Below are 72,089 nucleotides of genomic sequence, written 5' to 3'. Positions count from 1 at the left end.
CAGGTCTTGTAGAAACAGTATCAAATGTATTTAAGCATAGCAACGTTTCGACTCACTCTGTGACAGTTCACAAGGCTCCAGAGTGAGCTGAAACATTGATATGTTTAAATACATTTGATATTTTACCTCCAAGACCCTTGTGCCCGCTTCCTATCACCCTCCTGAACTTACCGTTGCTGCAGTCTGCACCCAGGCAGTTAATTTAAATGTAGTGTATGTAGTGCCATTACGACCTGTTCTTGTGTATTACATATATATACATATATATATATATATGTATATATATATTATATATATATACACACACACACACACACACACACACACACACACACACACACACACACACACACACACACACACACACACACACACACACCAATTGTTAACCATGCTTGGTCCTGTTATTAGATGCCCCCTGCCTTTACTTAGCACCCCCCATGTGTTCCCCACATTCTGCATTTTCGCTTCATGCTGTTTAAATCGTTTCCTAAAATATTCCAAAAATGTATTTGTATTTTTTTTTTTTAGGCCATTTTGGGACATTTCACGTTAGAATTACACAGCGACCTCCCTCTGCTCTGCATTTCTAATTAAAAAAAAACAACAACGTGTTTTTGTCTTTATGCCGACTTTATTTAGGTAAAATAAAATAACATGGACCCAAGGTAATTAATCGGATTTTTCTGGAGAAATAACCACCTTTTGTCCTTGTTTCTTTGTCTTTTTTTCCCCTGCTGTGTTGAGTTATTAATAATGTTATCATCGTCCCGGATTGTGTACCCCTCTAACTCCCTAACTTTGCCTCCAACAGATCCAGTGATATTTGGGACACCCTTTTATTCTCCCACTTGTGTCTTTGCAATAATGCCTCCCCCCCCCCCCCCACCTCCTCCAACCTTAGGGAAGAGACCCTATCAATGTTGCCTCTGCTTTTTGTGATCAGAGTAGTAGTGCAATATTGCTTATAGGGTCTTTTCTTTAAGACACCACCCCTGATATGTCCCAAATATTTCCTAAGCCAAAGGCAACGTTATTGTCGAGTTTGCTGTCGGTTTGCTGCATCTCAGGAACACAATGTATCCACACTGTGGGGTCCTTGGTTATATGTTATCAGTAGGCCCCATTAGTAACCTGGGGTCTGTGGCAAAAGGTGACTTATTATTGATTTGCAGGAATGTTCTTTTTTTGTTTTTTTAAAGAATCCGGCTGATCAGATCTGTGTGTGAGAAAAAAAGCCCCCAAACCGTGCAAATAATACTACATGTTAATATGGGTGGCTGAAGTAACCCCAAATATTGATCCCCTTAACTGCTCCCTGCATCTCGGTCTACCTCCCGCTGCCCTTTACCAAAGCCCACTGTTGCTCCCCCAAATCCTCCTGCTAGATATAGAAGCTCCCCGTGTATCTCACTGGCCCAGGGAACCTAAAGGGTTACACGTCCTAACTCTCATTAGTGTATAAGCACACCCTATGCCCATAGGGAACACGCACATAGGGAGAGATGGGTTTAAATCCCCTCCACCCCCAAAAAAACAGCACCTAATTCACCCCCCCCCCCAAAAAAAAATCCCACTAAAAGCAGAGGCGTTTTAACATTGATATCTGGGTTCTAGCCCATAATCTTAATGTCTTGTTTTTGTTGTGATGTGTGTACACCACTGATTCTCCGCCAGTAGATTGTAAGATCTCTGGGGCAGGGATTTCCTTTCCTATTGTCTGACTCTATTGCATGTATTGAATTATAATTCCCTGTACCTTATGGTGTCTTTGTGGTGCGGTGCATAGAATGGGTGCCATATAAATAAAGATATACATACATATAACATACATAAATTAAGGCCAGTCTGGGAGCTTATTACATATGTTATGCTTGTTACATTATTTGTGGTTATATATAACGTGATACAATGTACTCCTGCTTGTGACAAATGTGTGTGTGTGTGTGTGTGTGTGTGTGTGTGTGTGTGTGTGTGTGTGTGTGTGTGTGTGTGTGTGTGTGTGTGTGTGTGTGTGTGTGTGTGTGTGTGTGTGTGTATCTCCAGTCCTGATACCGGGCCCCAGCACGTGCATTTGTGCAGCATCCAAATTCTACCAAACAATCCTTATGAATTGGACCCAACCGAGACCCCCTGCAGTCACCTCCTCTGCCCCCCTCCCACGAAAAGCAGCCCTGCTAGGGACCCTCAGTAATTGGGGGTTGGTTTGAGGTATGTGAGAATAGGAAGGGAGTGGGATTACAACGCGCTGCCCCTCTGTGTGAATTATGTGCTGTGGGGAGGGGGAGAGGAGGAGGAGGGGGGAGGGGGGAGGGGGTGGGAGAGTGTGGGTGGCCTTTACTGCTATTTTCAGGTGGTCTCTGAATCTCTTTTGGGACCGTTGAGGCCCAGGAAAAGGGCTCAGTGGGTGGGGAGTGGGACCAGACCTCATAATATCGAGTGAGAGGATTCTCCCGTAGGACACTCCAGATATCAGGGGAGGGGGTCACTGCTGTACCCCCCACCCAGGCTCCTCCCTTACTAAATGCTAGGCACACCTTTACATATCTGCTGGAATAGGAAGACTTGCGTTTATCTCGGCAGGTTTATATAGGGTCCCTCTCACAGAAGTATTATTTACTGCACCCTAATATAAATGCTCACCTATATATATATATGCATTTATATTAGGGTGCAGTAACTAATACTTATATGAGAGTATATTATATATATATATATATATATATATATATATATATATATATATATATATATACATACACACACACACACACACACACACACACACACACACACACACACACACACACACACACACACACACACACACACACACACATATACACATATACACACACACACACACACACACACACACACACACACACACACATATATATCCAGAAAACATGGGCCTATGCCATATTTACTTTCACCGTCCCTAATAATAATAGGATACTTTGTTGCAGTATGTATAAAAGGTTTTGTGTGGAATAAATGTAACCTGTGGTGTCCTCTCTGGCATTGAAAGGGTTAGCAGATACCCTATATCCCCCGCAGCAGGCACGGGGTGGGTGGTAAAGGTAGGGTCTGTGCCCCCAGGCTGCCTGACACTCTTTCCCTGTTGCACTACTGTGACACCCCAAATAAGCAGTGCAATGATGAAAGGGCATCAGTCTGACCCTGGCAAACTTCATCCCCTGGACCAGGAACCCCACAACCTGCATCAAGGGGTCAGTCACTTAAACAGTGACACGTGCTTTACAAATGGCCCTGCCTGGTGTATTAGATTGCAAGCCTTTCAGGGCAGGGGATTACAGACTCCTCCTATCTGTTATACACGTGTACAGTGCCGTGTTATTCATTGTATAATACTGTCAATTGCTGTGTACACTGTCCGATGTATTAAATAATAAACTCTGAATATTCATCCGGATGATGAGTGATTTCTTGTACTCCCCCCTCCACCCCCCCCCCCCCCCTCCATTAAGGTAACCCGAAATCCTACACAACCCTGACATGTATGGGAAAGGGTGATTATTAAAAAAAAGTGGCAACCAGCATATTGGGAATTATTACATGCACCGACATTTGAGTAATATACACCTAACCAATGGGGTGAAATATATATCTTTAGGATGAATATAAGAAGGTTTATAAAGGTGGTTGAAATATAATCTTCTTCATAATAAATAGGAGTGTGCAGCTTGTTCATAATATATGTATGTATTTTCATATATACACACACACACACACACACACACACACACACACACACACACACATATATATGTATATATATATACATACACACACACACACACACACACACACATATATACACACACACATATATACACACACATATATATATATATACACACACACACACACACACACACACACACACACACAAACACAGAGGCCAGCCTCAGATCAGTCCCCTGTCTGGGGAAGAGAAGCCATTTTAAAGAGACATTGCAGAAACTCCAATCAACTCATATGCGCCCCCCCTGCCCCGGACAGGGGGGGGGGGTGGGGGTGCAGGTGACACATGTCCAGCTCCCGAGTAGGAGACCCTCGGATATAAAGTTTGGGATTTCCCTTTCTTCCGCCAGCATTGCTGCACATACAGAAAATGGCTGCAACGCCAGCACGTGGGGGGAGGCAGTTCTCCCCTCCGCAGACTGGAGCTGTGCTCCCCCCCACATTGTGTTATTCCTATGCTCTGATACTTGCTATGCCAGGAATGACCTTTTTAGGGTGTGTGTGATGGGGGGGGGGAGGAACGAGCCCCCCCCACTGTTTATTCCCCCCCCCCCATTGACCTTGCAGGGCTGGGGAGGGGGATCTGGTCAGTGAGAGAAGCTGACAGCTGCTCCTTTGAAGATTGCAGAGGTTGTGACCCTCAGGCCCTCTGTCCCCAGAGCTGCTGAGTCACTAAGGTTGGAGGTGAGGGTGGCTGGGGGGAGGGGGGGAGGTGTGGGAGAGAGAGAGAGGGGGGGGGGGGGAGAAGGAGGAATTAATGACTCTTTGGTTCACATTTTGTGAATGAAACAGGAAAAGACACATGGAGATCCAAGAGGAACTAACACTTCCACTGGTCAGGATGGTGACAACTGCATGGTGTTGGGGGGGGGGGGGGGCACTGACTTGGCTACAATGTAACCAGCTTTATACCCTTGTCATTGCTGTCACAGATATTTATGGGATTTACACAGGGTCATTATGTGTACAGTACTGTATAAAACAGGACATGCCTCTGAATTCCATCTACTGCTGGTAAAAAAAAAACCACACACGTTTTTTAAATAAACATATTCAATTCCTTTGTGTTGTTTAGTTGGTGAGATGCTTGGGTAGGGGGGGGGCACAATGTGTAATTGCTGTGGGACACATTTAAAATGTCTGCCTCCAGTTTACACCACAAACCACAAACACCCCACCTTTTAACACCACTAAATGCTGCAAGTAGAAAGAGAAGCTACCAGCTAACAGCAAACCTTAATACATCTAAACATTATAGAGCCTTGGTATTTATGAGAACATATGTTGGGTTTATAAATGCACCTTCTGTACACATCACCAATATGATTATTACATGGTAACCCAACCCCTGTAATGCCCCCCCCCCCCACTATAGGAGACACGACGAGGGTTACAAAAGAAGACTGAATAATTATGTTTAAAAACGTTTCCAATCCCATTATTCCTAATGTTGATATCATATCCCAAACTCCAATTTCCCGCACCCCACTAAAATATCCCTAGCAGGCCATTCATTACAAAATAGTGACATGACGTCATTGTAATCTGTATATCAGGGAACTGAATTATTTCCAGCAGTTTTATATCTGTATAGGGTGTGAGATGGTAAGTGACAATATATAGGGGTGAAAATGTTCAATGTAAAATTGTATCAAATAGTAACATTATAGACACCTGTCCTTTGTGGGAGGTTATATATCCCCCACAAATACTAATGGTTAAATAATCTTTAAAAAAACAAACTGATGAGAAACTATACAAAATTATAAGGGGATTTTTTCATGGAGCAAACATATCCCCAAATTCTCAGATCTGGGGATAATTGGGGATGCAAAGGAAAGGGAGTAGATGGCATAACCCTATACAATCCCCAACACTGGGACAGAATAAAGATATAGCTGCTGTATGTGATCAGAGTTTTTAAGGACAATCATATCTTCATGGTCAGATACACTTTGGGAACAGGGAACTTTTTCTTTTCTTTAATTGCACAAAAATAAATGACATTAAAATCGTCCAGTCCCACACAGAATATACAGAAAGTTCCACATGTAACTGGGAGGAAATATATGTAAAATATCCGAAATCACTGGTAACCCCCCACATAACACACACAGGGACCTGCTGTTCACAAGACAAGTTGGATGAAGATCTCAGGAATGGGGTTGATCTCTAACGAGGCTGCAAGGAAACAGCACCAGATTCCGTTGAAGAAAAGCCTGGATAAGTCCTTTGATGGTTCTGCAATAAATGTGATTATTTGGGGTTCAGGGGAAACTGCCTCTTAACTGCCCACCCATTTCAATGTCTTGCTGCCATGGAGTTACACCTTTATTTGTCATTACTGGAACCTACATTTGGGATCAATGCATTATTATCTAACTCTGCTGTGTATAGTCAGAGCATCAGCAGGACATACTTAAAAACAGAGGTTATGTATTACCTCCTGGTAAAGCATGTTATAAATACATCTATACAGAGAGCTTACACAATGAGGGCACCTTATGGGTACAGGGTATGGGGGGTAGTAGTGGGTATGTGGGTACCAGAATTGATCTCGTGTACATGGGCATATTCTGTAGGGTCCTGCTCTTTCTGGATCCCAATAATCCATGTTAATCAGCAAGCTCTCCAGTTAGAAGCCCCTGATAGCCGGGAGCTGCAGAGAGATCACTAACAGAGGGGTCAATGAAAACCCCCAAAGACCTGCTCCTTAGGGAGGTATCTGTCCACTATGGGGGGGGGGGGGGGGTGGCTTGAGGACTGGAGATGAGCCCCCCCCCCCGAGTTAGAGATTTTTCTCCATGATGAAAATGAAAGAGGAGCAGGAGGAATCCAGCTCAGAGGAGGGGGAAGAAGAATTCAATTATAAGTTCTTATCTGGATTGCCTCAGTCTGATTATTATTCGGTAGCCACAATATGTACATATTAGACATAGTTAAAGACACACAGGCTGTTTGCAGAGAGATGTAAATAATATAAAGGGGATAATGTTGATGACATTTTGGGTTTTAGTCAATTTGGATGTGTGTTGAACTTGGGTTGTTATGTGTTTTGTTTTTAGCCTTTTAGACGCCCAAAAAAACTGCTAAAAAAATAATTGCAAGTACTGTGTTATACTGAGTGAGGTTACAGTACCAGAACTGTGGAATAAGAGCAGGGTGGGACAGTGGCAGGGTGGGACAGTGGCAGGATGGGACAGCGGCAGGATGGGACAGCGGCTGGATGGGACAGCGGCAGGATGGGACAGTGGCAGGATGGGGGAGAGCTTGTTTTGCTCTTGAGGTTTGTAAATAAAACATGGGGGTGTCTGTTGCATTTTTACCATAACCCCTGTTCATTTATGTAACTGTATTTGTAACCATGTATTATTTGTCTTAACTCTGTGCCCAGGACATACTTGAAAACGAGAGGTAACTCTCAATGTATTACTTCCTGGTAAAATATTTTATAACTAAATACATTTACAAGGCAGATAGTTAACCCCTTGGCATCCAGAGGGATCCACCCAACAGCCAAGAAGCAGGTATTACTGTTCCCTGTTATCACACAGATTGTGACAGCCCTTTATATTCCATGAAGGAATTCCATTTGCTGGTGAGAGGGAATATCCCAGGTCTGCGGAATGCCAGTCCCATATTTCATTAGGTACTTGAGACATGTCCTAATGATTAGAATCTACCCCCCCCCCTCCTTCCCCCCTCAACACACCTACCCCTGGAATGTGGAAGAGAACACGCTGCAGGTCCCCAGGGTGCAGAAATGTACAGACTGGAGAGGGAAACCCCAATATGTTGTGCACACACAAAAGGAGATTATTATCATTAAAGGGTCAGACTATCCTAGGAGGGAAGGGAGCTAAGGAGAGTGACATGTTTAATAGGGTAAATGCAGCGAATTGATACATCTTTCTAACATTGTATTGTATGTCTTTATTTATATAGCGCCATTAATGTACATAGCGCTTCACAGCAGTAATACACGTGTTAATCAAATAAATAACAAATTATATATATATAACAGGTCATGGGAATAAGTGCTTCAGACATAAAAGTAACATCAAGGAAGAGGAGTCCCTGCTCCGAGGAGCTTACAATCTAATTACACCAAGTATGGTTTTTCTCATACTATTTTTCATATACATATACCATTTCCCTATAAACAGATGCAACGTCAAGTGTGTGTGTGTGTGTGTGTGTGTATAATATATATATATATCTATTGAAACGCTGAGTCAATAAATTTCACTTTTTTGCATATAGGAGTGTCTGTCCCTTTTTCTGTATCTTTTTGGACAGTATGCACCCTCCCTTTACCTTAATTTTTATTTTGTTTTGTGTGTGCCCCTTTTCTGATTATATATATATATATATATATATGACGTGTGGTAACCAGGGGATCCTGATGACCAAAGAAGACAGCACACCACAAAGATGATATCAAAAAAGTGTATTATAATACACTTTTTTGATATCATCTTTGCGGTGTGCTGTCTTCTTTGGTCATCAGGATCCCCTGGTTACCACACATCTATATGTTGCATATGGGACAAGCATCTGCCTTCTAACCAAACCGTGAGTGCAAATCTCCATACCATGACTATATATATATATATATATATATATATATATATATATATATATATAATACAAAATTAAATCATACATATACAGCAACAGAGACAGAAAAAATAAATGTAACAGTACCCATTATATAACATTGCAAATAATGTTCCTATAAAATCCTGTTTTAACCCCTTCATGACTGGCTGAGCCCCCTTATTTATGTTGCTTGTACTGTATATACATCCCTTCTACTTTATTTATTTATTACATGTTTTACCAGGAAGTAATACATCTCCTTTACAAGTATGTCCTGGGGATAGAGTTATCATCATTAATAAAAAAAAACACCTTTATCCCGCAAACACCTTTATTAAACACCAAGTATGTATAAACGGGCAATCCATGCAACATCCTACATGTGTTGTATTAGATAATACTTCCTGCATTAAAAACAATACTATTCAACTCTTAATGCCATTGTTAATGAGATTTAATATACTGAGCATCCTTTGATTTCTATAGCAGGTTTTAGCCACCTCCTCAGCAGTGCAAAATCATGTTTGTGATAATTTGTTGCCAATATTCCCAGCAGTTTGAGCCAATAGATAATGTTACTTTAGTAATATAAGAATACATTGTAGCTGCTGAATTGCACTGACTGAAGAATTGATTGACACCGAAAGGCGGCCATTTAGTGATCCCTGGGAAGCAGGATCTTTGTTGATTGATCACTGGAGACTGAATCTAGCAGCAGCTTGGGTAATCCCTTTTCAATAAAGGTAATCAAAAGCTGCATATATTAAAACACGTTAAAAATATGAATTGCAGCTTAGACTGACTCTTTAAATCATTTTTATTTTTTACATTTTAACATCTACACAAAAAAACCCAGAAGCTTTGCAGGGATTTTACAACCATTTATTTTGTTGATAAAACTTGTCAGTTACTCAAACGTGGAGGCAAATTGTTCCTCTTTGCAAAGTAATTATGAATCCAACATTAGTAATCACAACAAAGGCCAGCACATTGAGACGACCAAAGATAAGGTCCTTATAAAGCAGGGGTGGCCAAATCCTGTCCTCAAGGGCCACCAACAGGTCAGGTTTTCAGGATATCCCTGCGTCAGCACAGGTGGCTCAATCAGATTGAGCCACCTGTGCTGAAGCAGGGACTGATTGAGCCACCTGTGCTGAAGCTGGGACTGGTTGAGCCACCTGCGCTGAAGCTGGGATATCCGGAAAACCTGACCTGTTCTTGGCTCTTGAGGACTGGAGCTGGCCACCCTTGATATAAAACAATGCAGAGGCGACAATAAGTGGGCTAAAGGTAGGACAATCAATATCATTTCTCAAGTCAAGCCCACCAAGAAATAAAGGAACTGTCGGGTAAGTCACAGCCAATGTAATTCCATTCAAAATAAACAAAACATCATCCAACGTTTCGGTGCACAGAAGCCCCTTCATCAGGGATGCCTAATAAATGAATATATACCAAAGTTATAGCAATAAAAACCCAATGTTAGTAAAACAGATAAACAGAATATTCAATACGGTTGAATCCAGACAGGACACAACGAATAAGTAACACTGTTACTTTAGGGTGAACGAAACTTTCTCAGGAAGCGATTACACTAACTTGTGTTATTTTTTTCATTCTTTTGACCCCCTCCCTAAGAAGATGTTCTATAGATCTGACAATTTTAACCTCGTCTGTAACTGTTACATAATCCTATATTATCGCTCGCGGTCCATGAAATGCCTGTAAATTGAATCAATAACCTCCGTTCATTTAATGCAAGCATGTATTGTTATCATAACTCTGTGCCCAGGACATACACGAAAACGAGGGGTAACTCTCACTGTATTACTTCCTGGTAACACATTTTTTATAAATAAATAAGATCCTAATGACAGAGGTTACGATATCATCTCAAGGCAGAGAAGAGATTGTATTTCTAGGTTTGAGGCTCTGATATGTATATGTATGTTTCATGCACGTATCCCTAGATCAGATTATAATTCTCTGCATGCTTGTCCTATACACTGCTACACGTGCTTGGCAATATATAAACACACATAATAATAATAATGTTTTTTTGGTGCTGCGGCACAGGGAGATACAGTGACATGCCCAAAGTCACAACAAGGAGCTTCTCTGATTCAAAATCTGTCATTATCAGAGGCAGTATCTTTACTCACTGAGGCGCTCCTTCTTATATGTACATTATCTGCATTATATTATCTCACATGTACATTATCTGCATTATATTATCTCACATGTACATTATTTGCATTATATTATCTCACATGTACATTATCTGCATTATATTATCTCACATGTACATTATCTGCATTATATTATCTCACATGTACATTATTTGCATTATATTATCTCACATGTACATTATCTGCATTATATTATCTCACATGTACATTATCTGCATTCTATTATCTCACATGTACATTATCTGCATTATATTATCTCACATGTATATTATCTGCATTATATTATCTCACATGTACATTATTTGCATTATATCATCTCACATGTACATTATCAGCATTATATTATCTCACATGTATATTATCTGCATTATATTATCTCACATGTACATTATCTGCATTATATTATCTCACATGTATATTATCTGCATTCTATTATCTCACATGTACATTATCTGCATTATATTATCTCACATGTATATTATCTGCATTATATTATCTCACATGTACATTATCTGCATTATATTATCTCACATGTATATTATCTGCATTCTATTATCTCACATGTACATTATCTGCATTCTATTATCTCACATGTACATTATCTACATTGTATTATCTCACATGTACATTATCTCAGCGGTGCGCAAACTGTGGGGCGTGACCCCCAGGGGGGGGCGCGAGACTGCCGACGGGGGGCGCGGGGTTTACAGAGGCCCCGCGCGCTTCCCGAAGGCACTTAAATTAAGTGCCGGGGGAGCTGCAGGGCCTCTGTAAACCTAACTTACCGTGGCTCCGGCGGCTTCCTCCCTGCGTCGCCATGGCAACGCGACGTCAAAATGACGCTGCGAGGTCATGTGACATCACGTTGCTATGGCAACGTGACGTCATTACGCCAGAGCGCGGGTAAGTTGGGGTTGGGAGGGGGGCGCGGGAGTCATGGGACAGCCGGCAGGGGGGCGCAGGGAAAAAAGTTTGCGCCCCCCTGCATTATCTGCATTATATTATCTCACATGTACATTATCTGCAATCTATTATCTCACATGAACATTATCTGGATTCTATTATCTCACATGTATATTATCTGCATTATATTATCTCACATGTACATTATCTCACATGTATATTATCTGCATTATATTATCTCACATGTACATTATCTGCATTCTATTATCTCACATGTACATTATCAGCATTATATTATCTCACATGTACATTATCTGCATTCTATTATCTCACATGTATATTATCTGCATTCTATTATCTCACATGTACATTATCTGCATTCTATTATCTCACATGTATATTATCTGCATTATATTATCTCACATGTATATTATCTGCATTATATTATCTCACATGTATATTATCTCACATGTACATTATCTCACATGTATATTATCTGCATTATATTATCTCACATGTACATTATCTGCAGTCCATTGTCTCACATGTACATTATCTGCATTCTATTATCTCACATGTACATTATCTGCATTCTATTATCTCACATGTACATTATCTGCATTGTATTATCTCACATGTACATTATCTGCATTATATTATCTCACATGTACATTATCTGCATTATATTATCTCACATGTACATTATCTGCATTATATTATCTCACATGTACATTATCTGCATTCTATTATCTCACATGTACATTATCTGCATTCTATTATCTCACATGTACATTATCTGCATTGTATTATCTCACATGTACATTATCTGCATTCTATTATCTCACATGTACATTATCTGCATTATATTATCTCACATGTACATTATCTGCATTCTATTATCTCACATGTACATTATCTGCATTATATTATCTCACATGTACATTATCTGCATTATATTATCTCACATGTACATTATCTGCATTATATTATCTCACATGTTTCCTAAACACTGCTAATAAATTAGAAACATTAGATCAGAAAATGTACATATTTATTATTGCGTGTACACAGGGTTAAAAAAAATGGGACCCCTTTTATGTTTCTCCATATCTTGCTGAAAAATGACACCCTTTACATGAAAGGTTGAGCAATGATGTTTATTTATTTTTATTTATAAAATGTGTTACCAGGAAATAATACATTGAGAGTTACCTCTCGTTTTCCAGTATGTCCTGGGCACAGAGTTATGATGTCAAATACATGGTTACAAATACATAGTTACATTAAGTGAGCAGGGTTATACATTATATATAAGACATTGCATGCACTGTAAGAGATAATATATATGTTATAGGTGTATGTAACAGTTACAGACCACTTATAGGTCTGTCATAGTAAATTATTACATCTATGAATTATTTGATAATCTAATAAATATTATTTGGAATTGGTGGCAACGTGATGATTTCATCAATAGCATAGTTACAAAATGTCTTTTAGCGCAGAAGATAAGTGCGTTATAAAATGCTTGAGACAGAGCAAGAATTATGGTCCAAAACGCCTCCATAAAAATCTTCTTGATAAAGGTGGCCGCTCGGAGGACTGAAAAAACAAATTCATAAAGCAACGTATCGCTCAGCAGTGGGAGCCACTGGATCAGCGCGGTATCAGTGATACAATCAGACAGCGCGTTCTCGTCTTCGGGCGCGCGTTTGAGCAACTGGAGGACAGTTTGAACACACACTTTGAACGCAAACTTTCTTGTAATCTTAGTGTTTCGGATTAGATCAAAACAGTTTAACACATTTACGAGCTACAAAGGAAAAAGTCCTATTTCTCATTTAATGAACACGTACCTCCTGCAGTGTATCTGGTACTTGTTGACATAATGACATCAATTTAGTTAACATCAGTTGATTGTCTACATTGTGCTCCTTGCATTGTGTTAATCTACATAAGACACCTACAATTGTGCACATTTTCATGGCGATTGAGCGGGAAATAAATAAGATATGATGAAAAATGAAAGGGGTCCCTTTTTATCCTGAACCCGGCATGTATACGTATGTGTATATTTTACTTTCTTTTGATACAGACAATAAATAGAAATATTCTTTATCTATTTATAAATATATTGGTGTATTTGTGGTACATCCTCCCTGGGGTCCTTCTGTTTTGCCCCCTCCCCAGGGTCTCTCTGTGAGTCCCAGTGTTACCCTGGGCGTGTGGCAAGTAAAGGGAGGGGGGTATCATAATGACAGAGCTTATTACTCCTTCTCCAAGCAGGTCCCCTTTCTTGTGCTGGAACAAAGATTGTGTGGGGCAGTAATGGGAGTGATATGCAGCGGCTGAGCATCCTCAGGGAGGAGAGAGGGGGAGGAGGAGGGGGGGGGGGCAGACTGGTCCTGCAGGAAGAATTCCTTTCCCAGGAGCCTTATGTGGGGGGAAGGGGTCCCAGAGCAGAGAATTCTGGGAAATCCCACTGTTAAGTCATATGATGTGTGATGGACTGTTTGCCCAGCCAATCAGAAGGTGTGTGTGTGTGTGTGTTAAATGTGTGTGACCTGCTGTATGATGCATTTGATTTAGGCATGCAGTCATCACAATATATACATGCAGTAAGCATGTAATCACAATGTTACATAGTTACATATACATTACATAGTTACATAGTTCCATCGTAGTTAAGGTTGAAAAAAGACACGTTCATCAAGTTCAACCTATGCTACATTTAGACGACAGATACTTTATCCTGTATCTATACTTGCTTATTGATCCAGAGGAAGGCAAACAGAAAACCCCAGTGTCATATCATCCAATGATATCTCATAAGGGGAAAATAAATTCCTTCCTAACTTCAAGAATTGGCAATCGGATTATTCCCTGGATCAACATCCTTCCCATGTTTACTTATTTGGTATATCCCTGTATACCTTTCCTTTCTAAAAAAAAGATGTTGAATCTTTTTTTGTTGTTGAAGATATCTATTGTATCTGCCATCACAGTCTCCATGGGTAATGAATCCCACATTGTAACTGCCCTTACTGTAAAGATCCCTTTCCTTTGTTGCTGGTGACATCTCCTTTCCTCCAACCTTAAGGGATGACTCTGTGTCCTTTGTACTGCCCTTGGGATGAATAGTTCATTTTAAAGCTCCCTGTACTGTCCCCAAATATATTTGTATATAATTATCATATCCCCTCTTAGACGCCTCTTTTCTAATGTAAATAAATATAACTTAGCTAGCCTCTCCTCATAAGTTAGACTGCCCATCCCCTTTATTCATTTGGTGGCTCTTCTCTGCGCTGTCTCTAGTTCCATAATGTCTTTTGTTATGGAGTGGTGTATTTTACTAATAGAAAAAAAGTTGACAAAAAGGAGCACTGCAATGAAGGAGAACTGGAGGCAAACGTAAGCAAAGTAACAAAAATGTATTATGCATGTAGCATAAAAGTTACAAATAGAAACCTCTAATGCGTTTCTCGCCAATGGCGCTTTATCAATGTCCAGTCCAGGGGTTGTAGCACCTACCATTGAGGTGTTTCCTCTCTTATGTTTACTTCCCTTCCATCCTTGCCCGTTTAATACAAGATAAGATTGTGTTTGCCTTTGCCACTACTGCATTACGTTGGGCACTATTGTTAAGCCTGCTGTCTACAAGCACTCCTAAATCCTTCTCCATCAAGGATTCCCCCAATTTATCCCAATTTAATTTGTAAGTCACCTGTTTATTCTTGCTTCCCAAATGCATAACCTTACATTTATCTGTATTAAACCTCATCTGCCATTTACCTGCCCAAGTTTCCAGTCTCTCCAAGTCCTTCTGAAGAGAAATTACACCCTGCTCTGATTCTATTACCTTACACAATTTAGTGTCATCAGCAGAGATGGAGACTTTGCTCTCGATGCCAACCTCGAGATTTTAAATAAAAAAGTTAAAAAGCAGGGGTCCCCGTACCGATCTCTGAGATAATCCACTCACAACTTTAGTCCAACCTGAAAATGTTCAATTTATGACAACCCTCTGTTGTCTGTCCTTCAACCAGTTTTCAATCCAGGTGCAAATATTTTTGCAGAGTCCAATTTGCTTAATTTTGTACACTAACCTCATGTGGCACTGTATCAAAGCCTTTGTAAAATCTAAGTAGACCACATCAACTGCATTACCCTGGTCTAAATTCCTACTTACCTCTTCAAAGAAACTAATAAGGTTAGTTTGGCATGATCATAAATCCATGCTGACTATTACTAATATTTTTTTATGTATTAGGTATTCCTGAATATTATCTTGTACTAAACCTTAAAGTAGTTTCCCCACTATTGAAGTCAGGCTTACAGGTCTGTAATTCCCTGGTTGTGATGTAGCTCCCTTTTTAAATATAGGCATCACACCTGCTTTACGCCAATCTTGTGGTACTGAGTCTGTGGAAATGGAGACCTTGAATATTAAATGTAATGGTTTGACTATTACTGAGCTTAACTCTTTAAGAACTCTTGGATGTATGTCTTCGGGGCCAGGTGCCTTATTTACTTTAATTTTATAAAGCCACTTATGAACTTCTTCCTCAGTTAAGAAATTGTTCGTTAATATAAAGGTTGTGGCTTCCGCTTGCTGCACTACTATTGCAATTGATTCTTTCCTGGTAAACACAGAAGCAAATAATTTGTTTAATACCTCTGCTTTTTCCTTAGGCAGAGGTATTAAACTTGTATTAATTTAATTTGTTTAATACCTCTGCCTATCCATTTCACACTGAAAGGGTCCTATATTTATTTTGTAATCTTTTTTGTTATTACGGTACTTATATAACTTTTTAGGGTTGATCTTACTTTCTATTGCAATCCTTTTTTAATTTTCAATTCTTGCTAATTTGATTGCCCTTCTGCAACTTTTGTTACATTCCTTATAATTCTGACTACCTAAACGCCTGCCTCTTCTTGTCCATTTCCTCCCCTACCTGTTTATTTAGCCACATTAGTTTAGACTTATTTCTTTTATATTTATTTTATTTATTTATAAAAATGTTTAACCAGGAAGTAATACATTGAGAGTTACCTCTCGTTTCCAAGTATGTCCTGGGCACAGAGTTATACAAAATACATGGTTACATATGTATTACCCAAAGGTATACACTGATAATTGTGTTTATCTAACAATGTTTTAAAGACTGCCCATTTATCTTCTACATTTTTCCTGCAAAAACATCTTCCCAGTGTATTACTTGGAGATTATTCCTCAACTCATTAAATTCTGCCATTTTTAAATTTAAAGTTTTTTTGAACCCATATAATATGTTTTTTGATAAATTATTTCAAATGTTATGACCACAAACCATGTTATGATCACTGTTTCCCAAATGCTCCCAGACTTCAAATATTTCTTATTACTTCTATATTGTTTGATATGACCAAATCCCGTATTGCCTCTCTCCTGGTTTGGTTTTTAATAGTTTGGGTCATGTAATTGTGTTTTAGCACCCCCAAAAATGTGTTTCTTTCAGTCGTAATGCTACTCTCATTGACCCAGTCTATGTCTGGATAAGTAAAATCACCCATTATGAAAACATAACCTACAGTTTTGCTCACTTCCCCATTTGCAAAAGTATTTTGGTTTCCTCTATCTCACAGATATTTGGTGGTGTCTAACATATCCCTACAAACATTTGCTTTGTACTTTTACCTCCACTGCTAATTTCTATCCACAAGGTCTCTACATTTCCATCATTCTCTTCATAAACATCTTCCCTTATAATAGGCTTTAGATCCAGTTTAACATATAAACATACTCCACCTCCCCTTCTATTTGCTCGATCCCTCCAGAAAAGGGAATAACCCCCTAAATTAACTGCCCTGAGTTTCATGCCATGTAGTAAACATGTAATCGCAATGTATACATGTCACATGTAGACGTAGTGAGCGTGTAATCATATGTATGTATACACACACACACATATATATATATATATATATATATATATTATTTATTTATGAAATATTTTACCAGGAAGTAATACATTGAGAGTTACCTCTCATTTTCAAGTATGTCCTGGGCACAGAGTAAAACAAATAATACATGGTTACAAGTACAGTTACATAAATGAACAAGGTATACATTATATACAAGACATTGTGTGCACAGTTAAAGAAATATGATTATGTATATAAGAATATATATATGTGTGTTAAGTTATGGTGGGTAAAAAAAAGTGACAAAAATCCTCCACAGCAAAGCATATAGCAAATGGAAATATTACTGTATGCTCATTTGCATGACTTAGACAGGTCTGCAACCCCGCCTTTCACCATTATCACCCAGCACACAGCACTTCCACTGCAGCAAGGGATTCTGGGAAATGACATGCAAATGAGCACACAGTGCCACCTTTTGCTTCAAAACCATTCAACATGGTTCCCCTATAGGCTCAAGCTTGCTGCAAGGACCCCAACACCTAGAACAACCAAACTTGGAAGGATTACTTTATGTATCAAAATAAGGGGAACTGTCAGGGTTTGGATCCTCTCCAACACCCCAAAGGGTGAAGGTGGTGCTGCTAGGGACGTTAGGTTCCACGTGGGGCCACTTCTACTATATAGTTTGGAAAGCTGCCTGTCTGTTCCCTAGGCATTGGGACACCTCTTAAGATATCGTAACCACATTTTGCACGATGGTTCCTGAGATCAAGGAGCAGGTTTTTGGCTATTTGGATACAATTGTACACATTCTATTTTGAATTCTATGAGTTATTACAATGTCTCTAAGCAAGTCAGCCACTGGGTGTTGCACCTGGTAGGCGATGCATCTGGCACGTGACATCATGCTGGTGACATCATAATGCACATAGCCTGGTGGCAAATAATGAGAGTCAGGTAGCTATAAAGTTTACTCAGAAAGCAGACGAAGAAAGAAAGTGCGGAAGTCAGTCGGCACGTGAGGAAAAAGTTAGAATGCTGGAGAAGGAGAGAGAGGCGGAGAGAATTGGGGACATCATAAAGTATTAAAGGAAAGGGATGGGGGAGAGAGATGAGGGGGGGAGGGAATGGGGGGAGAGGGGGGGGAGAGGAGGGGAGAGGGATGAGGTTGGTTTCTAAGAATTCCCAAACAAGGGTGGGTACATTCTGCTAGTAACATATATATATATATATATATATATATATATATATATATATATATATATATATGTATTTGTAAGTGTGTAATCACAAGGATGGATATCTTGTTAGAAAGGAAAGGTATGCAGGGATATACCAAATAAGTAAACATGGGAAGGATGTTGGTCCAGGGAGTAATCTGATTGCCAATTCTTGGAGTCAGGAAGGAATTTATTTTTCCCTTTATGAGATAAAAATGGATAATGTGTCACTGAGTTTTTTTGTTTGCCTTCCTCTGGATCAATATACTGTAAGTACGGATATAGGATAAAGTATCTGTCGTCTAAATTTAGCATAGGTTGAACTTGATGGACGTATGTCTTTTTTCAACCTCATCTATTATGTAACTATGTAATATATTATAATACCTGTAATAAGCATGTAATCATAATGTATACATATACTAAGCATGTAATCATATTGTATACATGTAGTAAACATGTAATCACAATGTATACATGTAATAAGCATGTAATCACATTGTATACCTGTAGTAAGCATGTCATTGCAATGTATACATGTAGTGAGCGTGTAATCATAATATATACATGTACTAGTAAAAGTGTAATCACAGTGTATAATAATACATGTAGTGTCTAATCACCATGTATACATGTAATCACAATGTGTGCATGTATTAAGCATGTAGTCACAATGTATACATGTAGTAAGTATGTAATCGATATACCCAAAATGTGCAGTGGCAGCAGCCGTATTTAACTCTTTAATTGCTGGATACATTGTGCTACTCTGACTCTCTCACCATGTTCTGCCAGACCTGACAAGGAACCAAGCCAGTGACACGCCAATCAAGTGTATGACACGCTAATGCTAATTATCACTGTACATATCAGACAGACTGACTCCAATCATAGACAGTGACGGGTCTGCCACTGAACCCCACGTTGTGATATATTGGGACATTCCCACAAGCAATATAATGGAGATATCTCATTGGTAAATATTATATTTGGATTATTTGTCTTGGGCGCAAGAAAATCATAATTGACAGTAAAAAGCACCAATAAAATATCTAGCGCAGAATAATGTGCCCTAAAGATAATAATGCAAAACAAAAACAACATTAATACCATTTTCTTTCATACTGATTCACTAGGTAAGGAAGTGCCTGCTCCAAGGAGCTGACAATCTAAAGAATGCACCAAGCCGGACGTTACCAAACGCTCAGCCGAAAGCGAACGTTTCAGGAAACGCAGGTGCGATGGACGCAGTCCCCACCCTGAAACGCAGTGAAACAGCACCGGCTAGTGGCCTACGGGGGAACTACAGCGCTCCGGACACGAGATGCAAGTTTCTTTTACACACGGCTCACGCCTACATATCTAAAGTCGCTGAAAGGACCCGGCGAGGCTCGGGAATTGTAAGAAACCGAAAAATACTGAGATTTATAAAAGGACAATTACATTTATTTATTTTCTTGCTGCGAAATCCCCCGGCTAAAACAACAAGAACTCCACCCATCATAGTTTCATTGCCTGAAGAGTTCGATGGCGAGCCCCTAATGCTGCGTGTGTAGGGGACATTGTCCTCTCCTCCCAAACACTGATCTCGCTCTCTGAAGAACTTTGGCTGCTCCGGTATTTTTGCTAATGTTGCAAATTGGATTTTCAGAGTGACCTAAGATTAAGTGGTAGTTTGAGGGTTGTGTGATGGGATCACGTCATGTGTGATGTCATCAGTTAGGTCATTGCTGATGTCATCGGTTATGTCATTGCTGATGTCGATTGTGATGTCATATGTGATGTCATTTGTGAATTGTATCCAAACATAGACAAAAACCTGCTCCCCGGGAACCATCATGCAAAACTTGTTTACGATATCTTAAGAGGTCCAAATGCAAAGCGGACAGACAACTTTCCATAATATATAGTATATTACAGACATATTAACAGGTCAGGTCAGGTCTAGGTGAGTGTATTGCAGGCACCTTAGTGAAGGGGTTATCAATTCAGGGCATCTCTCCTCTCTGGAAACACCAGCGCATAGAACCGCTTTGTAGAAACAGAACTGGAACCATAATGCCATACTCCTCTTGGAATAACAATACTCCTTGCATATTGCTTTGCAAAGCATTGTGGGGCGAGACTTCGGAGAACAGAGCTTTGCCACCGATAAGATTACTGCTGCGGGAGAGACAAGACCGAATGTGCATGCACCCCAAAAAGAGACTGCTGTGCTCTCTGAAGTCGCGCCCCACAATGTCTGTCCTGCAGTAGTAGTGTGTTTGCGCGCATGCTGTCCTCTCTGTCCCACGGTAGTAGCGTGTGCATGCGCATGCTGTCCTGTCTGTCGTGTGGCAGTAGCGTGTTTGTGCGCATGCCATCTTCTCTGTCCCGCAGTAGTAGTAGTGTGTGCACGCGCATACTGTCCTCTCTGTTCTGCGGTAGTAGTAGCGTGTGCGCATGCATGCTGTCCTGTCTGTACTGTGGTAGTAGCGTGTGCATGTGGTCCTGTCTGCTTTGTGGTAGTAGCGTGTGCATGCGATCCTGTGTGTCCTGCTGTAGTAGCGTGTGCATTTGCTCCTGTCTGTCCAGCTGTAGTAGCGTGTGCATGTGCATGCGATCCTGTCTGTCCCGCTGTAGTAGCGTGTGCATGTGCATTCGCTCCTGTCTGTCCCGCTGTAGTAGCGTGTGCGTGTGCATGCGATCCTGTCTGTCCCGCTGTAGTAGCGTGTGCGTGCGCATGCGATCCTGTGTGTCCCGCTTTAGTAGCGTGTGCGTGCGCATGCGATCCTGCCTGTCCCGCTGTAGTAGCGTGTGCATGCGCATGCAATCCTGTCTGTCCCGCTGTAGTAGTGTGTGCATGCGCATGCGATCCTGTCTGTCCCGCTGTAGTAGCGTGTGCATGCGCATGCGCATGCGATCCTGTCTGTCCCGCTGTAGTAGCGTGTGCATGCGCATGCGATCCTGTCTGTCCCGCTGTAGTAGCGTGTGTGCGCATGCGATCCTGTCTGTCCCGCTGTAGTAGTGTATGCTTGCGCATGTGCATGCGATCCTGTCTGTCCCGCTGTAGTAGTGTGTGCATGCGCATGCGATCCTGTCTGTCCCGCTGTGGTAGCGTGCGCATGCGCATGCGCATGCGCATGCGCATGCAACCATGTCTGTCCCGCTGTAGTAGCGTGTGAATGCGCATGCGATCCTGTCTGTCCCGCTATAGTAGCGTGTGCATGCGCATGCGATCCTGTCGGTCCCGCTGTAATAGCGTGTGCATGCGCATGTGATCCTCTCTGTCCCGCTGTAGTAGCGTGTGCGTGCGCATGCAATCCTGTCTGTCCCGCTGTAGTAGCGTGTGCATGCGCATGCGATCCTGTCTGTCCCGCTGTAGTAGCGTGTGCGTGCGTATGCAATCCTGTCTGTCCCACTGTAGTAGCGTGTGCGTGCGCATGCGATCCTGTCTGTCCCGCTGTAGTAGCGTGTGTGCGCATGCGATCCTATCTGTCCCGCTGTAGTAGCGTGTGTGCGCATGCGATCCTATCTGTCCCGCTGTAGTAGCGTATGCATGCGCATGTGAATGCGATCCTGTCTGTCCCGCTGTAGTAGCGTGTGCATGCGCATGCGCATGCGATCCTTTCATGTTCCGCTGTAGTAGCGTGCGCATGCGCATGCGCATGCAATCATGTCTGTCCCGCTGTAGTAGCGTGTGAATGCGCATGCTATCCTGTCTGTCCCGCTGTAGTAGCGTGTGCATGCACATGCAATCCTGTCTGTCCCGCTGTAGTAGCGTGTGCATGCGCATGCGATCCTCTCTGTCCCGCTGTAGTAGCGTGTGCGTACGCATGCGATCCTGTCTGTCCCGCTGTAGTAGCGTGTGCATGCGCATGCGATCCTGTCTATCCCGCTGTAGTAGCGTGTGCATGCACATGCGATCCTGTCTGTCCCGCTGTAGTAGCGTGTGCATGCGTATGCAATCCTATCTGTCCCACTGTAGTAGCGTGTGCGTGCACATGCGATCCTGTCTGTCCCGCTGTAGTAGCGTGTGCGTGCGCATGCGATCTTGTCTGTTCTGCTGTAGTAGCGTGTGCGTGCGCATGCGATCCTATCTGTCCCGCTGTACTAGCGTGTGCGTATGCGATCCTGTCTGTCCTGCTTTAGTAGCGTGTGCGTGCGCATGCGATCCTGTCTGTCCCACTGTAGTAGCGTGTGCGTGCGCATGCGATCCTGTCTGTCCCGCTGCAGTAGCGTGTGCGTGCGCATGCGATCCTGTCTGTCCCGCTTTAGTAGCGTGTGCATGCGCACGTGATCCTCTCTGTCCCGCTGTAGTAGTGTGTTCATGCATATGCGATCTTGTCTGTCCCGCTGTAGTAGCGTGTGCGTGCGCATGCGATCCTGTCAGTCCCGCTGTAGTAGCGTGTGCGTGCGCATGCGATCCTGTCAGTCCCACTGTAGTAGCGTGTGCGTGCGCATGCGATCTTGTCTGTCCCGCTGTAGTAGCGTGTGCGTGCGCATGCGATCCTGTCTGTCCCGCTGTAGTAGCGTGTGCGTGCGCATGCGATCCTGTCTGTCCCGCTGTAGTAGCGTGTGCGTGCGCATGCGATCCTGTCTGTCCCGCTGTAGTAGCGTGTGCGTGCGCATGCGGTCCTCTCTGGCCCGCTGTAGTAGCGTGTGCGTACGCATGCGATCCTCTCTGTCCCGCTGTAGTAGCGTGTGCGTGCGCATGCGATCCTGTCTGTCCCGCTGTAGTAGCGTGTGCGTGCGCATGCGATCCTGTCTGTCCCGCTGTAGTAGCGTGTGCGTGCGCATGCGATCCTGTCTGTCCCGCTGTAGTAGCGTGTGCGTGCGCATGCGATCCTCTCTGTCCCGCTGTAGTAGCGTGTGCGTGCGATCCTGTCTGTCCCGCTGTAGTAGCGTGTGCGTGCGCATGCGATCCTGTCTGTCCCGCTGTAGTAGCGTGTGCGTGCGCATGCGATCCTCTCTGTCCCGCTGTAGTAGCGTGTGCGTGCGATCCTGTCTGTCCCGCTGTAGTAGCGTGTGCGTGCGCATGCGATCCTGTCTGTCCCGCTGTAGTAGCGTGTGCATGCGCATGCGATCCTGTCTGTCCCGCTGTAGTAGCGTGTGCGTGCGATCCTGTCTGTCCCGCTGTAGTAGCGTGTGCGTGCGCATGCGATCCTCTCTGTCCCGCTGTAACTGCTTGGGTACAAATACGCTCAAGATTAACTTCAGCTTCAGGACCCCCTGCTTCCAGAGATACTTACCTCTGGAGCGGTGCTGGTATCCTTGTGGAGTTTAAATGTCCCGGTTACGCTGGCCAATAGGAAGCTACACCATATGATGTCACGGCTTCCTATTGGCCCGCCTGACGCGAGACATTTAATCCCGCCATTATGTTAGGCACACCGTTCCCTGCCTGCACAGATGTATGTGTGTCTTTATTTATATAGCGCCATTAATGTACATTGCGCGTCACAGCAGTAATACACGTGACAATCATATAAATAACAAATAATATAAATAACAGATCATGGGAATAAGTGCTTCAGACATAAAAGTAACATTTAGGAAAAGGAGTCCCTGCTCCGAAGAGCTTACAATCTAATTTGTTGGTAGGACAAACGTACAGAGACAGTAGGAGGGCATTCTGGTAAGTGCGTCTGTAGGGGGCCAAGGTCGATGTATGAGGTGTATAGTATCAGTCATGGAGCTACTCATATGCTTCCTTAAGCATGTGTGTTTTAAGGTGGGTCTTAAAGGTGGGTAGAGAGGGTACTAGTCGGGTATTGAGGGGAAGGGCATTCCAGACGTGTGGGGCAGTCAGTGAGAGAGGTTTAAGTTGGGAGAGGGCTTTAGATACAAAGGGGGTAGAGAGAAGACATCCTTGAGCAGAACGCAAGAGTCGGGGTGGTGCATAGCGAGAAATTAGGGCTGAGATGTAAGGAGGGGCAGAGGGATATATAGTGAGAAATTAAGGCTGAGATGTAAGGAGGAGCAGAAGAGTGTAAAGCCTTAAAAGTGAGGAGGAAAATTGAGTGTGTGATATGAAATTTGATAGGAAGCCGGGAGAGGGATTTCAGGAGGGGAGATGCTGAGACAGATCTAGGAAAGAGTAGAGTGATTCTGGCAGCAGCATTTAGGATAGATTGTAGGGGAGACAGGTGAGAGGCAGGAAGGCCGGACAGCAGGAGGTTACAGTAATCGAGACGGGAGAGAATGAGGGCCTGAGTCAGCGTTTTAGCAGTCGAGCAACAGAGGAAATGGCATATCTTGATAATATTGCGGAGGGAAAAAAAATGACAGTTTGTTGCTACCTTTTGAATGTGAGAAGAGAATGTGAGAGAGGAGTCGAGTGTGACCCAAGGCAGCGTGCTTGGGCTAATGGGTGAATGATCGTACTTCCAACAGTAATGTGGAAGGAGGAAATAGGGTCAGGTTTGGGAGTAAGTATGAGGAGCTCTGTTTTTGCCATGTTAAGCGGAGGGCCATCCAGGATGATATAGCAGAGAGACATTCAGAAACTTTAGTCTGTACAACAGGTGTAAGGTCAGGGGTTGAAAAGTACATTTGTGTGTCGTCAGCATAGAGGTGATATTTGAACCCAAAAGATGTGATTAGGTCACCTAGAGAGAGTGTGTAAAGAAAAGGGGTCCAAGGACAGAGCCCTGGGGTACCCCCACAGAGAGATCGATAGAGGAGTAGGTGTTTGCAAAAGAGACACTGAAAGTACGATGGGAGCGGTAAGAGGAGATCCAGGATAGAGCTTTGTTACGAATGCCAAGAGTATGGAGAATGTGAAGGAGAAGAGGGCGGTCCACGGTGTCAAATGCTGCAGAGAGGTCGAGTAATATGAGCAGAGTGTAATGACCTCTGTCTTTGGCAGCATGGAGATCACTAGTTATTTTACTGAGGGCTGTTTCAGTGGAGTGAGCAGTGCGGAAGCCAGATTTTAGAGGATCTAGGAGAGAATAGGTGTTGAGAAAATGGAGCAAGCGAGAGAATACAAGACGTTCAAGCAGTTTAGAGGCAAAAGGCACGAGGGAGACAGGTCCATAGTTAGAAAGACAGGTAGGGTCAAGCTTGCTGTTTTTGAGTAGTGGTATAACTGTTGCATGTTTAAAAGAAGAGGGAATGGTACCAGAGAAGAGGGAGGAGTTAAAACTGTGTGTGAGCGTAGGGATTATAGTAGGAGCAAGAGGTTTTAGGAGATGGGAGGGAATGGGGCCAAGAGGGCAGATAGTAGAGGGAGAAGAGGAGATCAGTACTGACACACCCTCCTCTGAGACAGCGGATAAAGAGTCAAGGAAGGCAGGAGGAGAGTTAGGAAGAGCTGTAGGATGGGAGGAGGATACAGAGGGGATGTCCTGACGTACTGTATGGATTCCACCTTTTCCTTGTAATAGTCGACAAAGTCCTGAGGTGAGATGGAGGAAGAAGAAGAGGAAGCAGAGGGTGGTCTGAGTAAGGAGACAAAGACAGATTCAAAGAAAGAGTCAGTGTGGATATTAGACTTGTGCGTGTTGATTAGTGAAGAAAAGTAGGTTTGTTTATCCTGGGAGAGGGCAGAGTTGAAACAGGACAGCATACATTTGTAGAGAAGGAAGTCTGCGAGAGTGTGAGATTTCCTCCAGCAGCGTTCAGAGGAACGAGTGCAGGAACGCAGCATGCGCGTGTGGGAATTTAGCCAGGGTCTGGGGGTAGAAGGGCGAGGACGGCAGAGAGAAAGCGGGGCATGTTGATCAAGAGAGGAGGATAGGGCAGAGTTGTATTTCCTGACCAGGTTGTCAGGGTTTGGAGCAGAGCTGAGAGAGGAGAGCTACCAACACTCCCTTCAGAGGTAAGTATCTCTGGGAGCAGGTGTCCTCGGAGCTGCTCCCCTCTGCACAGGACCAGCAGGCTAAGGGTTAACATTTGCTTGTACTTGTGGAAAGTCAACCCCACCCACTGGAATGTTAATGAGCCAAGAGGACAAAGAACTTTGTGTTCATTGCTGCATTCATTCTGAACCCCTTCAGTGTACATCTGCGTTGCCCCAAAGGCGGACAGCCTTTGGTGCAGCCAAGGGCTGTGAGCCGTTTGGTGACGTTGAAGCGTCTCTATTTCAATCTGAAACTCACCAGCCCTTTAATCCCCTATACCCAGTTTTCCAACTCTATCTGCCCACGAAATGCCTGTGAATTGACTGTATAATCTCTGTTTATTTAATGTAACCATTGTGACAAACGCCCCTCTTTTGTAGTGCTGACGTCTGTCTGGGTTCTTCCCGACACAGTCTTCTAGGGTTAATTATACAACAAACTGGATCATGCAAAGTATTATGCTGCTTAACTCAGGCTTCTGCCTGCTTTATTTTCATCCAAGTAAGGTACTGCAGCTTTAACATGTGTAGGTTAGAGGTACTCAGATACTTTCATTCAGCAGTTCACACATTTCAGTGTTACAATATTTCCCACACTGTTATTTCAAGAAATAAAACCAAAATCATATAAGCAAATCCTATCCCTTTCAGGGATCTAACTACACATCAGAATCAGTCTCTCTAACAGCTGCTGGCCAACTAAACTGGTTCCCCAGCTTAAAACAATGCTCTCTCATTTAGGGACACAAGATACAGCACAGTCTTTTAGCAACAGCAGTAACCATTCGTTTTGTCTTATCTGTTCATGGTGTCCAGGCAAATCCTCTGGTACTGTCATACGTGGAGAGGCCGTCAACCTCGATACTGGATGCAGGAGAGTAGCGACACCCCCAGCCCCCAGGCTCCAAGGAGAGAGAGAGAAATGCAAAACCTCTCTGCTCTAAATACCTGTGCATGTGATTAGAAGAGCAGGTGAGGGAGAACTAGAGCCATTGTAATCTGTGGTCTGGATTTTCCATCCAGCTGCCTGAGGTAATGGGAAGCTGTGGAACGGATCATTTGTAACTATTCCTGCACTTTCTGCTCTAAAATGGGGCAGAAAGCTGCCTAACATCTTTGGACTATGTCACATATCCCCCTCCCCAGCTCACACCTACTGGGGTGAGCGGCCATGGACCTCACTGGGGTGAGCGTCCTACCTGAAATACTTGAGCTAACTCCTCAGTACAACATTAAGTATTCACATGACACGAATATGAACTTCATTATATAATTTACCAACTGAAAGGGCCATCAACCCTGTATATTAATTTGTAGTTTAGCTACAAGGGTTACATAGAACCAATATAACCCTTGACCAAATGCTTATTCTAGAGGCCTAATATACCTTAACTACAATAGCTTATTTGCATAGTTAAGTGTCCGTGACATAGTCCACACGTGTAATAACAAAAAAAATATCGGTCAATTCCCCTAACACATTTTTTTTTTTCTTTGACTTCCAGTCCATTACATTTCCTGACTTTATTTCATAGGCCGCTGCAAACTGCAAATGACTGGACTGTTTCTTTAGCTTCTGACGGAACTCTGGGCCCGGATAGTCTTTGTCTTTATATTGTGGCCCAGAGTGGCGAGATCCGGAAAAATTCAAGGCCAGCGTTGACCTTCGTCGCTTTTGATTTGCGACCTTTGAACCTTTAAGGTACTTCTTACTGCCATGTATTTTCTCACGACCATCACTCTCAGAGATTTGGGATTTTTCCTTTGGGGCAATTATATGGTACTTAGAAGATGAAGCACTGACTACCTGGAGCACCTTCACCTTAATGGGGCTCTCACTAACTCCGGCTGTACCCTGTGGCATTTTACCTTTGCAGCCGGCAGGCATGTAGTCTTGGACCTCTCTTTCCTGAGGTCTACATTTATTCAGGCGGAAGTACCGCTGGATAACCAGTGACGCATTTCTCAGGGTTTGATAGCGAATTCTGTTCTGTGTCATCCTAGTCAGAGACTGGATTTTTATAGTTGCTCCTTTCATAATGAGGAACCTGTTTCGTACCATGCGGGCACGGTAGAATGATTGAAGAACACAGGCTGCTTTATTCCGGTGATTGAACACACGAATTTTCATCCCTCTGTAGGCAGCCTGTAGGATGATAGTTGCGGCGCGTTTACGCTGATAATTTTCTCTTTCCCTTCTTCCTTGGATAAGAGCTTTGCAGTGCTTCTGAATTATTCTAATGCTTTTCTCCTTTTTCAAAATGTTAAGTTCCTCCACGAGAGAATTCTGTTTTGTGCATACATCTCGCAATTCTGTTCTCAGAGCGTCCATTTCTTCCTGGTGCTGGCTCTGAGTGTGCATCAGTGCTTCCTGCACTTCTAATTTTTCCTGAGTCAACTGTTTCTTTATTTTTTCTGCTTGGTCAGTCAAATCTGAATTTTCCAATTTCAGAGTCTCATTTTCTTGCTTTACAGTCTCTAACTCACTTAGGGCAATCTCATGGGTTTGCTTCAACATTCCCAGCTCTGTGTTCAGACCGTGGCCCTCCAGGCGCAAGTGTTGCACCTCTGTGCTGAGCGCATGAACCTCTTGTAGAGCCTTCCCGTATTTCTGTTTTAGGATAGCAATCAATTTGTCAGACTTAATCTGTTTTTCATCCATGGTGACAATTACGGTGTTGGCCTTTTCCAGACTAGTCGTCACCTCTTCCAGCTCACTCCGTAAGAGAGACTCTGTTTTCTTCAAAGCCTCGTGCTCTTGTAAAGCTGGAAGTATACACCTCTGTAACTCGGCGTTCGCTTCTCGCACCTTATTGTTAGATTCTTGCTCCTTCTTCCAACATTCTCGCTCCTTCACCAAATCCTGCCACAGGACTTCATAATTATGGCGGGCAGCTTGGAGTGCAGAAACCAAAGCCTCTTTATCCTGGTTCAAGGATTCAGCTTCCCTCTGCTCCTCCTTTTCCTTTGCCACTGTTCCCGTGACAATTCTGCCGATCACTCCGGTCTGCAGCACATCTCGGTGCCTTTCTGACGCATGTCCTGACAGCGCAGGTTCAAGTGGCTCGGTCACTTCCCCTGTGACTTGAGGGACAGTTTTCTTTTTCTTCTTCTTTCTTTTTGCTTTATTAGCTCCAGAGATATCAGTGGTACTGGGCACACGCTCACTGGTATCAGCTTCCACATCTTGCTTGCACACATAGGGCGTTGCTTGCTTTTGCAGCTGTTTGTCTTTGAAAATTTTGGGGCACACATCTTCCATGTGACCTACTTTATGACAGGCCCAGCATACTAAATTCATCTGTGGGTACGGCTCTCCTCCAGGGGCCACATACGAGTCGTCATCATCATCATCATCGTATGGCCTGAAGGGACACTGTTTTTCATGATTATGTACATTACAAAATAAACATTTCACGTCGGCCATTTTAGAAACCCGGCAGGAACAATTTGCTAGCTGCAATTTCACTCCCTTCAGCAACTTGCATACAGCACTTGCTAGCTGCAAATTCACTCACTTCAGCAAAATGCATTAGCTTTACAAACAGCACTTGCTAGATGCAATTTTTTTTTTTTTTTCTTCTTCAGCAAAACATTTTGGTTTTCTGTTTGGGTTCAGGGTGCTATTGCATCCACACTTCGCACATTCTCTGTGTATGCTAGAAGCACAACTGATATACACATTGGGACAGACTTCACTCATAGCATCTGTACTTTAGTTCAGCTCGGCGGCCATTTTAAACCCCCGCATTTATTTGCAAACCCACAGACTTTTTAGTGTCGACCCGCATTCTCCACCATATGTGACAAACGCCCCTCTTTTGTAGTGCTGACGTCTGTCTGGGTTCTTCCCGACACAGTCTTCTAGGGTTAATTATACAACAAACTGGATCATGCAAAGTATTATGCTGCTTAACTCAGGCTTCTGCCTGCTTTATTTTCATCCAAGTAAGGTACTGCAGCTTTAACATGTGTAGGTTAGAGGTACTCAGATACTTTCATTCAGCAGTTCACACATTTCAGTGTTACAATATTTCCCACACTGTTATTTCAAGAAATAAAACCAAAATCATATAAGCAAATCCTATCCCTTTCAGGGATCTAACTACACATCAGAATCAGTCTCTCTAACAGCTGCTGGCCAACTAAACTGGTTCCCCAGCTTAAAACAATGCTCTCTCATTTAGGGACACAAGATACAGCACAGTCTTTTAGCAACAGCAGTAACCATTCGTTTTGTCTTATCTGTTCATGGTGTCCAGGCAAATCCTCTGGTACTGTCATACGTGGAGAGGCCGTCAACCTCGATACTGGATGCAGGAGAGTAGCGACACCCCCAGCCCCCAGGCTCCAAGGAGAGAGAGAGAAATGCAAAACCTCTCTGCTCTAAATACCTGTGCATGTGATTAGAAGAGCAGGTGAGGGAGAACTAGAGCCATTGTAATCTGTGGTCTGGATTTTCCATCCAGCTGCCTGAGGTAATGGGAAGCTGTGGAACGGATCATTTGTAACTATTCCTGCACTTTCTGCTCTAAAATGGGGCAGAAAGCTGCCTAACATCTTTGGACTATGTCACACCATGTATTGTTATAACTCTGTGCCCAGGACATACATGAAAACGAGAGGTAACCCTCAATGTGTTACTTCCTGGTAACACATTTTGTAAAAATAAAATAAAAAAGTAACACAGTTGAGCTCCGGAGACGGCCTGCTTCAATCCTGTAATTAAATAAACATAACCATGATCTCCTACAAAAAAAAAGAAAAGAAAAACAAATGTAAACAAGATGCATGTGTCTCTAATAAAGATATTTGTGGGGAAAACCCCCCATAAAACAATGTAAAACACAATGCAGCTGCTCTGCTGCTTTACATACGCGCTTGCTGGCAATCATACAGTGTTTGGCTTCATATTGTAATATGTCTTCGGTAACCAAATGCTACAGAACGTCCTCCTGATCTGTACCTAATCTTTTTTACGTTTTAAGACTGCTTGTGATACGTCATCTACAGACACACTGCGGTTTCTAGATTGCGAGCTCCTCGGGCGAGGGAGTTCCTTCCCACTATCTAAGTTGGTCTTAACTTATATGTTCTCTTTGGTCACACAATGTGTTATTGTCCTTCCTCCCACGTTGTACTGCTCTGAGGCATATGTTGGTGCCATCCAAATAATAATGAATATAAATAATAACCCTCTCCTTAGTTCTAATCACAGCTACGCTCATTAAAGAGACAATCCAAGGCGGCAGATTTTTTTGCGAATGTATTTCTTTTTTTATATTTAGGGTTGAAGCAGGACATCTCTGGAGCTGAACCCCCGTTAATTTCAGCTCTGGGGACCCCCTGATTCCGGAAATACTTGCCTGCGAATTAGGTGCCGGTAGCTGCTTTCCTTTGCTACCATTGTTCACAATATGGCCGCTGTTCAGAGATCTCAGGCCCTGCGGGCCAATAGGAAGTCGTGATGTCATCAGTGAGGCTTCCTATTGGCCCATGTGACGCGGGAGCTTTAAACTTTAAAGCTCTGCTAGCTGAGCCGGGGCAGCTACCGGCCCCTACTGCAGAGGTAAGTGTCTCCGGATGTAGGGGGTCCCCCGAGCTGAAATCAATGGGGTTCAGGTCAGGAGACCCCCTGCTTTAATTCTATATATAAAAAAATTATTTTTAATTCAGCATCTTGGATTGCTCCTTTAAAGTTCATTATTAACTTAATAATTTAATAATTTAATAGTTTCTTCACAGCCAACAGGCTTGGCTTTCGTATATCCTTTGATAGTAGTAGAATATACAGGCGCCCACGGAACTATTCCCTGTCTATACTGTTATCTTGACCAGGGGGTCAGGCTTTGTGTCCCAGGCAGCCCCTTATATATGGTTTAACAATTTTTATAAGGTATTAGTTACTACACTACATTCATTGCGGTTAGCGCTACCTGTTTTGTTGTTTATGTGCTGTGCTTTTTCTTTGTTTTTAAGCTCATCGTGAGGATCTACGTTTCTTCACAGCCAACAGGCTTGGCTTTCGTATATCCTTTGATAGTAGTAGAATATACAGGCGCCCACGGAACTATTCCCTGTCTATACTGTTATCTTGACCAGGGGGTCAGGCTTTGTGTCCCAGGCAGCCCCTTATATATGGTTTAACAATTTTTATAAGGTATTAGTTACTACACTACATTCATTGCGGTTAGCGCTACCTGTTTTGTTGTTTATGTGCTGTGCTTTTTCTTTGTTTTTAAGCTCATCGTGAGGATCTACGTTTCTTCACAGCCAACAGGCTTGGCTTTCGTATATCCTTTGATAGTAGTAGAATATACAGGCGCCCACGGAACTATTCCCTGTCCTAACTTAATAAGATAGACACACATTCTGTTATGTGACAGATATAGTTACATAAAAAGAAAAAGAACGATTCCTACCAATTAGGCTAAGATAAAATAATATTCTCATGAAAAAGGGTATTTGGTTAAACCCTTTGGCCAAAGCATTTGTAAGCCTGCATGCCACGTCAAGGCAACCCGTTTAATGCAGGTACCTACACTATACTGTGTGTACATGTAATAATTGTCCCATGGACTGGTGAAAAAAGTGTTAAAGCCCTGGAGGGGTTAAATAAAGCATGAGCTTAAGTGAGTAGTGCAATTAAAATCTGGCTAAAGCCAGTATCATACTTACCTTTGCTATAAAGGTAAACAGGGTGCACAAATTCCCTGGTGTGAATATAATACAACTTACACATATACATCTCTCTGTCAGCCTTACACATTCACCCACCATTCAATGGAGGGCGATGTCCAGACTGACACTGGGGTGTAATATACCTGTACTAATTGGAAAATTGGTAGGGGCTCAGTAACTGCTATGTAAAGCGGATGAGCCAATAAACCTACCCCTATGACGTTTCAGAGATACTACATTTAAAATGCCCTATGGGAATATGCAGCAAGGAAAAGGATTGCCTAATATTAGTGAGAAACTGTACATGATATCGCGCTCCTCCTTATAGAAGTTTGCTGCAGGTAAAAAGATCGGCCTTACATATAGAAAACAAAAAGAACGATTCCTGCGCTCCTACCAATTAGGCTAAAATAAAATAATATTCTCGTGAAAAAGGGGGCCAAAGGGTTTAACAAAATACCCTTTTTCACGAGAATATTATTTTATTTTAGCCTAATTGGTAGGAGCGCAGGAATCGTTCTTTTTGTTTTCTATATGTAAGGCCGATCTTTTTACCTGCAGCAAACTTCTATAAGGAGGAGCGCGGTATCATGTACAGTTTCTCACAGATATAGTTACATAGTAGCTGATGTTAGAAAGAGACATTCGTCCATTAACGTCAACCTGTGCTACATTTAGATGGTAGAATTTTTATCCTATATCTATACTTACTTATTGATCCAGAGGAAGGCAAACAATAACCCCAGTGACACATCATCCAATGACATCTCATAAGGGGGAAAATAAATTCTTTCCTGACCCCAAGAATTGGCAATCGGATTAATCCCTGGATCAGCATCCTTCCCATGTTTACTTATTTGTTATATCCCTGTATACCTTTCCTTTCTAAAAATGATGTCCAACCTTTTCTTAAAGACATCTATTGTTTAAAGGAGTTATAAGTGTTGATGGGACTTGGCCCCTGATGAGTTGGTGTGAGGGTCGACAGTTTTCTCTCTCTCCTCTTCTCCCTCTCTACCTTGCCCTCCCTCTAGATTTTTATTTGTATTAACTAGAGTGTTGATGTCATGAAGTTACAGCAGGAAAACGTGAAAAGTCCTATTTAAAAAAAAAAAAAAAAATCAGTTCTGTAGTATTCGATAATACTAAATATTTTTTTCATGTACTAATAATCATCCTTTGATTGCAATAGCAACCATCTAGAAAGTCATATCCACTTCCTCTTTTGAAACAGGCTCTCACACACCGTTTTGAGCTCTGCCCATTGGCAACAAAGTATCACAAACAGATCTGTTGCTGTGTTCTAAACAGCAGACTGTCTATTGCTCTGGATTCTGGAAGCTGTAACAATAATGTGTTGTACTTAGTAATATAATGTTACATTGTAGCTGCAGCATTTCACAGACTGCAGCATAGTCAGAAGGCGGCCATTTCGTTAGGCACACAATCAGTATTTTGACATGTATGTGTCCGGTATTTTCCTCCCTGGACATAGTGAACTGACGCACCTTTCACCATTGAGTCCAGTATTTTTGGAGACGCCACCTGGCAACCCTAAGCAAGTTAGTGTCATCGTAAGCCGGACTGGAGTTGGCAAACCCTGCAATACTAGATGGTCCATGAAGATCTTTTTTGTTTCTTTGTTTCTGTTATTAGTTTTCAAACTGTTTCTTTAACGATGAAAGCCTTTTGTGAATACTTATTCCTCTTGAATTTGACTTGTTTTCTTGAATGGAAGGAACAGAATATGCCTTTAGAAGTACAGTAGGTTATATTAATATCATCATCATCGTCGTTTAGTTTTTAAGTAAATACAGACCCCCACTTAAAGAGGCATCGCAATACTGTGAAGTCAGTGTGAGAACTACAATTAAATACAATTATTTTATTACATAGACAGACAAGAAAAGTCAAGAGTTACACTGTAATAATAAATGGTTGCATTCAATTTAACAAAGGGTATACACATTCAGTTTACAGATATTTCATGGACAGTCAGAGACATGATTATGGGCATAAGCAACATTTACAGACGGGGTTAAAATGGTGTTAGAAGAGGTAGGAGAGATCTTCAGTGTGTTAGAAGAGGTAGGAGAGATCTTCAATGTGTTAGAAGAGGTAGGAGAGATCTTCAATGTGTTAGAAGAGGTAGGAGAGATCTTCAATGTGTTAGAAGTGTCCCTGCCTCAAGGTGCTTACAATCTATAGGCAGGGTAAGATGATATTGGCTACAGGGAATAAGAGGGTTAGTGAGTATCAGAAGCAATAGAGCAGCTGTAATATTATCGAACATCAGCTAACGGCGACACCCTTTGGCTACCGCCTTAGGTTGTTATGTCCCAGAGATTCTTTGTGGAAATGAATTTGGTAGTATTTGACCATTTTAAAGTTTCTGTTATTAAAACTGAAAAAGATTATAATCGGCATTGGATTTTGATTGTAGCTGAATATAAAGAAAATCCTGTTATTATTAGTACGCAAATAACAAGACTCAGAATGTTTATTTTGGGGGTTTAAATCACAGCTAAAATGCAGTCTAATATTGCTCCCTTTCCTCATGCTTTGCTAGTAATTGGTGGAGATTTTAACGAACCTCCAGACGAGTGGATAGATTAATGACCTAATAATTGACCCTTACATCCCATATTTTAGGTTGGCAGACTTGTTCCAGCTCTTGCCATGGGAGACATGTCTGTTTAAATAAAAATGTTTGCCCACCGTGCCCCTCTATCTGCGTCACCAGGATCAGTTTCTAATGCTAGATTTGTGTTCAGAGATGCTTTGTTTTAGTGGCTTTGGCGTCTTCCTAACATTACAATGTATCCAAGACCACACGGGGATTCAAATAATTACCCGGACTCACTGTCACAAGTTGAAAACGTCTTAACGGGTATAAACTCAATATACTTAAGACGATGGACGAGTTACATAATTATCTTATGATTCCATTCAAATTACCTCAATCGTGGGATGGGAATTTCCCATTGTGTGTTGTAGCCAGAAATTGTGTATCTTTTTAGATTTGAAGACGGGAGGATTTTTATTAAGTTTACCATAAGTTGCACCATTTTGTAACATCGACAAAAGTTTATAATTAATTTTATATTTTGTGCATTTACATTCTTGACCTTAGATGGTGTGTGTGTGTATATATATATATATATATATATATAACATTTATTCAAGTTATTTTATTGTTCTTTTCAAAATAAAAATGTCATTCCCAAATCTATGCAGGCCCAGACTAGAGAGCAAAGGAAAACTCAATTAGTGTGAGAGTGACAGAGAGCAGTTAATGTGTACTGTGGAGCATACCCCCTCCCCTCAGCAGCTTCCAGTCATGTGATGTGAAAATTCAGACACCCTCCCCCGAGCAGCAGTCATGTGATCCAGAAGTTCAGGCCCCTCCCCTGAGGATCTTCTTGCCATGCGACCCGAGAAGCTCTGGCATCGTCTCCTAAAGGTACACTTTCACCCTGTCTCGAGTTCCCATTCTGTGACACATTAAAAAATGAAAAATCAACAAAAACATTTTTTTTTTAATTTAATCCAACACAAGATGCAGCAGACCACAAACCAGAGAATACAGTCTGTTTTATTTCTAACAAACGTCTTTATTCCTAAAAGCAGAATTACTGAAACATGACACCAGCCTTATAACATGGAGGAGATGTTCTCTTTCCTTCAATATCAAAAACACTGCCGGGACACTTGGGCTGCGTTTGATACAGGCGCTTTTACCAATTCAAGAGATTTCTCCAGAAGGAGGGGGGGGGGGGGGGAGAGGGAAAGGCAGCTATACAGTATAAGAGTCCCCAGAACTGGCACAGAGTTCCTTCCATCCATCCAGGGGTTCAAAAAGAAAGAGCATTGTTTTTTTCCCTCCCAATCAGCTCCCACAGAGTGAATCGTAGCGGAAAAGTGAAACACCTCATATATTTACATCTTTCCTGGGAGAAACGTTAGCACTTTGTGAGATGACATTGTATAAAGACACGCACGCGCACGCTGGCAATGTGAACAAGGGCAAAAATATTTTCCAAAGAAACAAGAGAATTTATATAAATAGGAATTCTCCCTTTGCTCCTAAATACCCCCCCCCCCCAAAAAAAAGTGTTAAACACAGTTACCCCAGTGTGAACATGCTCCCACTTTTTTTGTTACTGTATGCACACAAAACCTTCTGGAATGTATATATAGTTTTTCTAAATCGGGGATGTATGTGTTTACAAACAGAATCTAAGAAGAAGAACTCCTAACCAGTTTTTTCTATGACCGGCTCCACAGAAGGGTCAGTGTTAGAATGATAAAAGATACCTTTCCCCGTACACAGTTAAAGGCGATTTTCAGGCATGGTTGGCCAATACATCCTCCACGTAGAACAATGAGTGTGCTACACTGTATAAAAAGATACCAAACCTCTCCCAACAGAGAATGTAACATACGGAATGTAGCCCAGTCCTTCCGGCCTGCGAGACCAGGGGAGGTCTCCCTTCCCCTACGAGGAGATTGGTATTGGAGGAGGCTAGTGCATTAAGGAGGCCGGGAAGCCTCCAGTGATGCTTGAGGGTCCATGCCATCAAGTTAAAGACGCAGCACAGCGAATTCTGACTTCATATAGCTTTGGGCTGTTCCCCATTGGATGGCAGGGGTCCAAGTTCTGCCCCCTCACAGCTCATCGTGCTTGGCGGCACCCGGCATGGAGCTGGGTTTGATGAACACTCCCTCCATTGCCTTCCAATAGTTGTTGGCATTGGGGTTGGTCATGCCGTGTACCTCTCGCTGCCCTCGGATCGGGTGGCTGTACTGCTCGCCTGTAATAGTCAAGAAGACGTTGGTTCCAATGTGCTTGAAGCGTACTGCGTCCTCGCGGTCCCACAGTGCGTCGCTGCACTGCACTGTCCAAGCGTCCAGCTCGTCTCCTTCTCCGGCGTCCCCAAAGGCGCTTACTTCCTGTCAACAAGAGCGGGAAGAGTTGAGCGTTTTGGAGAAGTCAAATACATTGATGGGCAACACGTAATAAAACAAAAATGGCTGCCATGTCTCAGCGACGCCGGTGATCCCTGCAGACGGCAACGGCTGATGCACGATTTCCCGAGAGATATAACTAGATGGGTTTGCACCGGAGGTAAAATTTGCAAGGTTTGTGTGCGTGAAAAATGTCACAAATATGACAAGTTTCACACAACAAAATTTGGCTAGATTTGACAGTCAGTGAGCAGGGTCACGTGGGATAGATAGAGAGATAGATATAGATAGAGAGATAGATATAGATAGAGAGATAGATATAGATAGAGAGATAGATATAGATAGAGAGATAGATATAGATATAGATAGAGAGATAGATAGAGAGATAGATATAGATAGAGAGATAGATATAGATAGAGAGATAGATATAGATAGATAGATAGATAGATAGATATAGATAGAGAGATAGATATACACACACACCCCCAACCCCCTCCCCCCCCGTCCCCGTCTGGGCAACGTAACATGGGCATTTTTGTAAGAACAGGACAGAGAACACGGTGAAACATGCAGTACAGAACATTTGAAGGCATTTGCACATCTTTAGCTACAAACGATTGTGTAGAGAGGGGGGAGGGGGGGGACAACTCCAGTCCTGAAGGGCTACCAACAGGTCGGGGTTTAAGGGTATCTCTGCTTCAGCATAGGTCGTTAACTGAGCCACTGATTGAGAAACCTGTGCTGAAGAAGGGATATCCTTAAAATCTGACCTGGTGAAGACCCCCGAGGACTAGAGTTGCCCCCCCCCTGTTGTAGAAGATATTCTCTGTTTGCTTTTTCATGATACTTGGTCTCGTAAGGCCCAAAAATGAAATGCTACTAAACATACCTTAAAATTATAAAAGTGTTATACCTTAAAATCAGCGGTGTTCAACTCCAGTCCTCAAGCACCCCCAACAGGTCAGGTTTTCAGGATATCCCAGCTCAGCACAGGTGGCTGAATCAGTCCCTGCGTCAGCAAAGGTGGCTCAGTCAAAGACAGCCTCTGATTGAGCCACCTCTGCTGAAGCTGGGATATTCTGAAAACCTGACCCGTTGGGGGAGGGGGCTTGAGGTTCTGGAGTTCAGCCCCCATGCCTTAAAATGATAACGTGCTGTGCCTTCTCTACCATTTAAAACACGCCTGCGCGCTTTCACATCACCGCAATCCCGACTCAGGGGTACCATCCGTCAGCTACGCTGAACCAACGGTTACATCGGTGAATAATGTGGAACATGAATTCATTCTGTGGACACAAAACTACTTGGAGGTCCAGTTTAAAAAAAGGACACACCACAAAAGGTCAGTGATCTAAAAAAAAAAGAAGTATATTATACATTATTCTGGAGCCAAAGCGGTCACGCTGAGTAATACATGGCCAGACAGCTTAACTAGTTCCTTTTACAAGCACCACAAGTTCTTTGTCTTTTCTTCACTTTATTGGAAAGCAGCAGATATACAAAGTTACTCGCAGATGGTGGTATAGTGAGAGGTGAGAGATGGTGCTTATAGTGGGGGGGGGGGGGAGTAAAAAACGATACCCTTACCAAGAGGTGGAAGGCATGAGTTGTGCTTACTTGGCCTGCTGAGGTAGAAAGAAAATAGAGGGTGTCTCACAGGAAGAGAGACTGGGCTGAGGAAACTGTGAATACAGGCAGGGGGCAATGGTACAGTCCACTATGCCAGGGGAATTAAGGGGGTTGTCATAGCAACCAACTCCAGCAAGCTAGGTGATTGAGAAAATATCTAAAAGTATCCATTTCCACCTGCACTGGGAATTATAAGGGCAGGGAAAGTACTTCTAAATAAAGGGCTAGCAGGCAGAGCTGCAAAGAAGGGGGGGGGGGAGAGAACAGGGGGAGCAGAGATAGATAATCCTGTTCCAGGACATACATTACAAAAAAAAAAATTCAATGCTTCGGAACCTCTCAAGATTCCTTCATCAGAGGTGTGTACAAACGCAAATGGACAGATAGAGATAGATAGATCTCTATATCTGTATATCCACGCATGTTTGAACACTTACCTTTGAAGCGCTCTCTCTTTTTTTTCCTCCTGGCGATTGGATCTGCTTTTATTTATCTCCTAGTGTGCACTCGCCAGTAAATGCTTTACTTAGGAAGGTGTGTGTGTATATATTTCCCCTCGGCATAAGAGACCAATACGGTCTTGTGTTAAGATCATTTAAAAATGAGTATTTCAGTTTACATATGCTTCCTGCCGTGCATTTTACTGGGACACTTATTTGTTATTGCACAATACTGGTAATCTGCTCTTCCTGTAACCGCTTCACTTCCTCATATAAAACTCACCCCCCGGCTGGCAGGTGAGGCAGTCCTACTACCCTTTCTAGTCCTGCACACTCTGATCCACCCACTTCCCCCAATCTGGCATGTGGGGTGCTTCTAGAGCACTTTCTCTAGCCCACTTCCTGCACCCACCCCCCGTTGCCTGGCATGTGGGGCAGTCCTCCTGCACCCTTCCCAGCCCTGCAGGTACCTGGTTGTTAGAGAGTGGGGAGGAGAAGTGATGCGTGTGCAAATTCTTCCCCGTGTTCACATGTGTCAGGCGGATGGCCTGGCCACACTTTATGGGTTCCCCTCGCTGGCAGGCACCATCTAGCCTGCCCCGTATCGTCCAGTAGCTGTTGGCATCATCCGAGGTCTCCACGCCAGTAACAGACTGCTGCCCGCTTCCTGATAAAGGAAAGAAGAAGGTATAAATGTTATACGCCATATACACCAAGTGCTGCCCATCCATATAACACCGTACTGACGTGCATCGCTTAGTAAATACAGTGTTATTACACATACCATGGCTCTATAACATAGGGACACACACAGCGGACGCTGAGGTGTTAAGAGGGACATGCCAGCTGTATATCCCACAAATCATAGCATTATCAGCCAGAACTGAAACCCATATACTCAGAGCTGCCCCTCTCCCTTCAAAAAGGGACATAACGGGTCTGAGGTTTCCTAGCAGACAGCACAATGGGAAGAATTAGGGGGTTTCAAATCCTCTCCCCCTTCCGGTCCCAACCTCTCTCTCACTCTCCCCCGGGCCCACCTCCTCTCTTCTCCCCCGGGTGTCTGTGTGTCTCTCTCCATCTCTCCTCCCCCCCCCTCTCAACCCCCTCCCCGGACCCCCCTCTTTTATCTCTCCCCCCCGATCCCCCTCTTTTCTCTCCCCCCCGATCCCCCTCTTTTCTCTCCCCCCCATCCCCCTCTTTTCTCTCTCCCCCCCGATCCCCCTCTTCTCTCCCCCCCGATCCCCCTCTTTTCTCTCCCCCCCATCCCCCTCTTTTCTCTCTCCCCCCCGATCCCCCTCTTCTCTCTCCCCGCCGATCCCCCTCTTTTCTCTCTCCCCCCCGATCCCCCTCTTTTCTCTCTCCCCCCCCGATCCCCCTCTTTTCTCTCTCCCCCCCCGATCCCCCTCTTTTCTCTCTCCCCCCGATCCCCCTCTTTTCTCTCTCCCCCCGATCCCCCTCTTTTCTCTCTCCCCCCCGATCCCCTCTTTTCTCTCTCCTTCCCGATCCCCTCTTTTCTCTCTCCCCCCCGATCCCCTCTTTTCTCTCTCCCCCCCTATCCCCCTCTTTTCTCTCTCCTCCCCGATCCCCTTCTTTTCTCTCCCCCCCCACCCCCTTTTCTCTCCCCCCCCCGACCCCCCTCTTTTCTCTGTCCCCCATTGCGCTCTCCCCCCAAACCCCCTCTTTTCTCTCCCCCCCAACCCCCCTCTTTTCTCTCCCCCCATTCCCCTCTCCCCCCCAATCCCCCTTCTATTCTCTCCCCGATCCCCCTTCTATTCTCCCCCCCCCGATCCCTTTTCTATTCTTTCCCCGATCCCCCTCTTTTCTCCCCCCCCCCATCCCCCTCTTTTCTCTCTCCCCCCCATTCCCCTCTTCTCTCTCCCCCCCAATCCCCCTCTTTTTTCTCTCTCTCCCCCTGAATCCCCCTCTTTTATCTCGCTCCCCCGCGGCCCCCCTATTTTCTCTCTCCCCCCTCCCCCCCTCGGGTCCCCCTCCTCTCTCCTCACCGGATCCGTACTTGACATCATGCGAGTGCAGTCGCACATTGTGCCGGGTATTGAGCAGCTTTACCACCGAGCCGCAGGTCACATACTCCGCGGCCTCGCTCCCTTCCACCTGCCGCCAGCAGAAGCAGCCCAGGCCGAGCAGCAGCAGCCCGAGCCCCGCGCGGAGCCCACACCGCGCCCGCAGCATCGCGTCCCACACAGCCGCAAACTCCCAGCACTTCCCGCAACACCCCGCGCAGCCAATCAGCGCCTGACAACGGCCGGGAGGCGCGTGGTCACGCCCCTCCCGACCAATCACAGCCCGCCGCAACACAAACTCCGCCCACGTTTGATGGGCGGGCCCAACGGCAGAATGACGGATTGGTCGCTTAGGGTTGTCAGTCACGAGGCGGTACGCCCGCGGTTTGTAGCCACGAGGGAGGAGGTGATTGGTCCACGGCAGGCTTCATTAAGCAAGAGCCAACCAATGGTTGACCGAGGCGTCAGCTGTTAGATTATCACCTTGGATGGGTGCGAGGTGTTGGGACCTTTAACCCTTTCACTGCTGGAGCTGTCTCCTTGGCAGGGACAGGCCTGACACGTCACTCATTGTAACACTTGTACGGGGTCTCGTTATTTTAACCCTTTCCTGGCCAGAGGGGCCTGTACCTCAATGCAAATGGTTTTTATTAAGCTTTATTTTTTTATTTTAAATGTTTACATTTTTAATTTTATTAACTGTTAGGGGGTTGCCAGGCGGTTTCTTAAAAAATACTGGACACAATGGTGAAAGGTGCGACGCGTTTGATATATACACACACACAGACGCACACATGCTCAATACACACGCACACACGCTCAATACACACGCACACACGCGCGATACACACACACGCTCGATACACACACACACAGTCGATACACACACACGCTCGATACACGCACCTGCTCGCTACACGCACCCGCTCGATACACACACACGCTCGACACACACACGTTCGATACACACACACGCTCGATACACACACAAGCACACCCGCTCGATACACACACACACGGTCGATACACACACATGCTCGATACACACACCCGCTTGCTACATGCACCCGCTCGATACACTCACACGCTCGACACACACACGCTCGACACACACACGTTCGATACACACACACGCTCGATACACACACACGCTCGATACACACACACGTTCGATACACACACATGCTCGATACACACACCCGCTCGATACACACACACGCTCGACACACGCTTAATACACACACACGCTTGATACACACACATACACACATACACACATACACACACGCTCGACACACACACATACACACATACACACACACACTCGATACACACACACACTCGATACACACACACCCTCTCTCCGCCCCAATGCGGTTTCCTCCTCTTCTTGGCATCACCCCCAGGCTCCTGACACCTTCTCCTGATTGGCTGCATTACCCATGAGCAGCCAATAATGATAGAGTAAGCTGCCCAGCCCCCTAGCAGCAACACTGTTCTCTTCCTGCTTGGGGAAATCCTGCGCCCCCCTCCTCACACCCCCCTTCCCCCCCTCCTCCCCCGTAATTCTGGACATGTATGTGTATACCGGTATTACTGTAGCTCTCTGGACATATATGTATCAGGTATTACTTCTCTGGGCCTGTATGTGTATACCGGTATTGCCTCACTGGACATGTATGTGTATACCGGTATTACCTCTCTGGGCGTGTATGTGTATACCGGTATTGCCTCACTGGACATGTATGTGTATACCGGTATCACCTCTCTGGGCGTGTATGTGTATACCGGTATTACCTCTCTGGGCGTGTATGTGTATACCGGTATTACCTCTCTGGACGTGTATGTGTATACCGGTATTACCTGTCTGGGCGTGTATGTGTATACCGGTATTACCTCTCTGGGCGTGTATGTGTATACCGGTATTACCTCTCTGGACGTGTATGTGTATACCGGTATTACCTGTCTGGGCGTGTATGTGTATACCGGTATTACCTCTCTGGGCATGTATGTGTATACCGGTATTACCTCTCTGGGCGTGTATGTGAATACCGGTATTACCTCTCTGGGCGTGTATGTGTCCGGTATTACCTCTCTGGACATGTATCTGTATACCGGTATTACCTCTCTGGGCGTGTATGTGTATACCGGTATTACCTCTCTGGGCGTGTATGTGTATACCGGTATTACCGCTCTGGGCGTGTATGTGTATACCGGTATTACCTCTCTGGGCGTGTATGTGTATACCGGTATTACCTCTCTGGGCGTGTATGTGAATACCGGTATTACCTCTCTGGGCGTGTATGTGTCCGGTATTACCTCTCTGGACATGTATCTGTATACCGGTATTACCTCTCTGGGTGTGTATCTGTATACCGGTATTACCTCTCTGGGTGTGTATCTGTATACTGGTATTACCTCTCTGGACGTGTATGTGAATACGGTATTACCTCTCTGGACATAGTGACCTGACCGGCTTGGGGGGCGCAGGATTTCCCTGAGCAGGGCTGTTGCTGTGGAGCTGGGCGGCTTCCTCCATCCTGATTGGCTGCTGCTGGGTAATGCAGCCAATCGGCAGGAGGTGTCAGGAGCCTGGGGGTGGGGCCAAAGAGAGGAGGAAACAGCGTTGAGTGGAAAGAGTTGCGAGTGTGTGTGTCGAGCGTGTCGAACCTTTCACTACTGTGTCCTGTATTTTTGGAGAAGCCACCTGTCAACCCTACGGGTCAGAGAACATTTTCTTAAGTCCTTACTGTCCGTTCTTATGTTCATGGAGATTGTGCGTTCCAACACAATAATATTATTACTGTAAGTCAGCTGCGTTAGCATCAGGTTACAGGATGAAGTAGGTTTGCTCCTACGAAACGCGTTGGATGTTTTTTGTTTATGCCAGTTTCATCTTCTGTAAGTGTATCTGTTATTGTGGCTTCTGAGCAGTTTTGCTTTATCTGTGCAGAAATTAGTTGCTTTGTTTGAACGTTATTATACTTGCACTTTAATTAGTGCGTTAGTGTGACGCCCTGCAGCATTGCCCTCTGCTTATACGGTAAGCTCTGCTACTAGCCAGTATAGAAGGACTTTTCCGTGCTGTTTGTAATGGTAACTGTGCCATCGGGACTATTTTGTCATCTGACAGAACAACTGCTGTAAACAGCAACTAGCTATTCACCTGTGCAGGTGTGGATCTGAGCCGCTATTCACCTGTGCAGGTGTGGATCTGAGCCGCTATTCACCTGTGCAGGTGTGGATCTGAGCCGCTATTCACCTGTGCAGGTGTGGATCTGAGCCGCTATTCACCTGTGCAGGTGTGTATCTGAGCCGCTATTCACCTGTGCAGGTGTGGATCTGAGCCGCTATTCACCTGTGCAGGTGTGGATCTGAGCCGCTATTCAACTGTGCAGGTGTGGATCTGAGCCGCTATTCACCTGTGCAGGTGTGGATCTGAGCCGCTATTCACCTGTGCAGGTGTGGATCTGAGCCGCTATTCACCTGTGCAGGTGTGGATCTGAGCCGCTATTCACCTGTGCAGGTGTGGATCTGAGCCGCTATTCACCTGTGCAGGTGTGGATCTGAGCCGCTATTCACCTGTGCAGGTGTGGATCTGAGCCGCTATTCACCTGTGCAGGTGTGGATCTGAGCCGCTATTCACCTGTGCAGGTGTGGATCTGAGCCGCTATTCACCTGTGCAGGTGTGGATCTGAGCCGCTATTCACCTGTGCAGGTGTGGATCTGAGCCGCTATTCACCTGTGCAGGTGTGGATCTGAGCCGCTATTCACCTGTGCAGGTGTGGATCTGAGCCGCTATTCACCTGTACAGGTGTGGATCTGAGCCGCTATTCACCTGTGCAGGTGTGGATCTGAGCCGCTATTCACCTGTGCAGGTGTGGATCTGAGCCGCTATTCACCTGTGCAGGTGTGGATCTGAGCCGCTGTTCACCTGTGCAGGTGTGGATCTGAGCCGCTGTTCACCTGTGCAGGTGTGGATCTGAGCCGCTGTTCACCTGTGCAGGTGTGGATCTGAGCTGCTATTCACCTGTGCAGGTGTGGATCTGAGCCGCTATTCACCTGTGCAGGTGTGGATCTGAGCCGCTATTCACCTGTGCAGGTGTGGATCTGAGCCGCTATTCACCTGTGCAGGTGTGGATCTGAGCCGCTATTCACCTGTGCAGGTGTGGATCTGAGCCGCTATTCACCTGTGCAGGTGTGGATCTGAGCCGCTATTCACCTGTGCAGGTGTGGATCTGAGCCGCCATTCACCCCGCGGCGTGAGCTGTGTGCCGGTGATCAGTGCGTGCTCCCCCACTTCGCTACAGGTCTCTATATTGCTGTGCGAGCCTTCACCAGTTACTTGTATTACTCCCGGGACCCTGTGGACGCTTTGATCCTCTTCTCCTGCAGTTCCGGAGCCGGGACGGTGTCTGCACGACATCTGGAGGAAAAGGCTGATCTACATCCGAGCCAGCAGCTTACTCCGGTGTCCATCTGTGCGGCTGCATTGCCTGTCTGTGGTACCATGCTGGTTTATGCATGACATGCTTTTAAGTATTATCTGTCCGGTACGAGCGTTACTTACCTCCACCTTTTTCACTAATATTTACTACACTGAGCTGTGCGCTCTTCTTGTTTTTTTCTGGTTTAGTTCCTGTGACGTGAGCCGTCCCATCTGATCAGCAGCCAGCTCCGTTTATATTTCCGTCATTAAGGTCATGTGTTCTTTTTTGTGGTTTATGTTTTCACACTTTTCACATTTATTATTGATTTGTTATTCACAATTTTTAGAGCGCAATTTTATATTATATCTGTACAGGAGAATGTGTGAGATTTGGGCGATATGAATCCAAAACTTCTGAGAACTTAAAATACACTCCCAATGTGACAGATGTAGGCCCATACTCACTAAGTGGAACTAGGGGTCTTCGGGCAGAGCACCGCTTACCAAATATGGCCCACACTCCCAATGAGAAAGATCTACTCCCATCCCAATAAGAGACTTCATAGGCCTGATGTCGTAAATCTTACCTTAGCTTGTCATCTAAATCCAAACTCTCAGGACATTTGCGTCCCGTCGTAGTTCCCCGCAGCAGCCCATGAGCACTCAGGAATTTGCAGTCCTGCTTCTGTACATCGCCCAAAAAACCGGACTACCGATCCCAGGATGCTCAGAGACGGGACTTTACAAACCAGGCCCGGCTGCGCTGCGGAGAGGATTTGGAGTTAGGTGAGACGTATGTAGACATTTGTAACTGGAAGAATAGGAGCATAGAGTGGGGGTGTGGTAAACAAAAATAGATTTTATCTTTAATATAGACTAGGAAATTTGCGGTAGGAAAGGGATCATTGTCTTTTTTCCGTTTAATGACCCCGGGATCTTCACACACACGGGGAAATTCGCCTTTCTGGTTGTAGCGGTGACAGACGGGTAGGGACGTTCCCTGAGCTCTGGCGTGGCGTATGTTTCGTCACGGTAAGGATCCTCACACTGAGCAGGATACTCCAGTCGGCGCGTGCGGTTCTTGCCAGACTTCCATGGTAGCTGAACGCGGTCACCCATTGTGCAGGCCCAGAGAGGGTGGGAGGCCAGGCAGCCCTCCTCGTGCATGGTGAGAGGCTGCAGGGTGATGGGCCACTGCAGCTTGACATTGGGCGCCATGAACTCGGCCATCTTCTGGTTGTAGATGTCAGCAAACGGTTGGGATATGAAGCCCAACTTTCCGGCCAGGTTCTTCTCCGTCTTGTACTTGAAAAGCATCAGGGACACAGCGTTCTCAATCAGACACTCCACCACCTCCTCGCGCGTGTACTGGCGGCCGATCCCATACGACGCCATCGTGCGTAGGGTGGAGTCCGAGTGGAAATTCCTGGGCAGGGACAGCCACCTGGAGATAGCTTCATATTCATTAATGCACGGCTGGGGGAACCGAAAAAGGGAGAAGAGAAGACAGATGTTTAGTGACGCGGGGTCTTGTAGCCCAACCGGGGGATGTCGCAGGCGTCAAATTATTTGCTGCGAGTGTGGCGAAAATGGGGGTAATCAGCGCATTAATAAAGGCAGTGGGCTCGTCTGGTTACCCCTATTTCGTATTGGGGATGAAGGGGTTAATTTGATATGCTGTTCCCATGTACCATTGTCCCCTATATGCATTGTTGTCCACTTTTTGCAGGCTAGTCACTACCTGCAGTGCTGAATAACAGGAGGCTTTCCATTAAGACTGCTAATTTAGGAACGGAGTGAGCCAGCACCCTGGTTTTTGGTGTGCAGCCTCAGTGTAACCCCCCAAGAACACACATATTAAAAATATAACTTTATCATAAGGGAAACATATATTTTTGATAAAGTGCCTTTCTGTTGCAGTTTTAAAATGTACCGGCAGGATGCTATTTTTTCTGCCTGCCTTTGTAATGCATTAAGGAACAAATGTTATGCATCCATGGACCCCCTGTTGGGAGATGCCAATGCATCTAGGGACGTGTGGGGGGGATGAAAGACCCCAGAGCCTTAAAGTGTCACTTAATCAGGATGTTTCTGAGTAGCAGATCCTGTTACTCATCCTGGATATTTCACAACTTGGGACCAAACTCCAGACATTGCGTCCCCAGAAATGAGTGGCCCCTTTTTACTTAGCAGTGCTACCACGCTGCTTACTGAGCATGCTCAGAGTTACCTGGGCTGGCTGTAGGATTTGCTCATGTGACATGGCAGGTTCTGATAGGAGGAAGATAATTCCTTGCCAATGGGATGAGGCTAATGTAAACCCCACAGGCCCTTATCCTTAAAAATGCCTGTACCCCTCATTCCTGAGCTGCTGTTGTTTCTGTTGTTACCTGATTTCTTCAAGCGGATAAGACCTGAGTACAGCGGCTACGATTCCAGAACGCAAGGGGTTGAAAACATCGCAACAAGGAAACTTGCCCTGCTTCAGGATTTCGTTAGCCCTGGGGATCCAGAACGAACCCCAAAGAACCAGAAAAGACTTTGCACATTCACAGAAGGATTGGACTGGCTATTTATTTGGCAATTTGCAAAAGGGCTACATTTTAAAAGACAATCTTCTGGTGCTTTGCACCTTTCTGGACATTATCCTCTGTTCCTCTACACGCAAGTGCAATTATTAAGTTTATTCTGCAGTTGTCGTGTGTTTGCCTTTCAAGGGAATAAATCTCAGTTTATTTTGCTCAACCTGTTCCGCTCAATCAGGATCCACGAAATATAAATGTGTTATTAAGTGCGTCTCCTGTCGCAGGCATTTAAAACTGGTGGCAGCTGGTGAGATACTAATTGAGCCTATATTGCAGTGTCCTGCGGCTCTGTAATATAGTGAGGACCTTGTAGATTGCAAGCTCCTCAGACAAGTGGCAACTTACACACACTTCCAAAGAGCACGAGATAATTCACTGGTCTCTGGACCCATACCCCAGTGGCACCATGAGTCCACGCTCAGGAAGGTTTTGTACCTGGAACCGGGCGCAGATAGTGGAGAGATGTGTGGGGTACGGGTTCACGACAGATGGTCGTTCAAAGAGTCAGCTGGAGGACAATTTAGAAGAATATGAGGGCAGGATGGCCCCGCCAGCAGACAGTACTCAGCCCGGAGTGCAGGAGGTCCCTCCAGCTCCGGGCTGCAAGGACAGTAGGAGGATGTCAGTGACCGCCTGGAAGAGGGTGGCGTGGTGCCAGGGGGTGCAGATGGATCAGTCGCTGCGGCGACCGGACTTGCTACCTCTGAGCTCATTGCACTCCTCACCGCCTGGGGAGAAGGGCTTAGCTATGAACAGCGACTCCAGCTCCTGTCGACAGCGCTTGGAAGGCCCCCTCACTCCCACCTTGTCAGCGGGGAACAGGACGTTCCCAGAGTAACTGCTGTGGAAGCAGCAGAGCCAGCAAATGAATATGTAACCAGCAGAGCCTTGATGAGCAACGCAGCAGTCCCCAGAGAGGCAGCCATTCCGGCTAGGGGGGACCAGTCTGCACCTCAGCGGCTCCCAAACATACAGTGGGCAGCGACACGCCCTATACTGGGGAGTTCAAGCTTGAGAGACGGTGGTATCATTGCCACAAAGTGGGCCACATCCAGCCACATTGCCAGGACCGTGAGCGGTCTGGGGGACCCCATCAGGGGCAACGTTCACGAGCTGCAGGGCCAGTAACCCAGATTGGGCTGGCCCACACAGAGGAACAGAGCACAGCCATGGAGCCACAACCAAGAGGGATGTCCCAGGCAGATGCTGCTTTTGTCACCTCGGAGCCAGCAGCAGTGAGCAGAGGATGTCCAAGTGCATCAGTCGAGATGCAGCCTGCTGATGTCCTGAGCAGGCACCCACGGAGGGTTACCTTTGGTGACCGGCAAGCAGGGAGCTTGCCAGATTTGGGTGCTGCTGTTATTCTGGTGCAGCCAGAAGATTTGCTCCCGGGCAACAGGGTGCAAAGAACCATGCCTGATGGAGGGCTGCGGTCCTTCCAGGGTGCCCAGATCATTTTGGTTGGGGGTGCCAATCATGGCATGAGGGAGGTGGGGGTTTTGCCCAGGGAAACTGCTGAGGTGCGCCTTAGCAATAACCTGGAGCCTGTGATCTGTGTGGTTGCTGCGGAATTGCCTGCTGTTGCAGCGATTCCTAAGAGCGTGTCATCAGGAATCACAGCAGAATCAACCTCTGTCCCCATGCATTTGGGACCAACGGTTCCAGTGGCCTCTGCGGAGACCAGACAGGTAAGCCAGACTACTGAGTCGCGACCAGCGACTGACTTACTGTTCCCTTTACCTTTTTCCCCTGACTTAGAGACTAAGGGTGGGTGGTTAGAATTAGGGACAGCAGATAGGGATGCGGTGAAGGTATGGGACTGCGGGCGTCCGAGTCCTGGGAAAGCGGGGGGTCAGACCACAGGCTGTGGCACCGCGGGCTCCGGGGTTGGGAGCCAGGTTCTACCGGGTTAGCCAGGGGCTGGACAGGTAGAAGACGGTTAGTGGGACCCAGGGAGGGTAGGCAGCAAGTGTTGCAGGTAGCCTTCCCCAGTCCACTAGTGGGGCATCAGGGGGTCACTCACATGAGAACCCAGCTGTTGCAGCCTTACTTCTGGCCGGAGGCAGCAGGGGCAGTGGCAGACTTTGGCCACCCCTGGGACACCTGCCAGCCAGAGGGTAAAGCGGGTGATTATGTGCAGGTGCTCCTGAACCTGTTACCAGGAATGGGGAACATGTTTCAGGAAGTAGCTCAGGCAGTGCCAGGCCTCTTAGGTAGGATAGGGTTTCCTAGGGGGGTCCTAGTTGAGCTGGGGGCCCTGGGAGGTAGGCAGGCAGGGGCAGAAGCTGGGGCTAGGGTAGAGCAGCCTAGGGTCCGGTTCTCAGACAAGCTGGGCAGGGCACATAGTACAGATCAGCCTGTGCTCCCAGGTGATCTGCATCCTCTGCATCAAAATATCTATGGAGTATCAGCAGAGGTGGCAGACAGTGTAGAAAGGAAGGCAAAGGGGGAGTCAGTCTTCAGCCTTCAGAATGGCCTCTGTGAGTTTTTCAGGGTGCCATTCAGGATGAGGAACGCTCTGTCCTGGGACCTCTTCTCTTTTCTCTGTACACACTCTCTCTAGGTGACCTACAGTAATAACATCTTTTGGGTTTAATTATCACCTCTATGCCGACGACACACAAATATACTTTTCAACACCCGACCTTACACCTGCTGTACAAACCAAAGTTTCTGAATGTCTCTCTGCTATATCATCCTGGATGGCCCTCCGACGCCTTAAACTCAACATGGCTAAAACAGAGCTCCTCATACTTCCTCCCAAACCTGGCCCAACTACCTCCTTCCACATTACTGTTGGAACTACAATCATTCACCCAGTAGCCCAAGCACGCTGCCTAGGGGTCACACTCGACTCCGCTCTCACATTCGCCCCTCACATTCAAAACATTTCTAAAACTTGTCGCTTTTTCCTCCGCAATATAACAAAGATACGCCCTTTCCTCTGTTGCTCGACTGCTAAAACTCTGACTCAGGCCCTCATTCTCTCCCGTCTTGATTACTGTAACCTCCTGCTGTCCGGCCTTCCTGCCTCTCACCTGTCTCCCCTACAATCTATCCTAAATGCTGCTGCCAGAATCACTCTACTCTTTCCTAGATCTGTCTCAGCATCTCCCCTCATGAAATCCCTCTCCTGGCTTCCGATCAAATCCCGCATCTCACACTCTATTCTTCTCCTCACTTTTAAAGCTTTACACTCTTCTGCCCATCCTTACATCTCAGCCCTAATTTCTCGTTATGCACCATCCAGACTCTTGCGTTCTTCTCAAGGATGTCTTCTTTCTACCCCCTTTGTATCTAAAGCCCTCTCCCGCCTTAAACCTTTTTCACTGACTGCCCCACACCTCTGGAATGCCCTTCCCCTCAGTACCCGACTAGCACCCTCTCTATCCACCTTTAAGACCCACTTTAAGACACACTTGCTTAAAGAAGCATATGAATAGCACTGTGGATATTCTGAACACATGATACATAAAGCTTAGCCCCCTGCAGACGCACTTACCAGAACTCCCTCCTACTGTCTCTGTACGTTCTACCTACCTACCAATTAGACTGTAAGCTCCTCGGGGCAGGGACTCCTCTTCCTTAATGTTACTTTTATGTCTAAAGCACTTATTCCCATGATCAGTTATTTATATTATCTGTTATTTATTTGATTACCACATGTATTACTACTGTGAAGCGCTATGTACATTAATGGCGCTATATAAATAAAGACGTACAATACAATACCGCCTGGTCAGGAGGGCACTAGAGAGAGTGCAGAGGTATGTGGGGACATACTTTGAGAGGATAGTTGGCTTCAGGCAGATCTGGGGTTTGTATACAGGACAGGTAGCAGCAGTGCTAGCCAGGGTTAGGGAGACAGGGAGGACCAAAGTCTATCACATCAATATGCTCAAGGAGTACATAGCTCTGCCAGATGTCCTAGGGGAGGCTAGGCAGGGAGGTACCATAGAGCAGGTGGAGATAGGGGCTCAGCTGAGTGTCAGGCAGAGAGCAGATGCCAGGGCTATGCTAGAGCAGTATAGGGCTCTGTTCACGGACAAGCCAGGGAAGACACACATAACTGAGCACCCAGTGCTTACAGGGGATCGGAGACCTCTGCATAAGCAAGCTTATAGAGTGTCAGCAGAGGTGAAGGGCAGTATAGAGAGGGAGGTGGAGGAGATGCGGGCCCTAGGGGTAATTGTACCATCCCAGAGCCCTTGGGCTTGTCCGGTAGTCCTAGTGCCTAAGAATGATGGGACCACCCGGTTCTATGTGGACTACCGGCAGCTCAATGCAGGGACGGTTTCAGATGCCTACCCCATGCCCCGCATGGATGAGTTGCTGGATGAACTCGCGGGGGCAAGGTATCTGACCACCATGGATCTCAGTAAAGGGTACTGGCTGATCCCTTTGACCCAGGAGACTAGGGAGAAGTCGGCTTTCATCACCCCAAGTGGCCTCTATGAGTTCTTAGTGATGCCATTTGGGATGAGGAATGCACCGGCTACCTTCCAACGCCTGGTCAATCGTTTGCTAGAGGGCATGCAAGGGTTTGCAGGGGCTTATCTGGATGATATTGCTGTGTTCAGTAACTCCTGGGAATCACACTTAATTCATGTAGCTGCGGTGCTAGCCAGGATTAGGGAGGCAGGTCTCACCTTAAAACCCACCAACTGCTTAGTAGGGATGGCTGAAGTCTTATACCTAGGGCATAGGGTGGGTGGAGGGCACCTCAAGCCAGAACCAGCTAAGGTAGAGGCAGTCGTGCAGTGGCCCACTCCCAAAACCAAGAAGCAGGTCATGGCTTTCCTAGGCACCGCAGGCTACTATAGGAAGTTTGTTCCCCAGTATAGTGCCATTGCAACACCCCTGACTGACTTGACCCAGAAGCGACTGTCTGTGTTGGTAGTCTGGTCTCCTGCTGTTAAGCTGCATTTCAGGCTTTGAAGGCTGCACTAGCCAGCGCTCCTATACTGGCCGCTCCAGATTATTCCAAGAAGTTTCTGGTGCAGACTGATGCCTCAGACTTTGGCATTGGTGCTGTGCTCAGCTAGGTGGGGGAGGTCAGGGAACCTCCAATGATGTTTCTGGGCCGCAAGCGGCTGCCCAGAGAAGGCGCATATGCCACTATTGAGAAGGAGTGTCTGGCCATTGTATGGACTGTAAAGAAGCTACAGCCCTCTCGGTATGGCAGAACCGTCACTGTTATCACTGACCATAACACCCTAAGTTGGTTGCAGAGGGTGTCGGGAGAGAATGCCAAGCTCTTACGCTGGAGCCTGGCCTTGCAAGAATGTGACTTCACCATTCAGCACAAGAAAGGCAGTGAGCATGGGAACGCTGATGGCCTCTCCCGGCAGGACAATACCCAAGACCTAATGACTTCAAAAACCCTCCGGTCAGCCCAACCACAAGAGGAGGTGGCCAGGGCAAACCTTGGGCTTTGAGTGGGGGAGATGTGGCGAAAATGGGGGTAATCAGCGCATTAATAAAGGCAGTGGGCTCGTCTGGTTACCCCTATTTCGTATTGGGGATGAAGGGGTTAATTTTATATGCTGTTCCCATGTACCATTGTCCCCTATATGCATTGTTGTCCACTTTTTGCAGGCTAGTCACTACCTGCAGTGCTGAATAACAAGAGCCGTTCCATTAAGACTGCTAATTTAGGAACGGAGTGAGCCAGCACCCTGATTTTTGGTGTGCAGCCTCAGTGTAACCCCCCAAGAACACACATATTAAAAATAGAACTTTGTCATAAGGGAAACATATATTTTTGATAAAGTGCCTTTCTGTTGCAGTTTTAAAATGTACTGGCAGGATGCTATTTTTTCTACCTGCCTTTGTAATGCATTAAGGAACAAATGTTATGCATCCATGGACCCCCTGTTGGGAGATGCGATGCGTCTAGGGACGTGTGGGGGGGATGAAAGACCCCAGAGCCTTAAAGTGTCACTTAATCAGGATGTTTCTGAGTAGCAGATCCTGTTACTCATCCTGGATATTTCACAACTTGGGACCAAACTCCAGACATTGCGTCCCCAGAAACGAGTGGCCCCTTTTTACTTAGCAGTGCTACCACGCTGCTTACTGAGCATGCTCAGAGTTACCTGGGCTGGCTGTAGGATTTGCTTATGTGACATGGCAGGTTCTGATAGGAGGAAGATAATTCCTTGCCAATGGGATGAGGCTAATGTAAACCCCACAGGCCCTTATCCTTAAAAAGGCCTGTACCCCTCATTCCTGAGCTGCTGTTGTTGCTGTTGCTGTTGTTTTTGCTGTTGTTGCTGTTGTTACCTGATTTCTTCAAGCGGATAAGATCTAAGTACAGCGGCTACGATTCCAGAACGCAAGTGGTGAAAAACATCGCAACAAGGAAACTTGCCCTGCTTCAGGATTTAGTTAGCCCTGGGGATCCAGAACGAACCCCAAAGAACCAGAAAAGACTTTGCACATTCACAGAAGGATTGGACTGGCTATTTATTTGGCAATTTGCAAAAGGACTACATTTTAAAAGACAATCTTCTGGTGCTTTGCACCTTTCTGGACATTATCCTCTGTTCCTCTACCTGCAAGTGCAATTATTAAGTTTATTCTGCAGTTGTCGTGTGTTTGCCTATCAAGGGAATAAATCTCAGTTTATTTTGCTCAACCTGTTCTGCTCAATCAGGATCCACAAAATATAAATGTGTTATTAAGTGCGTCTCCCGTCACAGCGAGTCTCACTGATTGTTAGCGTCAGTATGCGGCAGACTTTAATGGGGTCTCATTGATTAAAAAAATGAAACTCGGTACTCTGCTATTAAAATGCTACTTTTAAAATCTAGAAACCAAAAATCTCACTCGTTTTAGCCCATGGAGATAGAGATCTAATTCGTGCGATGGCGCCCGGTAAAATGAAGTGGGTGAGTAGTATGGACGCAATGAAAATTTGGATTGGACGCTGTAACAGGGACTTATCCCGGTTTAAATATAGCAGCCTCAGAGCGCTGAGACTCCAGCAGAGAGATAGTTAATTGCCGCCACTCAATTAGCTAGTCTTCACCTGGACTAATGAGAGCTCTGTAAAAATCCTCATGTGAGACACAGGAGAGAGATTCCTTAGCTCACAATTGGGCTGACATAAGGAGAAAGAGGACTGCAGAGATTTTCCTTAGCCCACAACTGGGCTGACCTAAGGAAAAGATGATGTCTTGATGCACACAGAAGGACTGTATGCTGACAGTAAGACAAGGAGACAAGACCTCTATACCTGGACAAATCCTCAAGGGCCATCAACAGACCAGGTTTTATAGATATCTCTGCTTCAGCACAGGTGGCTCAATCAGTGGCTCAGTCAAAGACTGAGCTACCTATGCTGAAGCAGGGCTATCCATAAAAGCTGGTCTGTTGGTGGCCCTTTGGGAATGAGTTAGAGACCCCTGATATACACTGATACAGAAGTAGTGCAGTGCCAGAAAGCTACGATTGACATTATTTAGTTCGCTCCTTCCCCCCACCATACCCCCCACCCCCCACACTCCCAGCCACATTACACGTGCACACTGTGGCCATACATACACTCGGGCAGCCTGTAAGAGGCGTGTCAGTGGGTTCTGGGGCAATCTGTTTTTGCAAGACACAGGGAGTTGAAAAGCTACCTTTCGGATTATGGGTGCTAATCCTTTCCTCCTTGGCGCCTTCACCGCTTGCTTTGGGGCTTTGGGTGGGAAAGATTCTGCGCGTTGCAGCTTTTGCTTCGGTTTTGGTGGGTGAGGTAAATGGGGAGGAGGCTGTGATTTTAGCTTGGCTAGTGGCTGTTCCTGAGGGGCCAACTTTGGTTTGGTTTTGGGGGGGGGAACAAGGTTCCTCTTCTGTGTGGTCTTAGTTGAGGGAACAGGTTGCATCTTTATCATGGGTTTCAGTTGTGATAGGAGTTGAGTCTTTGGCTCGGGTCTGTTTGCAGAGTCCAGGTTTTTCTTGGGTCTGTTTGCAGAGTCCAGGCTGGGCTTGGATCTGTTTGTAGAGTCCAGGTTGGGCTTGGATCTGTTTGCAGTGTCCAGGTTGGGCTTGGGTGCACACACAGACAGCGCTATTGGTTTGAGCTGGCTCTTTGAATCTGCTTTTGCAGCAGCAATGGAAGGCAAGGCTATTTCCGAGTCAGAGTGTGATAATTTGCATGGATCTTTCACAGGTGCCACGTACCGACTGCCACATTCTCTCATATTTCTTGGGGTAGAAGCCTCTTGTTTCTGAGTTGGCTTCTTCAGATTAACCAGAGATGGAATGTTCTTACGTGCTCTGCATTGCTGTACACCAGACACGGTTTCTTTCGGCACCGATTTGCCACCGGGTGGCTTTGCCCGATGCTCTGGTGCCGCTGAGATAGGTCTGCTTTTGCTAAGTAGACAATGTGCAGACTTCTTTTTAGTAGCCTTTTTGAATGCTGCATCTGGCTGGACTGTGGACTGAGTCGGAGTCGTAGCTGAGGACTGTGATGGAGTCGCGTCAGTAAGAGTCCCGGAGGGGCCCCCAGTGGCATGTAAAGTGTGATAGAGGGGGTTGTCAATGCTGGACTGCTTGAATAAACTAGAAGCTGTAGATGTCTCCAAGGAGGACCTCTCCATACTGTGTGGCATCATTAACTGGTAAACTGCTTTGTCCACAACCTTGTGCAGAGCAGCGAAAACTTTCTTCTCTTCCAGGAAGTCGAAGAGGTGGTTGTAGCGGTCGCTGGACGAGGAGATATGGGTGTGAGGGGAAGTAGGCTGACTCACCGAGGCCAGGAATTCTGACTCACCTTGGCTGGCAAAAAGAGACGAACAGATGCTGCTTTTTTTCTGGATACCTGAGACCCCTCTCCCAGCACCTCGCAGTAAGGGATCGGGTAAGCTGGGGGAACTGGAGGCCTTTTCATGCATGGAAGATGGAGACAGCGCGCTCTCCCAATCCGACTTCTTCATGGAATCTGATGCATTAGAGGGGAATGAGAGTTTCTGGGGGGAAAAAACCACGATAGGTTAGAAAAAACTTAGCAATTCGTTTCGGCCCCAGAGAGAGATGTGGCATTTTAACTATGTGCTGAAAAGGAAAGGTCGCAGAGCTAGATACAGCTCAACCCCGTTATACCGCGATCCATTACAACGCGAATCCGCTTATAACGCGATGTGATTCTTTGGACCCCAAGCACAGCGTTATAAGGGGGTTGAGCTGTATTTAAAGGGTCTTTGTAAAAGTACAGCAGCTGGTGCCGCTGAGCATCTAGCGCTCAGTTTATTTGTCAGTATCACACAGCATCTGGTATTTAGTGTGCGACAGCCACATCTGTCTAGGACTGAGATGTGGGATGGGCAGCAGTAAAAAGGCTTTTCAGTGGATTTGTAAGTCTGTATATTTGTATTTATACAGTGCCACCAATGTACTCAGTGCTCTACAAACTTGACGATACATCACAGGGAACTATAATACAATAAGTGCAACAAACATAAAATCGGACAATTGGAAAATAAATTCCTACCTCGATGGTTGGTAATTGTGACTGTGAGTTTGGGACAGTAGCCATGAGTCTCGGCCAGGGGTCTCCAAACTCAGACCACAAGGGCCGCCACCAGGCCGGCTTTTATGGATATCCCTGTTTCAAAGACTGAGCCACCTGTGCTGAAACAGGGACCTCCATAAAAGCCGGCCTGGGGGGGCCCTTGGAGACCCCTGGTCTAGGCTATTGAAATGCTTCACGCAGAAGGTTTGTGTTTAGGTTTGTCTTAAAAGTGGGGAAAGAAGGTGCTTGGCATATGCTGTGGACGAGGGAGTTCCACAGGTAAGGGTCAGTGAGGGGAAAAAGAAGGTTTAAGGCAAGAGAGCAGTAGAGGTGAAAGGGGTGGAAAGGAGACAGCTATGAGCTGAGCGCAGGAGACAAGCAGGGGCGTAGCGAGAGATCAAAGCTGATCTGTATGGAGGAGCAGGTGAGTAGAGAGTCTTGAAGGGGATAAGGAGAACTTTGTAGGGGATCCGGAGCTTGATGGAAAGTCAGGAGAGGGGTTTAAGAAGGAGATGAGCAGACAGTGTTCTGCAAGCAAGTAGAATGATTTTAACTGCAGAATTTTAAACACATACAAAGCAGAAAGTTGCGGTGCAGGGAGGTCTATTAGTAGGTGGTTACAATAATCCAGATGGGAGAGGATAAGGGCATCAATCAGACTTTTAGCACTAGAATGTCAGACGTTAGGGTGGAACTTGGCAATCCGATGGAAGTAGAAGCAACATGCTTTGGTAACAGGATACATGGAGGCTCTGTTTACTCAGAGGCAAAAAGGGACCTATTGGCACAGGTTTAGGAGGAAATATGAGGAGATCGCTCTTAGATATATTACATTTGAGGTGGTGGGGCACCATCCAGGAGGATATTATTTATAAAAATGTTTTATAAGGAAGTAAGGAGAAAGAAATAGGTGCACTCTCTGGATTTATGCAACTGCCTCAGGTGCACAGTGACCATCCCCTGCTGGGGGGACCTATAATATAGAGCACATCTTCCTAAAACGAAAAGATCTTTGTCTGTCAAATCTTGACAAAGGTCAGTGTTTAAAATCAGAGACAGAACATAAAACACAGACAGAGCTCAGTTTTTAGCACATCCAGTGAAACTCATACACGGTACAGTGCCTAAATATATATGTATAAATATCGAGTAAAATGGTCTTTTAGTTTAACATTTTTGGCCAAAATTGTTGTAAGCCCCTGAGCCAACTGCACGGCAGACCACAATTCAGGGGTCCCTAACGCTAATATAAATTCTTAATAACCTGTGTAGTAACAGGAAGAATGATTTATAGTAAATCTGTCAATATTAGTTGCAAAGTTCTAAGTCTGATTGAAGCTTTTAATAACCTGTACATTACCAGGAAAAGCACTCTGTATTAGAGTTGTCACAACCATACTGCAAGCCAGCAAGTTCCCCTGAGTGGAAGATGCTATGGAGTGAGCCCTTAACCATTTAAATGTGGGAGGGGGTGAGCTACAATTAGGTAGGAGGTTGCCACCCTCCAATCAGCCAAGACTAGCTGGACAACAATTGTAAAACATACTGGACACCCAACAAGCTCCTATTGAACCCCCAATAGGAGCTTGTTGGGTGTCCAGTATGTTTTACAAAGGTCAGTGTGTTTGACTGAAACGTTGATCTATGTGGATTCAAATCTCTTTTTTTTTTGTATGAAGCTCTCTGGAGTGCCGGTTTAGTTTTAGGAGGTTGTGTTCTATATTACAAGGAAGTAGTACATTGAGCGATACCTCTCGTTTTGAAGTATGTCCTGGCCAGCAGGTAACCAGACACTTGGTGCTGAATTGCAGGAGTGAGGTTGGGGTTGGATTGATCTATCTGTATCATCGGCGTTGAGGTGATACTTAAAGCCAGAGGAGTTCATGAGGTCGCCAAGTGATGGTGTGCAAAGAAAGGAAGGCAGAGGACCCAGAACGGAGCCCTAAGGTAAAACCAACAGGCAGATCAACAGAGGACGAGGTCAATTAGCAAAAGAGACAGAAAAGGTACAGCGGGGGAGGTATGAAGAGCACAAGGACAAAGCTATGCCTTGGATTCCAAGAGGTAAAGAGCATCAAACGCAGCAGAGAGATCAAGTAGGGTAACCAGGCAAAAAATGACCGTGGGATTTTGCTTCATGGAGATCATTGGCTACTTTAGGGAGGACAGTCTCAGGTAAGTAAGCTGTGCAGATTGCAGAGGGTCCAGGCGGACATGGGAAATAAGTAAGGTGGCCACGCGGGAGAAGACGAGGCAAACGGCAGGAGGGAGACAGGGCAATAGTTCGTAAGGCATGTTGGGTCAAGGGTGTTGTTTTTGAGAATGGGTGCATAAAGGAGGAGAGGAAAGTGCCAGAGGACAGGGAGGAGTTGAGGATATGGGGTGAGAGTGGGGAATAGGGTAGGAACAAAAGTTCTGATTAGGTGTAAGGGATCGAGAGGGGGCGAAGAGGAGAGCAGGCTGAGAAAGTCTGTAACAGGAGAGCAAGAACCAAGAGTGGAAGCAGGAGGTTTGGTTAGAAGCAGTGTGGAGGTGGAAGGGACAAAGAGGTTTCCCCTGTGGATAGCATCAACCTTTGAAGTGGTCACCAAAGGCTTGAGGAGAAGTAAAGGAAAGAAGGGAAGTAGAGTGACAAGTCGGGATAATCATATTGAATGCAACTCTGGATAAGTATTTGGTGCCAGTGAAGTTGAGAAGAAGTGAGGCTGCCTTCAAGTCAGTGAGCCCATTCCAAAAGAGAGAGGCTCATTTATAGAAAGTGAGCCGTCTAGTGAGCAATACTCACTACCAATGAGTGAGGCAGCCTGCAAACGAGACGGAGAGCCTTACACGGAGTGAGGCTAACCCCAAATGGATCTCTTGTCACTGTAGCTGTGAATTGCTGATCACTTTGTTTCTACTTTATGGTATCAAGAAGCAGGAAGATGCTAGCCATACGCACATGGAAACGTGTCCTGGTTCATGACTACCTATAGTTAGATTGCAAGCTCTGCAGAGCAGGGATTCCCCTTTTCTTCTTTGATTTCATGTTTACTGCTCTTATTTGGTATTTTTGTTGTACCCCCTGAATTTGTATTTGCCTGCATGTTCTTCCTGTACTATGCCCATGGTTGGGGCTATAACTAATATTATATTAATATGCACAGAATGGCACAGGGGTTCTGCTACAGCAACCCAAAGTAAATGAAGAATTACCTTTCTGACAAGGAAATCCAGATCTTTCAGGCTAGGGATCTTCTGCTTCTTCTCACTCCCAGAAAGGGCGCTCCGGCCTTTAAAGGAGTACCCAGGATGGGCCTTCTTGAAGGTGGCTGATTCTGGGGAGCTATCAGTCAGGTCTTGCTCATGGGCTGGGGTCACTGCGTAAGACTGGAAGCCGCTGACTGAGGTCTGCCCAGAAAGCTGCAGACTGGTGGCAATTAGCACCTCGCTTTCCGTGCATGTGATGCAGCTGGAATCACAGGAAGTCCCCAAAGCACCCCCAGTTTCACACCTGTGGGGATTAAATAATTTGTGCACCGCCTTCTCGGCCACGCCCTGCAGGGATTCCAGGATATCATTTTCGTCTAGGAACTTCAAGAAGTCTGCAAACTGCTGCTCGCTGGGGGCGTTGGCAAACTCTGCCGAGGAAAACTGCTTGAACATGCCGGGCAGCTGACTGGCGATGTAAGGGACAAACCAGTTGTTATCCTTCTGTTCTCTGTCCTTGCAGAAAGCGGAGAAATCTGAGAAGGAACCAGAGGAGCTAAGATTGCCCGGATACTCCTCGAAGGTCCCGCTGCCTTCCAGGCTGGAGGGGGTCCCCGGCACATCGCCCCAGACATTGAGGTCGAGCTGTGAATTTATTTTTTCGCCGGGCAAAGTGAAATCAGGAGTCTGCAATATAAAAAACGCGCAGTTTATATCACGATAAAACTCTGCAAACTGGAAGAAACCGTGGAGGTTTGGAAAGCTCACACACCCCCTATCCATATCCCACCAAAACCTGCACACCACCCATACCCAACCACAACTCACCGAAACAAGCACACCATCAACATTTACCAATACTGCGCTGCCATGTATGTCAAAGTATCAACATCTTGCCGGACGCAAACACTATGGCCCCAGTCACTGCGTCCACGCGCGCGTCGGAGCGCCTGGCGGCGCATGCACCAGTTTCAGCCACGATCTGTGGTCTGGGTGTCGCGTTGGGATGCGCGTCCAAGGAAGAGCAGGGGGAGCAAAGACAAGAATTTTGGCGGGGGGGGCGCGGCCATGACATCACGCGGCTGATTCGCCCTCGTTGGCTGAACTGCCGCGGCGACGTGGCCAGCGCTCGGCCGCCGCGCCAAAAGACACAATTCTCGACTTCTCAAAATGCGGTCGCGCATTGCGCTTTCTGCAGGCGCGCGCAGGTAGTGACTGGGGCCGAGACCTTAGAATAAACAAAAATAACTAGGAGAAAGGTCGAAAAAATGGGTGAGCCTCTAATAACCCCCCAAACTAGTACTCCCCCAACTTGTACCTCCCCTCCCCCCCACAAAACAGCAAAGCCCTGGAAATGGGATAGGTACTCCAGGGGAGACTATAAAACAGGAATCAGAATTTATTCGATAACAAGTCATAACCGAAAATGGCAAATACACAAAAAGACAAAAAATGTCAAAACAACACAAAAATGATATGTATGAAATCAGGGCATAAACTTCACAATATTCCAGGGTCACGTGGTCTCTTCATCAGGTTTTGCCCAGTTGGGCAATGCCATCCTGAAATGTTGAAGACTAGATGCCCTGATTACATACAGATGTTTGTTGTGATATGTGTTTACATTCTGATTGCTGTTTTAAGCCTTCTCTTGCAGAGTAAGAGTTGGAAAAGAGACTTACCCCCATGTCTGGAGAACTTTCATCATCGGCAAAGTATCCAAACTGTGGCCCAGTTCCTTCTTGTCTCTTTAACCCCTGGTCACTGGGCTGTGACATGTCCTCAAAGGTCGTCCTCAGCAGGTTTTGGGGGAGATCATGCCCCGTGTCCTCTGTAGCGTGGGTGCCTGTAGTTGAGAAGGCCTCATCCTCCATCTCCCATTGCATCTGACCCCACAATTCCTGACTGCCCCAGGACAACTCTTCACCATCAGTACTTGCAGCTTCATTGTTTTGCTCTTGCTCCATGAGGGAATACTCGTCCATGTCCCAGCCCTGGGCTCCCCTGCTCCCCACCTCATGCCTCACTTCAAAATCACCCCCTAGGTTGTACTCTGGACTCTGGGAATCTTCGTAGAACTTTGTCCCTGAGTCGGTTGAAGATCCCCTGCCTTGATGCCCATCAATCTCAGATTGGGTCTGATTGTCCCTACTTTGACCTCCCATATTCCTGTAAAGTTCACCCCCCGCACCCCAGGTCCTCGCCATTATTTGTGGTGAGCACTGACTCTCTGGATGGGGCTCAGTCTCTGACTCAGTCTCATAGTCTAACTGAGTCTTCATTCTCCAGTCTGGTTGATTTATCTCCGAGTCTTGGTTGCCAGAGGCCCCGGAATGCTCATCCATCCTCTCCAAGGACCGTTTCTCCATGATCAAGCGACGCTCCTCCATCATACGTAGGTCCATGTCACGATCCATGACTGTGGTGCTGAAAGACAGCTGTCCTTCTAATGACCTCAGACCCAGTAAATTCCTGCACTCTTCTTCCCTTTAGCTTTAGCTAGTCTTCTGCTTCTCCGTGACCCAAACCTTGCTATTGTTCCTGCTTCTCTCATTGATCACAATCGTAGGTAACGTGGGTGCTCTTCCTTCTGTCCTAGCAGTACACCCTAAAATCAAACTGACAGAGAAAGGTCCAGAGTATGAGCTAGAAACCCCCACATTGTGAAACAAATCCCTGCATGTCAGATAAGCTATACTTTGTGATATACTAATAATACACTCTACCCCAATGTGATATGATCCATTTCTATATAACCACAATCTGACATAATCTATCCCTTCCTAATACATACCATATATTATTATTATTATTATTATTATAACAGCCTGTGTAAGTCCTCTTTGATCCCCTTCCCCCACTGCTATAATAAAGCTTTTCCCCAGATAATAAAATCTTTCCCTAGCAGAACTTTGTTACCTACTTATATCTACTTTCTAAATGGACCCAAATGTTGGAATTTAGCTTGGAAAATGTCATCAATGTGACTATTCTGCTTGTTTCAGCCTTACTTCTGTTCTCTTTTCTCCTCCACCACCAACCTGATGCTTTGAACATCTCTGTGTGCAGTGTGATTGTAGAAACGTATGTACTGTATCGTGTGAGGGTCCGATTCCTGTATCACAGACCAGGAACCGCTGCATCAATTGTGTTCCTCTCCACACTTCTACTGTTCCATGCAAATCCTCCCTAAATGGCACATTGATGCCCAAAGCTCTAAACTACACCCAACTGACTCAAAGCAACTTAGTTTATGTTATTCTGCTTTTAACATCTTTAAAATGATGACACGTCTTCACAGATGCTACGTGCATTAATCCAAGGGAGACTAATACAATCTTTAATTCAGATGTGATCAGATGAGATTTGTGGACTTTGAAAAGCCTGTTTCTAAAATGTGTGACACTGTGTGATCATTTGCACGTCATTACCCCGAAAAAATAAATAAATATATATATATATATATATATATATATATATATATATATACATACATACATACATACATACATACATACATATACATACATACATACATACACATATATATATAGATATAGATATATTTATTTATAGGTTACCATGGTAACATCGATGCTACAGAATAAGAAAATCATGATTTTTAAACATTCAAAAATGATTTAACAATGAGCAGTACTAACATTATACTGTATGAGTTAAACTCATGTATGCTTCTGGGGGGATTGTTGCTTGTTTTGCTATTATGTTACTTCTTTTAAATATGAATACACTTAGTAGCTGCAGTAAAAGGAACCACCACCTGCAATAAAAGCCTTGTTTGCTGTTACTCAACCCCTGACTTACCGTGTCGGGGGGATATCCCTCGGGGTGCTGAGGAATCCAGCAATATCGTAACACAGAGGTATTTGTATTTGCTGAGCTATATCTAACACATCCAGGGCGGTGGGTTTGCGAGAAGGCGGAGATTACGTGGGAGGGGGGTGAGGGGAGTCCGCTCAGGGCTGCGCCTCCCAGCAGCCGCAAACTGATAAATAGTCACCTGCCCGTTACCAAGACAACGTCTCTGACATCACTGCTCTGGCCCTGTGACATCACAGGCACAGAACTCCACGGTTTGCTTCTGGAAGTCGGGAGAAGGTGGGTAAAAAAACGGTAATATTCACTATTTTCCAAAGAAGGGCGCTGCTTTCTTAACCCCTGCATTGCCAGAGGGGAACCTTTTCTGCTCAGCAATGAGCTGCCTTAGTACAAACCTAAAGACACGTGAGAGAAGGGGTTATCCGTTAAAGAAACAATAAAAGGTGGCCATTTTTTTTACACTGGATTGAAGCAGGAGGTCTCCGGGACTGAACCCATTAATTTAATCTCCGGGGACCCCCTGCTTCCGGTGTGGGGCGCCGGTAGCTGCTCCAACCGGCTAGCAGGGATCATATAATGGCCGCTTTTCAATGCTCCCGCTCCCTGCGGGCCAATAGGAAGCTGTGACGTCATCCGGTGCGGCTTCCTACTGGTCCGCGTGACGCGGCAGCTTTAAACGTGAAGGAAACACCGGCACCGGCTTCGGAGGTCTGTATCTCGGGGCGCAGGGGGTCCCCGGAGCTGAGATTAATGGGGTTCTGCTCCAGAGACCCCCTGCTTCAATCCTATGTATATATATATATAAAATAAAAAAAAAGACAATAAAAAACGGCTTGGTATAACCAAATGTACCAATATAAGATATGATTAATGCTGTGTTGTGGAAGATGATATTTTTGTATTTATGTGATCGTAATAAATAAAGTTATTTTAAAAAAAAAAGCGGTTTGGAATGCTTCTTTATACCGCGATAAATCGATTTCAGCGGAACTTGGAGTCCACATTCTCCATACTCTTGGTATTCGGAACAAAGCTCTATCCTGGATCTCCTCTTACCTCTCCCATAGTACTTTCAGTGTCTCTTTTGCTAACACCTCCTCCTCCTCTATTGATCTCTCTGTGGGGGTACCCAGGGCTCTGTCCTGTGACCCCTTCTCTCTTCTCTCTTTACACACTCTCTCTAGGTGACCTAATCACATCTTTTGGGTTTAAATATCACCTCTTTGCTGATGACACAAATTTACCTTTCAACCCCTGACCTTACACCTGCTGCACAGACCAAAGTTTCTGAATGTCTCTCTGCTATATCATCCTGGATGGCCCTCCGCCGACTGAAACTTAAAGCTGCAGTGTGTTTTTTTTAATAAATCAGTTCTGTAGTAAGAAAAAATACTTTTAGCATTTTCTGTTTTTAAAAAAACAACTTTGAAAGACCAATTTCTTGTATTCTATTTTAACAGCCATTTTCTAAGGCACTGCCCCTTCATGTCCTGTCACAAGCTCTGGCACACCCCTTTGTCAGCCCTGCCCTCCCTCTAGCACATGTCAGTGTAGGAGTGCTCATGAATATTCATGAGCTTCCACTGACAGACAAGCAGATTATAAACAGATCCCAGCTTTTAATATGTCACCAAATTTCGACCTATCAATACATGGAGAACGAATTGACCTTCAGCTATACAGTTCTTTAGGTAATTAGAGATTGCACACATAAAACTATTGAAGTAAAAAAATAAATGTAAAAAAAAAAAAGACTGAACTGCAGCTTTAACATGGCAAAAACAGAGCTCCTTATACTTCCTCCCAAACCTGGCCCTACTACCTCCTTCCACATTAGTATTGGAAATACGATCATTCACCCAGTAACCCAAGCACGCTGCCTAGGGGTCACACTCGATTCCTCTCTCACATTCTCCTCTCACATTCAAAACGTGTCTAAAACTTGTCGCTTTTTCCTCTGCAATATAACAAAGATACGCCCTTTCCTCTGTTACTCGTCTGCTAAAACTCTGACTCAGGCCCTCATTCTCACCCCTCTTGATTACTGCAACCTCCTGCTGTCCGGCCTCCCTGCCTCTCACCTGTCTCCCCTACAATCTATATGTAGCCATGTGTAAAAATGGGTATATCTCTTTCTCATGCTGGCAGTAATCCTGGTAGGTATGCAGGGTTGTATACATAACTTGTGGTCTACCGCTCACCCTGATAGTATATGGGAAAGCATGGAGTATAATAATAATACTCTTATACCAGCCGGTGCAAAGAGGATAAGGTGAACACACATACACAGATAGAGGAGGCTTAGAGTCCTCCCCAAAAAGATCCTCAGTGGCTGCACACTAGGCTAAGGTTAATGCAAAAGGTGTAAATACCAGATATATACAAGTGGTTCAATCAACCAAACAGTACAGGTAAGTAATCGCTCCCATCACTGTGGGAGGACAATTACCACTAAAACGCCTAATGGCAAAATAATAAATACTTTATTTAACATAAATGAGGGACTAACAACATAAAGCGCTCGCTCTAAACTAAATAAAAACAATTAAAATGTGAATGTAGCTGGTGCAGTCACAATAGGCAGTCAAATGGGTTACTGCTGGAGCTGCATGTGAGTGGTGCGGCACATAAATGGTTAATACCTAAATGGGTGCTGCTGATCAGTCTCCACTCACACTAATGACATAAGTGTGCATATGTGGGTATAGATACAGTACATGTATACAAAGCAAGTGTACAGCTGTTAGTATACAGATAATTAGTGTCCTTCTAGTGTATCCACAGTCTTAACACAATATATAGGACATGAACCCCAATGAAATTCAATGCTGCACACTTAGTAATCAAAATGGTGGGATAGACACTACATGTGCCGATGGCTGTACAATCTACACATTAGTCATTGGCATAATAACCCGTTTTCACAGTGCGTGAATATAAATTACACCATATAGCAAATTACTGTAGCGATATATATCCCGCAGCTACCAAAATAACATGGACTGGTCTCACCAGATACTTCCTCCTCCACGACGTCAACGCAATGACATCATGCCGACGTACGTTTCGCGCGTAGGTGGGCCTGCGCTTTCTCAAGGTGGGAGGTGCCTCCCACCTTGAGAAAGCGCAGGCCCACCTACGCGCGAAACGTACGTCGGCATGACGTCATTGCGTTGACGTCGTGGAGGAGGAAGTATCTGGTGAGACCAGTCCATGTTATTTTGGTAGCTGCGGGATATATATCGCTACAGTAATTTGCTATATGGTGTAATTTATATTCACGCACTGTGAAAACGGGTTATTATGCCAATGACTAATGTGTAGATTGTACAGCCATCGGCACATGTAGTGTCTATCCCACCATTTTGATTACTAAGTGTGCAGCATTGAATTTCATTGGGGTTCATGTCCTATATATTGTGTTAAGACTGTGGATACACTAGAAGGACACTAATTATCTGTATACTAACAGCTGTACACTTGCTTTGTATACATGTACTGTATCTATACCCACATATGCACACTTATGTCATTAGTGTGAGTGGAGACTGATCAGCAGCACCCATTTAGGTATTAACCATTTATGTGCCGCACCACTCACATGCAGCTCCAGCAGTAACCCATTTGACTGCCTATTGTGACTGCACCAGCTACATTCACATTTTAATTGTTTTTATTTAGTTTAGAGCGAGCGCTTTATGTTGTTAGTCCCTCATTTATGTTAAATAAAGTATTTATTATTTTGCCATTAGGCGTTTTAGTGGTAATTGTCCTCCCACAGTGATGGGAGCGATTACTTACCTGTACTGTTTGGTTGATTGAACCACTTGTATATATCTGGTATTTACACCTTTTGCATTAACCTTAGCCTAGTGTGCAGCCACTGAGGATCTTTTTGGGGAGGACTCTAAGCCTCCTCTATCTGTGTATAGGTATGCAGGGTTGCCAGTAACAATCATGGAGGTTTGCCCTCAAACCCTAGTGAAGTGTCATATGTAACAAAGGAAGTGACAACATGCTTTGTGTCCACTGTTAGTGACACAAAGGGTGGGTCTGTTCCTGGAGGCTATATAAGATACAGTACTGCCTAAAGTTAGTGGGTCTAGTTCTGGTTATGTTCCTTTGTTCCTGAGTGAAGTGTCTGCATCAATTCTAGTCTGCCTGTCAGATACTTCAGTGCAAGCTGATTACACACTGTGTCCAGGGACCTGGCACAGCTGGTGGATCTCCCTTGGGGGAGAGGTGGAAACAACTCAATTAAGGGAGGAGGAACCTTCTGCAAGGAGGACTTCAACAGAATGAGCGGCTAAGTGGCGGACGAAATGAGGGGCAGTCTGCCTATGGAGATGACATTAAAGATGCCCTGGTTCAAAAGATCCCTCCTGTGTGAGTGTGGAGTTATTCCACAGAAGGATGCACCTGAGAGGAGTTCCCCATCAGATACTTCCCACTGCTGCCGCAGAGATCCTGATGGGGTGGAGGCGCTGTACCAGATGTGAGTAGGACTCAGAGCACACTACCTCAGACGCCTGTCATGGTGATATTCCCCTATACCAACCCAGCGGGAGACTCAGGAGTCCTGTTGCCAGTAGGTGTACCACATATCACACATCCATGTAATTGGGGGATTTTCTTACATATGGGTCAGGATCAGAAGGGCCCATGGGAAAACACAGTTACATATACTAAACGCTGCTGCCAGAATCACTCTACTCTTTCCTAAATCTGTCTCCGCGTCTCCCCTCCTAAAATCCCTCTCCTGACTTCCGATCAAATCCCGCATCTCACACTCAATTCTCCGCCTCACTTTTAAAGCTTTACACTCCTCTGCCCCTCTTTACATATCAGCCCTAATTTCTCACTCTTCACCATCCCAACTCTTGCAGTCTTCTCAAGGATGTCTTCTTTCTACCCCCTTTGTATCTAAAGCCGTCTCCTGCCTTAAACCTTTCTCACTGACTGCCCCACACCTCTGGAATGCCCTTCCCCTCAATACCCGACTAGCACCCTCTCTATCCACCTTTAAGACCCACCTTAAGACACATTTGCTTAAAGAAGCATATGAATAGCTCTGTGGATAATGCATGAGAAATACTGTCCTGTGCTTCGCTGTCTGTAAGGCACCCTTTTATGGTGTCAATCCGTCAAGTAGCTGATAAGGAGGGAGCTGTATATGGCCACTGAGTAACCCGGAATATAAATAAATAAACCCTTACCTATTCATTCTCTCCGGTCTGGGACCTGCTCTCCTCCACAGTGGATAATCCTGCTCTCCTCTGTGGATAATCCTGGACACATGATACATAAAGCTTGGCCCCCTGCAGACGCACTTACTAGAATTCCCTCCTTCTGTCTCTCTACGTTCTCCTACCTACCAATTAGATTGTAAGCTCCTCTGAGCAGGGACTCCTCTTCCTTAATGTTACTCTTGTTATGTCTGAAGCACTTATTCCCATGACCTGTTATTTATATTATTTGTTATTTATATGATTACAACATGTATTACTACTGTGAAGCGCGATGTATATTTATGGCGCTATATAAATAAAGACATACTACTACTACTACTAAGTTACAGTGGCGACAGTGTCCCGATTGGCACTATTGCAGCTGAATAATGAACCACATTAGAGTCTTTTAACACGTCTGTGTAGGAGGTTACTCAGAGTTTATTTGGGTCAGTGAGAGATATGGGGAGCAGTTATTTATTACATCGTTACAGGGAGATTTGCTACCCAGGTTATTTTATATGTAACATCTTTTTTTGTATAATGTCTTTTCATGTAACAACGTGTGACGTTCCAACGTCACAAATACATCACAAACCATTTCTATATACCAAGCGGAGGTTTTTTTTAGAGACAGCTAACTTACATTAGAAAAAAAAACATTCTTCATTAATTCTGCATAAAGCGACAACCTTTAACAAGTCGACATACACAATCTTGTACAACCTCAAAACCCAGACCCACAATATTATATATCTATATGTGTCAATGGGAGATTCACCGGGAAAGTGACCAAATATACTGCATTAAACAAGGAAACTCCAATTTACGTCCAACGTGACAAATCATTTGTAAATGACTATATGTTGTTCTATATTTTATCTTTTCATAACTTCATCTAGTTCAATCCTTTGGCCAAAACATCTCAAGCCTGCAGCTACATCACGGTAACCCCATCATTAGGTGGCCAGGAATCGCCCAGCGCCTGACATCACGGCGCTCCAGCGCCACCGAGCGCGCTCCCACCTTGGATGAGGCCTAAGATGATTACACGCTTTTCCTACTCAATGGCAAACTTTTCTCTAGAGGCAACAGCACATTACTTTATTCTATCAGCTGATACAGCGATGAGGCTCTGAAGACCCCACCATCGC

The 72,089-nt window shown here is 45.2% G+C and overlaps 2 protein-coding genes across 2 annotated transcripts; both read right to left on the bottom strand.

The window, feature by feature from the left end:
- Window positions 1-36,691: 36,691 nt before the first annotated feature.
- On the bottom strand, window positions 36,692-42,386 carry SDF2L1 (stromal cell derived factor 2 like 1). Its single transcript, XM_075568532.1, has 3 exons — window positions 42,142-42,386; window positions 40,606-40,802; window positions 36,692-38,051 (listed from the first exon to the last, which is right to left on the bottom strand). The coding sequence occupies exons 1-3, from the start codon at window positions 42,326-42,328 to the stop codon at window positions 37,767-37,769; spliced, it is 669 nt and encodes a 222-aa protein (XP_075424647.1). The 5' UTR covers window positions 42,329-42,386; the 3' UTR covers window positions 36,692-37,766.
- A 5,078-nt stretch (window positions 42,387-47,464) lies between these two features.
- LOC142465231 (uncharacterized) lies at window positions 47,465-66,090 on the bottom strand. The gene is made up of 5 exons (XM_075569230.1): window positions 65,693-66,090; window positions 63,550-64,486; window positions 61,874-62,554; window positions 56,802-58,136; window positions 47,465-48,064 (listed from the first exon to the last, which is right to left on the bottom strand). Exons 2-5 carry the CDS (start codon window positions 64,282-64,284, stop codon window positions 47,465-47,467), a joined length of 3,351 nt encoding a protein of 1,116 aa, XP_075425345.1. The 5' UTR covers window positions 64,285-64,486; window positions 65,693-66,090.
- Window positions 66,091-72,089: the final 5,999 nt, after the last annotated feature.

Source organism: Ascaphus truei, chromosome 13 (genome assembly GCF_040206685.1).
Source record: "Ascaphus truei isolate aAscTru1 chromosome 13, aAscTru1.hap1, whole genome shotgun sequence".
Taxonomy (NCBI): Eukaryota; Metazoa; Chordata; class Amphibia; order Anura; family Ascaphidae; genus Ascaphus; species Ascaphus truei.
This window is presented reverse-complemented; position numbering and strand designations above follow the sequence as displayed.

Bases quoted from the DNA above. Each gene is read 5' to 3' on its own strand.
- LOC142465231 (XM_075569230.1), bottom strand. From the start codon at position 64,284: ATGGATCGTGACATGGACCTACGTATGATGGAGGAGCGTCGCTTGATC. The intron at 62,555-63,549 runs GTAAGTCTCTTT...TTTATATTGCAG, and splicing joins AAAGTTCTCCAGACATGGGG to ACTCCTGATTTCACTTTGCC. The intron at 48,065-56,801 runs GTAGCTTTTCAA...CGGTTCCCCCAG, and splicing joins TAGCACCCATAATCCGAAAG to CCGTGCATTAATGAATATGA.
- SDF2L1 (XM_075568532.1), bottom strand. From the start codon at position 42,328: ATGCTGCGGGCGCGGTGTGGGCTCCGCGCGGGGCTCGGGCTGCTGCTG. The intron at 40,803-42,141 runs GTGAGGAGAGAG...TTCCTTTATCAG, and splicing joins TGATGTCAAGTACGGATCCG to GAAGCGGGCAGCAGTCTGTT. The intron at 38,052-40,605 runs GTACCTGCAGGG...TCTTGTTGACAG, and splicing joins CCCCACTCTCTAACAACCAG to GAAGTAAGCGCCTTTGGGGA.